Source organism: Enhydra lutris, unplaced genomic scaffold (assembly GCF_002288905.1).
Source record: "Enhydra lutris kenyoni isolate GAN:26980312 unplaced genomic scaffold, ASM228890v2 scaffoldscaffold41, whole genome shotgun sequence".
Lineage (NCBI taxonomy): Eukaryota > Metazoa > Chordata > Mammalia > Carnivora > Mustelidae > Enhydra > Enhydra lutris.
Window position 1 is genome coordinate 1189917 of NW_019154125.1, and position 72089 is coordinate 1262005.

Here is a 72089-nt window from a genome sequence, read left to right on the forward strand (position 1 = left end):
TTTTTAAAAGAGGCATTGATAAGATAAAGTAAACGTTAAACTGGGAAAGAGGAAAAGTTAAAAAATAGAATAAGAAAAAAATAAAATTAAAAAAATTTAACTTTGAAAGACTAACGGATCATGGGGAAAAAAGTCATGAATTCTATGTGTTATTTTCCCCTAGCTCTGGAGTTCCACAGTTCTCATTGAAATTTGTCTATTCTAACAGCTCAAATTTCCTGGCATAAAATTTTTATAATAGTCTCTTTAAAAAATTCTCCTCTTTATCTAGGGTTATATCCATCATATAACTCTTAATATTATTTTGTCTATTCTCATTTTTTCTTGATCAGTCTTACTAGAGATTTTCTATTTTACAAAGATCCATTTTTCAGTTTAATTGATACTCTCCATTATATCTTTAACATGTTAATTTTGGCTTTTATTAATCTTCAACTTAGATTTTATTTTGTTATTCTTTTTTTAAACTTCTACAGTTTGACTTAAGTTCGTTAGTTTTCACACTTTATTTCTTAAGATGTAAGTATTTAAAGCTATATCTTTCCCTCCAAGTAATGCTTTTACTGCTTCCTACAACATTTTGATTTATGATACTTTGAATTTCACTTAGTTCTCTGTATTTTTCCAGAATATATTTTTTCTTCCTTTTATATTCACCTTTTCTACATCTTTTTGATTTAGGTATGTTTCTGGTGAGTAGCATATAGCTAGAATTTTAAAATCCACCTGACAGTCTCCATCTTTTAACTGGAAAGTTAAATCCATTAACTTTCAGTGGAATTTAGGATATATATTTGGGTTTGTTTTAACCTGTCTTTAAAAAATTTGTCCTATTTTCCTTTTTTATCCCTCTCCATTTTGAACAATACCATATTTGTTTTTAATCTTCCATTTTTTCTCTAATTATTTGGAAGTTAGGCACTGCTTTTCTTTTCAAGGAAAAGGATTTTTTCCATACATATACTTTTGGGTTGGATTTTTTCCATATATATACTCTTTTTTTTTTAAACTTCTTTGAAAAAGTAGAGCAGATTAGACATAGTTTGTTCACTTTGAGGATGACATTGGTCCTTTGGAATTCAGAATCAAAATATATTAAAGCAAACCATGTATATAAAAATAGGAGAGTGAAATAGATTTAAAAAATGGGGTTCTATTTGGACACCTAGCACATGACAGCTTTTGATGGACATGGATTTCTTCTCTTAATAATTATTTGTATTTAACTTAATGAGTTGTGAAGTTAATCAATGTCTTAACACTCCTGACTAAATAGTAGAAGGTACTGAACTTTGGTCATCCTCTATCAGATTATTTACTATTGCTGGCCAATATTAGTTTTTTTTTAATATGTATTTTTTATTTTTTAATAACATATAATGTATTATTAGCCCCAAGGGTACAGGTTAGTTTTATTTTTTTAAACTCTTAAATTAGACATCATTATAGTTATAGGCGATATGTTTAAATTTATCGATTTGTATATTTATCAATATCTTTGCTCATTTTTTCTTTTTATCTCTTAAAACTTTGAGTTCATTTTCTTTCTTCCTGAAGTACATTCTTATAAAATTCTTTCGTTAAGTTTCCTTATGGCAAACTCTTGGATTTTTTAATCGGAAAATGTCTTTACCCCAGTTAATAAAAGATAGTTTATTTGAGGATGCAGGTCTCAATAGAGAGTTACTTTCTCTCAGCACTTCAAAGATATTATTCACTTCATCTTTTGGTTTCCATTCCTGCTCTCGAGAAGTGTGCTGTTTTTCTTATATAAACATAATACCACCATGTATTTTGACATAATTATATACTTTGCTAGATTCATGGATCACAGTTGTTTCTTATACTCTAGACCCCTACAATGAATTTATTATTTAGTTTTAATTTTCTTTCAATTGAGGTATTCTCTCTTGATTTCCTCAAAAAATTTATATGTGGTATAAATTCTGAGTTCTTTTATGTTTGAAAATGCCCTTCTTCTACCTCTTATGATTTAGCCCTGTGTATTGCAGGGCTCTCTCTTCCCTCCTTTAAAGGTATTCATGTTAAGACATAACACACCAGAGACATGACCCCAAGTAATTCAAAGGTTTATTACTCAGTCAGGCATAGGCAAGTTGAAGGAGGCCCCAGATGAAGGGGTCCCACCAATGAGAAGGTTCTCCAACTTCCATATAAATGATATTCTGGCCAGGAGTAGAATTCTTGGATTATATTCACTTCTTTCAAATGTCTTTAAACAGTATTCCTTTTCGTTTTTTTTCTCCTGGACTCTAGTACTATCAGGGAGGAATGTGATAGTTATTCTGACTCTCTTTTCTTTTTAAGTAATGTGATCTCTCTTTGGAAGTGTATGTTAATTTTTCTTAATCTTTGGAGGTCAGAAGTGACACGAGAATATGCCTAAATGTATATATTTTTCTGTTAATCCTGCGTGGCACTTGGTTGCCCCTGCTGTTTGAAATGTCAGGTTTTTTTTTCAGCTCAGGAAAACTTTTTTCATTTTTCCTTTTATTTGATTGTGGCTTGTCTTCTATTTCTTTTCTTCCTTCTGGAATGCCTTTATTTTCATTTGCATATCTGACTTCTTGAAACTGTCTTCCATGTTTCTTTTCACGAATGATTTCCATTTATTTGTATTTTTCTCTCTGTCATATTTTTTTGTCATGCCTCAAACTACTTTTTTTTTTGCAACTACATGATTTCATGCAATTCTTCTAAACAATGACATAAAATAGATTTCCTGTGTATAAATAACTTACATACTCTCCATAAAGTAAATGCTCAAAGGTGCTAGAACAGATCGTCTGCTGCTACAGTATTCTCGTATCCAACAGAGTTCATGTATAATATGTAAATATTCAAGTCCAATATTAAAATGGAATAGAAGGAGGATAGTGATTCTGATGACCATTCCCTTGGTACATTCCTGGCTTTTTTCTGGGCAAAGGGTGCCACATTGGAAGAGGTGGGAACATCAATTCTGAAATCTGGTACACAGGGCTTGGGGTCGCAGTCACAGAAGTGGGTTTCACTTCTACTTCCTTGTTTCTTCATCTGAAGAAGAGGATCCTGAATGATAGTCAGAAGTAACCTTATCAAGGGCCCTGGTAACTTTCCTGGAGATTTCATGCTTGTTCTCATCCTCATTTTCAAAGCTGGCAACAATGAATGCATTGTTTTTCTCTCCATACCAACAGCACACCTCACATGGATCCACCCAAAGAGTGAGTTCCATCGGTAAGCCTAGCCTAGGTCACTGTACAAGATGCAGCTCTTCTCACAGGCTTTCAGGACATCAGGATCAACTCTCTGAAACTTATTGACACAAATACATCTGTAAGGCTGTCCTTTTGATGTTTTTTCTGGATACCAGTGATTTTTATATTTTTCTTGATGTATAAGTGTCAATTTCTCAGCAAACCTCTCAACTGCCTTTTTTTTCCAACTTGCCTTGTTTTCGAACTAGCAGCAATTTCTTTCTTCATCTTTCCTGCAACCGCTGCTCTGGGGCCAAAGATTTGGCATCCCAACCCTTTCCAGGCCTTGAACCGACCTCGCCGCCACAGCGGGCCGCGCTATGCAGCAGCAAGCCTCTGTCATATTTTTAATCTTATAGAGCTTCTAGCTTACTAATCCTGATGACTGCTTTGTATTTCAGCAGTAGTATTTTTTGGATTCTTTTTGTAGGTTTTAAATTCTGAAGTAATGTTTATTTTTTAAGTTGCCAGATATATTTCTTTCCTTCAAATAGATCTATCCATAAAACCAGTCTTTAAAAAAGTGAATAAAGAAATGTAATCTGAAAAAAGAAAATCTACCCAAGAGTTGTCTTCATCAAAATAAAAACCTTCTCCACAGTGAAGGAAACAATCACCAAAACTAAAATGCAACCTATGGAATGGGAGAAGATATTTGTAAATGACATATCTGATAAAGGATTAGTATCCAAAATATATAAAGAACTTATAAAACTCCATACCAAAACCAAATAATCCTGTTTAAAAATGGGCAGATGTTTTACCAAAGAATACATCCAGATGGCCAACAGACACATGAAAAGATGCTCCATATCACTTATCATCAGGGAAATAAAGATCAAAACTACAGTGAGATACTGCCTCCAACCAGTTAGAAGGGCTAAATTAACAACACAAGAAACAACAAATGATGGCAGGGATGAGGAGAAAGGGGAACCCTCCTTACATCATTGGTGGGAATGCAAACTGGTACAGACACTCTGGAAAAACAGTATGGAAGAGTTATCATTATGTTTTAATTAAAGTTCTCCTTAGGTTTCTTCTGCCATTAAATCTGCCTTAGTAGGAGCCACCTATTCAGGTATGGTCCACAAACTTTTTACTGCTCTTATCAGCTATAGGGGGATGGGGTTGAATCCCATATGGAGCAGAATTTGGGGTCTCTTTAAGCAGTGTGGTTCTCAATACTGGGGAGGGTCAGTGGTCTCCAGCTCTGGTTCTCCCTTAGGCAATCTTAGCATTGTCCCATGGTTGTTCAGAGAAGCCAGTTTCCTTGCAGTAGCTTGGTCCTCCTGGAGTTACAAACGAAATGTGTCCTCCACTGGCTGCCCTGCTGAATTTCCTTGGGAACTAAATGTCAAATGAGGGTGGGATTGCCTCTGTCTTTAACAGTGAGCCACCCAAAACACACACACACACACACACACACACACATACCCCTTTTCCCCCATTAGCTATTTATTTTACTTGTTAAATGATATTCAATGAATATATTCAAATCCACCCCAAACCTACTTTTCTGATCTCTTTTTCTGCTCCCCCTCCATACACCAAGTGTTTCATAAGTGCTTATTTATCCTTCTGTTTCCTGAGCACACGGTAAAATATTTTATTTCCAGATCTTTTATCAAAAAGTGGGAGAGGGATGCCTGGGTGGCTGAGTGGGTTGAGCCTCTGCCTTCGGCTCAGGTCATGATCTCAGGGTCCTGGGATCGAGCCCTACGTTGGGCTCTCTGCTTGGCGAGGAGCCTGCTTCCCCCACTCTCTTTCTGCTTGTCTCTCTGCCTACTTGTGGTCTCTCTCTCTCTCTGTCAAATAAATAAATAAAATCTTTAAAAAAAAAAAGTGGGAGAAATAAGAATGAGAGTAGAAACAAAGACCCAGGCTGACATCATCCCAGAATGTTTCCCAACCACATTTTTAAAAACAAATTAGGAAACTGAGTCTTGTTCAGGCTCACATAGCTAGTTTTAGTTAATATTATTAAGTGGTAGAATATGAATCCGGACAGAAAGGAGATTGGAGAAGCAGTGCTGACAGAGTAGTCTTGCCAGTGAGATGTAGGAATAGAGGCAAGGGTATTCCGTGAGTTGTTGGCTCATTCATTCATTTAATGTGTGTCAGTCAGAACTTCACCACATGAATTAGGAGGTAAAAATTGAAATGGGCAAGAAATCTTTTAAACAGAGTTGCTCCATTAGAGATCAGAAATTTGAAAATGCATTGTGTGTTTGGGAAAATAGAGCAATTCTGAACTGCTGAAACATTTGAAGGGATAGCGGAAAGTGAGGCTATGAAGGTCAGATGGGGCCAGATTATAAAGGGGTTTGCATGTCACACTTCATTCTATATTTATTCAACCAACATTTACTGAAAACTTACTGTGTGCCAGGAGCCATGCTAGCACTGGGGATATGAGAGTGAGAAAGACAGTGTTTCTGTTCTCCAGGAGATATAGGCCTTAGGAAGTTGATGGAATGAAGTGATTTAAACCTGTCCGTTGATGGAAATTTCGCTCAAGTGGCAGTCAAGGGGAAAGAGTCTGGAAACAGAGTCCAGGTAGGTAGGCGACCACTGTCTTAGTTCAAGAGAGAAATCATACATGCAAGGACTATGGAGGGTGATGGCAGTTGTCAGAGCAGATGTAATAGGGGGATATGCATGGGTAGGGAGAAGGTCACAGGGGCAGGACCCAGAGAAGGAGGCATGCCAGTAGTCTCTAGCCACATCCTCCTTGCCTTGTCTGAAGATACTGGTGATGTTGCTGTACCTCAGCTCTTGTTTCTGCTTCTTATAGACTCTCTTTGCCCCCCACCCCCCCGCCCAATTGCTTGAAGCATTGCATCAATAAACACAGGATGTTGTTAGCTAGGTTAGAGTTTACAGTCAACTAGTTCGTCATAATTGACTTACTGAAAATGGTCCTGCAGAGAAACTAAATTATTTCCTAAGTTTTTACTAGAGCAGCTAGAGATCCCTTTGAGGTAATTCTGTGAATTATCTTATGTGGTTGTTGTAAAAAAGAATTGCTAAGTAAGGCAATATTGTATAATTGAATGTATAAATGTATATAGTTGGAAATTTTTTTTTTAATTCTTTTTTTTTTAAGATTTTATTTATTTATTTGACAGACAGAGATCACAAGTAGGCAGAGAGGCAGGCAGAGAGAGAGAGAGGAGGAGGCAGGCTCCCCGCTAAGCAGAGAGCCCGATGTGGGGCTTGATCCCAGGACCCTGGGATCATGACCTGAGCCGAAGGCAGAGGCTTTAACCCACTGAGCCACCCAGGTGCCCCTATAGTTGGAAATTTTTGATGACTACTAGTTTTTGTTGTCTCTGTTGTCATTTAACAGCTATAAAAATAAAGGGGAAATGGCGACTGCTATTTTAACAAAGGATATTTTACAACATATCCTTTCCCCTCTCTTTCCTTCCTTTGACATCTTGTATAAATCTGTTTTCTTATAATATGCAACAAAAGGATTTATTCCCTTGATAATATATTTAATAACAGATGATTTAGCAGACACTATTGATAACTTCCAAATTGTAATTTCTCAATTTCTTGTAAGCAGGCAAGTGTTGAGAACATTCTGTTACATTATATTTTTCTCTCAGTTTATAGCTCCCAGATTAGCTGTATATGTAACCTGCACACTGCAGCTTTTCTATTAAACATTCATGACAACATTTTATGTTATTTGCAACCTTGAAAATGACACATCGTAGGTAGGATAGCTTTATTTTTTACATATTCTAGTTTACATCACTTGTGAATCAACAAATTCTTAGTGAATGTCCATTGCAACAGATTACCAAATGCCACAGAAAGATAAGATGCCTGTATTGCAGGGATTGTTAATCCAACTGGGAAAGACAAAATGCCATTATGGAAGGCATATACAAAGGGGCAGTACTTCCCAGATATTGTAATGTACATGTATTTGCTCCTTGCCTTTCACACCCCCTTACTGGTCCCAGTGCTCTTCATAGCCAGGTACTTCCTACTTACCATGTGTGGAAAGAAGGGAAGTCATGTACCTCAATAGTTTGGGAATAAGATCCAGTGCCTTCCAGGAAGAAACAAGATCTGAATGAAGTACCATCTAAAAAAAAGTGGACGATAAAAGTTTGAAAGGTTATCTTAATATTTACGAAGCCCTTTCAGATCTGTTTAGTAGTAACCAGGAGGAAGTAAAAAAATGATATAATTTAGAAACTTACTGTCTGCCAAGAGTCATAAGCTCATAAGTTTAATTAGGAAAAGTCAATATTTTCTTATTTGATGCTGCTGCCCCTTCTGGTTTATGTTCAGAGAAGAGGAGTGACTTCCCCAGGGAACTCTGTCTTCTACTACTCTCTTCTACTGCCTCCAGTGTGCTCTCCTCTCACCAGCACCAGATCCCAGGTAGGATCAGGTGCTTAAGATGGTGCCAGGGAGTCATCAGAGATAGCACTTTCTGACTCTGTAACATTAGCTCTCTCCCCTCCTGGGTCCTGTTCACTTTGGGTACAGAGGTGAGGTCAGAGCCTATTTGAGAGATGCTATGGGCCTGCAGCCTGGGACTCTTGTACCACATGATCATGGATCCTTAGGATCTCTAATTTCTGTTCTGGACTTTTAGTCCTTCTATACTCTTGCTGAACTTATATGCAAACTATCAAACTTATTAATGTTTTATACAATAAAATTATAAAATTTAAGATGATTTTACTTTAGAATTGAGACAAATGAAAGTGACAGCTGTAATTTAACATGTAAACTATTTGTCCAGCAGAATTGAAGTCAGAGATACACAGAATTTTGGAAAATAAAACCTAGAGATATCACAAATTTGGGTTTTATAATTTAAAAATGGCTTAAGTAAAAAAAAAAAAATGGCTTAAGTACTTTCTAAAGTTTCTCTAATACCAGATTCTCAATAACATACTGAGCCAAGTGTTGTTGTTGTTTTTTTTCTTTTTGATATAGGGGATTGAAAATATAGCTCCAGGTTCTTGAACCCATGAGAACAATTGATGTAGGTTAGGAATGATAACTCTAGTACCCAAAAGGGCCAGGCAGGAAATGTACCTGAGTGCAACCTATAGCTGCCATACATTCTGACAAACTATTTGAAGAGATCTTTGGTTTGTGGCTTTCCTGCTCCAGAAAATTTGAAAATATTACTTAGCTACTATAGGTTAATCTGGGCCTGAAAATGATTACCCAAGAAACCTGTTAAATTTGTTTGCACAGTCTCTTGGAACTAGCATTTCCCCTAAAGGATAGGCCTTCCAAGTGTCTTCTGTGCTTGTTTCTTTGAGTAACCAATCAATTTGAAAGGACTTTACAATTTATGAGACTATAATATAGTCTCATGTGCTCTTAAGCTTTATCAGCAAGCAAAAAACTAGTAAAAGAAAAAAAAATAAAGATGACAAGGATTGAAAAACTCATGAGAATATAAATTTCTAAATGTTGACACCAGAAAATCAGATATGGCTGAGAAACAGCAGCATCTTTCTTAAAACATGCTCAAAGTTATTATAACTCAGAGCAAGAGAAATCTGTCTTAAAGGCAAGTGGTCAAGGTTGCTATGGAGATGATGCAGGAAATGATTCAGAGTGTTACCCAGAAATATATTTCCTTGAATATTGATAGATCCCATGCAACATGTGTCAGTCTATGGCTATTATAAAATGAATTGGTTATCAGGGATTCCTAGTGACTCTGTCTTTAGGTTCTGTCCATCACGTGTAACCCACACTTAGTTGCTGTTATGGATATGAAAGTGGAAACTTCCAGATGACGCTCTCTTCCGCAGAGTTATACACACAGAGCGGGTGGTTTTTGGATTTGAGTATGTGTGAGAATCACTAAGAATGTTTGTTACAAACGGTTTTATTCTGATTTGGGATCCGCAGACCATGTTTTGAGACACGTTGCCTTAAACTGAAAGAATGGGAAGCATCATAGAGGTTTTGATTTGTTTCCTTGGTTAACGGTCTTGTTCACACTCTTTGGAAGTCATTCTTTTAGCTGCAAAACGTTAAGATTCCTTCAAGAAAGGAAAATAGGTTTTATCATTGTTCAGAGCCCATTTTTCGTATATTCATGATGACCTCAAAGTTTATACTCCTAACCCAGAACTTTTCTTTGAACTCTAGGTGTGTATATCCAGCTATCTGGTGGAACACCTCTACTGGAATGTCTAATAGACTTCTCCCACTTCACAGAGCCACACTAAAATCCTTCCTCCAAACCTGGTCTGCTTATAGTTTTCCCAGTTGTGGTTAATGGCAACACTATTATTCCAGCTGTCCAAGTTGAAAGACTTGGAATCATTCAAGGGAGTATTTTCTTTTTTTAATACTCCACTCACAATTGACTGACAAATCCCTTTGTCTCTACCTTCAGAATATATCTTGAATCTGATCATTTCCCCCTTACTTCTTTCTACATCTTGGCCCAAGATTTTAACTGTCATCTGAATATTGTAGGTCTCCTTACTGGTCTTCTTACTTCCATTCTTATTCCTTTATTGTCTGTTCTCAACACAGCAGCCAGAGTGTTCTAAAATTAAAATTACATCGTGTCTCTCTTCTGCTGCAAGCCCTGCAGTGGTTCCCTGTGTCACCCAGAGCAACAGCCAAAAAACCGAGATTGACCTATAAAATTTGAGATCGCTTTGATCTCTTCTTAAATCTCTCCCTCCTGCTCACTTTCTTCTAGGCTCAGTGTCCTCAACACTATTTCTTGAAGCCACAGGGCCTTTGTACTAGCTATTTCTTCATTGTACTAGTTGCCTGGAATGCTCTTCCCTGGAATATTTGAACGGCTCACTTCCTCACCTCCTTCAAGTCTTTGCTCAAATGTTGCCTTCTCTAAGGGCCAATTTAGTCCTTTCTTTATTGGAAACTGTGATCTCCTTTCCCTCCTGCCTTTTCTACCATGAGTTCTCCAATCCCCTTTGCTTGCTCTGGTCTTCCATAGCACTTTTTCCCTGGTAAAATACTAGGTTAGCTTTTCATTTGTTTTTTCATTGATTGATTGATTGAATGTTTATTTTTCTTTCTCCCATACTAGAACGTAGTGAAGAAATTTGCTTAGAAAGGTGCTCAATAAATATTTGCTAAATAAACACAAAGAAATATTTATGGAGTGGTTACTAAAAGTCAAGTGCTGCTCTAAGTTCAAGGAGTATAGCTGGAAGTAGACAGGACAGCTCTGCCTTCTTGGAGCTGATATTCCTAGTGGGAACCAACTGTAAAATAGCAGAACTGCAGAATGTGCAGCATTTTGTGTAGAGGCCAGAATGATGGGCCTCAGTAGTCATAGGTGGAGAATGATGGGCCACAGCAGTCATAGGTGGAGGAGAATACCTAGTAGCAGCCCTATGCAAAAGGCAGAGTGGATTGCAAACGCTGTGGAAGCAGGAAAGTGAAAACTTCCAGAAAAGAGAGTGAGTTACAAAATATGGAAGTATAGGAATTACAAACAAATAGACAAAAAAATGAGCCCAAAGAAGAAAGAATATGTGGGGGGAAAAGAAAGAAAGCTTATGTAAACAGCATATAATAGATAGTCCTAATAACTGTGTCTTAACCACACAGTGGTTTATTTTGTCACATAAAAGAAATCCACAGGAGGGAACCACGTATCGGATGGAAGCTTCAGGATCCCACCAGCAACCAAGTGTCCAGTCTCTTCCATCATCCTCAGCATATGCCTTCTATCCTCAAAATCACTTCCTGGAAGGAAGCAGAGTGAAGGAAAAAGGAATCTTCTAGAAAGTAACATAATACTTCTCATGGGCTAGAATTTAATCACTTAGCCATACCTACTGTAAAGGAGTCTAAGGAAGCTTGTCTTTTAATCCAGGGCATTGCCACCACAAATATCTCTATGAATAAATTGCAATTTATTAGAAGAGGATCCAAGATTAAAACCCAGAGCATAGGAGCGCCTGGCTGGCTCAGTCATTTGAGTGGCCAACTTTTGGTTTTGGCTCAGGTCATAATCTCAGGGTTCTGGGATTGAGCCCTGCATCAGGCTTCATGCTAGCCATGGAGTCTGCTTGAGATTCTTTCTCTCCTTCTCTTTCTCCCTCCCTTTTCCCCTCCCCTCCAAAAATTTTTAAAAAGGAACAAATGTATAGTGAAAAGGAAATAATTTCGCCCAGGCCATTATATCCTTAACTCTCCAGACTTCCAGTGTCTCTGCTGAGAAGCAACCACTCTGACCAGTTTCTTGTATAGGAAGGAGTCCTATAAAACTCATGAACCTTGTGAAAACGAATGCTTGGTTCTTTTTTTTTTTTTTTTTAATAGTCAGTGGTGTTTTAATAGCATTGTATAGTGACAGATGGTTACTACATTTGTGGTAAGCATAGCATAACATATAGAGAAGTTGAATCACTATGTAGTGTACCTGAAACTAATGGAACATAGTATGTCAACTATACTCAAATAAAAAATTTTAAAAAAATAATTCTGGGAAATGTAATGTTTTTGTTGTTATTGTTGTTTTAAAATTAAATTAAATTTTATTTTATTTTTTTAATTTTTCAAATGCTTGGTTCTTACCAGTAAGTGATGACTCTGATCTGTAGGCATTAAGTGGAGAGCAGGCTGAAATGATACCACCTCTAAGAAACCCATCCTTGGTTAGGCTGGGCAGATGTCACTGCCTCCGAAACTCCTTCATGTCTTTTTAGAATTACATTGTATTTTGTTGTAGGAAAACATATATAACACAGAATTTGCCATCTTAGCTGTTTTTAAGAGTATAGGTCAGTGGTATTGAGTAAATTCACATTGTTGTTCAACCATCACCACTATCCATTACCAGAATTTATCCTCATCCCAAACAGAAACTCTGTCCATTAAACACTAACTCCTCATTCCCTCTCCCCCCAGCCCCTGGTAACCACCAATCTATTTTCTGTCACTATGAATTTGGCTATTCTCTAAGTTATCTCATGTCATTGTGATTGTACATTATTTGTCCTTTCGTGTCTTATTTGGTCTCATGATTCAAGGCTCATCTGTGTTGTAACATGTGTCAGAATTATCTTCCTTGGGGCACCTGGGTGGCTCAGTGGGTTGGGCCGCTGCCTTCGGCTCAGGTCATGATCTCGGAGTCCTGGGATCGAGCCCCACATCGGGCTCTCTGCTCTCTAGGGGAGCCTGCTTCCTCCTCTCTCTCTGCCTGCCTCTCTGCCTGCTTGTGATCTCTCTGTCAAATAAATAAATAAAAAAAAAATCTAAAAAAAAAAAAAAAGAATTATCTTCCTTTTAGGGGCGCCTGGGTGGCTCAGTTGTTAGGTGTCTGCTTTTGGCTCAGGCGGGATTGAGCCCCTCATCAAGGCCAGTATCAGCTTTTCTGCTCAGCGGGAGGCCTGCTTCTCTTTCCCCCACTCCCCCTGCTTGTATTACCTCTCTTGCTGTCTCTCTTTGTCAAATAAATAAAATCTTGGGAAAAAAAAGAATTACCTTCCCTTTAAAGGCTGAATAATATTCCGTTGTATGGATATTCCATATTTTGTTTCTCTTTTCATCTGTTAATGAACATTTGGGTTGTTTCACCTTTATGCTATTGTGAATATGTTGCTATGAACATTGATAGGCTAGATCTGTTTGGAGTTCCTGCTTTTAATACTTTCGTGTCCTTCATGTCTTTTTATAACATACCATGATTTATTGTAGTTGATACACATATGCTTTAAATTCCTTATTACATACTAATCCCTTGAGAGCAGGGCCCACAATTTTTTTTCCTACTCACAAATTTACTCATTTGGTCATTCTAGCAGTTATATGTCAGGTACTTTCTGAGTACCAGGTACCAGGCTAGTGGGGATACAGAGTGCAATGACAAATATGACCTCTATTTTCTTGCAGCGTAAGTCTAGTGGGGGACATATTTTTTTTCTCATTGCATGTAGAATATGCCTTGTACATTATAAGTATTCAACAAATATTTGTTGACTTTAACCAAGTCAGTTAGTAAATAAGTAAATAAATAACTTATTGGCTTCACATGTCCTCAGTAATTCGTGAAGGTATCATATCAGTGATTGGATAGCAGTGAACATATTTGGAACAAATGTAAACTCTGTGAGATTAGAATCATGCCTTTCTTGTTCACTATTGTATTTCTAGCAAATAGGATGGTCTTGCACATGGTATGGGCTGAATAATTTTTAAACAAATGCTGATGACATAATCTGTCCTAAGGAGATGTAACAAGTTCTAGTGAACTCTGACCATATATTATGGTTGGAAAAACTGAGACGTTTAAGAAAAGCGAGAGAAGTAGTGATGAAGTCAGAAATTGAACCTGGGTCTCCTGACCTTCAATCTGATGCTTTATGCTCTTTATCACACTAGTATATAAAATTAGAACTGATGTTTCACCTTTCTGCGAAAGATGTGAACTTTAATTAGCTATAATCACACACAGTATGGAAAAGGTTTAAGGCCTTTACATTTCCTAAAAATGATAATGAATCAGATTCCAAAATAAGCTTGTTAAATGCTATTCTTAAATAAAAAAGATAGTAGCATATGATGGTGAATTGCTATTTCTCTGGTGAAGGATGAGGTGTTACCACTGTGCTGTCTGCTTAGGAAGGCCTCACCAAGACATGTCTGACTTGATAAGTCTTTTCTTTGCTCATTCAGCTCAGCCCCATTTTGGGGGTTTGGAAATGATACCCAGTTCCTGGCTGTCAATTAATTATTTAGGCATGTTGGGTCTTTTTGAGCAACCTGGTTTGGAAACATTTAATTCTATTTTATATGAGTTAAAGTTTATTTCATTAGGAATTCTAGCTAAAATTTTCATGAGTAAGAAGGTTGATTTTAATTATTTAAAAGTTTTTGCATTATTTGTGGATCTTAAAGCCATGTTATTTTTATTATTATTTTGAAATTATTTTTAAAATTTATTTTTCCTTATATTATTATTATTTTTTAGAGATGATGTGCATGTGCACATGGCAGTGGGGTGGATAGGGTCAGGTGGGGGAGGGATGGAGAGAGAGGGAGAGAGAGAACCTTAAGCAGGCTCCACACTCAGCATGAGCAGAGGCAGAACTTGATCTCACAACCCTGAGATCATGACCTGAGCCAAAATCAAGAGTCAGATGCTTAACTGACTGAGCCACCCAGGCACCCTAAACCAAGCTATTTTTAAAATTTCAGACATTTTAGCTTCAGAGAAGCCTCCAGTATTTGAAATGTACAGATTCATCTTATAATAAAATCCAAGAAGAGCATAGACTAGATTCATACCCAAGTTTAGCTGATCAAGTTCTGAGATATCATTGGTCTGCTAATGGCACAGGAAATAGAGGACCTTAGTTCATAAGGTAAACAATTTGGGGTAAATATGTAAAGAGTTTGACATTTTAAGAAGAGCAGATTGAGCAGAAATTCTCTAGAAGAACTTGAAGGGAATAGAGTGCTACTGGTACTGGCCCCAAAGTTAAAAAGAACTTGCATACCGTTGGAAAGAGAATAAGCCTAAATGTCAGACTTGTTGCCCTTGGTTTTAGTGTGTGGTTTTTAATTTTTTTTTAATTGAGATATAGTTGACATATATTGTTGTATAAATTTAAAGTTACAAAATGTTGATTTATTTCTGTATATATTGCAATATGATTACCAGTGTAGCATTAATGAACACCTTCATCATGTCACATAATTATCATTTCCTTTTTGTGGTGAGAACAATTAAGACCTAGTCTTTTAGCAACTTTAAAGTTTATAATACAGTATCATTGACTATAATCACTCTGCTATGCATTAGATCTCCAGAACTTATTTATTAGTTGCAAGTTCATATCCTTAAACAAGGTCTCCCAATTCCACCACTCCCCCATCCCACCTGCCAAGCTTCTGATAATCACCCCTCTGGTTCTTGTTTTTATGAGTTCAGCTTTTTAAGATTACAGATTTAAGTGATATCATAGAGAATTTGTCTTTCTCCGTTTGACTTATCTCACTGGCGTAATGCCCTAAAGGTCCAACCATGTTGATGCAAATGGTAGGACTTCTTCCTCATGATTGAATAATATTCCATTTTCTACACATACCACATCTTCTTTATCTGTTAATCTGTTGATGGACACTTAAGTTGTTTCCATATCTTGGCTGTTGTGAATAATGCTGTAATAAACATCTTCTCAATATCCTGTTTTCATAACTCCTAGAAGTAAACATGGTGAAGAAACTCAATGACATTGGTCTTGGCAATTATTTTTGACACTGACACCAAAAGCACAAGTAACAAAAGAAAAAATAAATAGCACTACATCAAACAAAAAAGCTTCTGCACAGCAAAGGAAACCATCAACAAAATGAAAAGTCAACCTACAAAATGGAACAAAATATTTGCAACTATATATTGGATAAGGGGTTGTTGTCCTTGTTGATGCTCAGACTTTTCAGATAATGAAATTTGTTTTTACCTTTATGACAAGAGGAAATTATCAAAACCTTCTGACTTACTATCATTTTCATAAGAATTCAGGTATTCTATCAGTTTTGTTGTTGCTGTTATTGTTGTTATTTGGGAATTTCCCATCATACACTTTTCTAGATTCAGGAGTAGGAAGATAAAATGGCTAAATGGTGGTTTATGATGTTTGGTGTTTTAATAGTCACCTTGTGTGATTTAGATGAAATATATATATAAGTACGTATTGTGATAGGGAGAGCCAGAGCAATAACTAGAGGTCATATAATAAAATCAAAGAACTGAAAATGGATTTTAATAAAAAGTTGTCTTGGTAACTTACTCAATTTTGGTGTATTGGTTTCCTTGGTACTGTCCCTGTTTGTGTCCCAGAGAAGGGTGGAATCTTCCTCCAGCAGGCCACCTTTCTCCTTGCCCATCTACTAGTAATGAAAGAATCGGAATTTCAGAGGAGAGCCTTCTTGCCAATGAGCTCTTTTCTTGATCCTGTCAGACAACTGTCAGAGCCCTTGAGAAGGAGATACCAATATTTCCCATCTTTATCCCATCTTTTTTTTTTTTCTTTTTTTTTTTTAGTAGTTTCCATTATTTTGGTCACTTACATGTATCTTTCAAAAGAGGGTTTGACATTTTTCAATACAGGTGGAGAGAGGCAGTCAAGATAGGGAGAATTGAGGCTGGAGGTGGGAGGAAAATATGGGAGGACAGATCTAGGGTGCAGTATTTTCACTAATATATAGTACAGTGAACAGAGACTGGACTAGTGGACAGAAAACTAATGCTTTGGTTGTCCTTGTCTCTACTAACATGAACAACTTGTTGAGGGCTCGTATACGAAGCTAAATGCTTTGCTGCTAGTACCTCATCAAATTCTTACAGCACCCCAGGCATTGTCCCATATCTTCACTTTATAGGTAAGGAAATTCAGATCCACAGAGTAACTCCACTAAGATCATACAGCAAGAAAGAGCAGAAACCGGAATTCATACTCTGTTGTATGCTCATACTCTGCTATTTTGTATCTTCCAGAATATAATTTGTGCTTTCCTCAACCCTATACAGCTTCACAAAGCAATCCACATGTCTGAAAACCGCCTCCCTAAGTCAACTGGCCAGTTGGAGCCCAGGAGTCTTGTGCCTCAAAGAAGTCAGCAGGTATGGATGACTATGCTTGGATTCTGAATATCTGAATTTTCTTCACATTGCGGGAGTTGCTCTAGAGGATACTTCGGCTCCTATTGTCCAGCAGAGATTGTACTACTGTTAGAAGAGAGAAGCTTGCCAGACCTCTATTTTTACAGCTCCACATATTCGTATGCAGTTGTCATCAAGTTGTTACTTTCATACCACAGTCAATCATATGTAACGTTACAGCAAAACACACCTGACATGCTCATTAAAACAAATATCACATTTGCATAATCACTGTTGATGGAAAGATACACACACAGAGGCAGCTGGAAAACTAATGAGGTTTGTTTAAGCAGCAGCCATCCTCCTCATGCACACATGTTCTAGGAACTTTTGTGGAACTTCCTAGCCTCTCCTACCTTCCTACCCTCAATTCTCTTAGAATAGTCTGAACTGGTATCATTAACAGGAAAATTGTAGCAGAGAATGGAGGGGAGTGATCTAAGAGAAACAGAAGCTAGTAGTGAGAGAAAGTGAGATTATTGGAAAAAAGGGGTATTTCAGAGTGGGTATTACTAAATAAGAGTGAGGCCAAAGCAGGGCCTTCAGATAGGGCAGTCATCTGTTATGATGATATGATGGTTTTGTGTATTTGAAGAAGGGGATGGTTTATTTAGTGCAGCTCCCAAGGGCAGAAAGGAGCCTGCCACACCAGGCCCACCCACGGTGGAACCGGCTGGAAGGTCCAGGGTCTGCTCTCTGATTACCAGGAATGGGAAGCACAAGATGTGCAGAATGATTTCTGAAATGCTTTCAATAAGTCATCTCATTTGATCATCCTGACCACACTGTGAGATAGTTATTACCCCACTTTTTGCAGGTGAGGATCCCAAGGCTGCAAATAGTAAGCAACCTGCCCAAGTTCACATAGCCAGGAAGTCTCAACATGGAGACTGGAACTTCTGACTTTTTTTTTTTTTTTTTTTTTTAAAGATTTTATTTATTTATTTGACAGACGGAGATCACAAGTAGGCAGAAAGGCAGGCAGAGAGAGAGAGAGGAGGAAGCAGGCTCGCCGCCAAGCAGAGAGCCCGACGCGGGGCTCGATCCCAGGACCCTGAGACCATGACCTGAGCCGAAGGCAGAGGCTTTAACCCACTGAGCCACCCAGGCGCCCCTGGAACTTCTGACTTTAAGGGCCCCAGGTAGCAAGTAAGTATCCCAAGATCCCATAACCAAAAGATCCTGGGACCAAGGTGGGGAGAATGGAGAATAGGACTGCTATTAGTTTGACAAAGCACTGTGCTGGGCTTTTTAACAATCTTGTGAAAGCAGAATTATGATCTACCTTTAAAAAAGTAGTTCAGCTTTGGGGCAGGGCTGGATCTACTTGGGTGGTAGTGAAGTGGCCTCTGCCTCAGGGGCAGAGACATAATAAGCAGGTCATCCCAAGTCTACCGAAGTAGTTTATTAACTGGGTTCCATGTCTTTGCTTTGATCTAGAATCCAAACTCCATAGTGAACTTTCCAGAATAAATCTCTGATCACATCACCTCCTTGCTTATATCTTCAGTAGGTTATATTCTCCTGCTCTCCGTAAATAATCAGAATCTTTGAGGAGGCCCACAAGGCAAGGTATGGCCCCTCCCTACATGGCCAAACCTCATTTTGCCTTGTATTTTACTTCTTCCTCTGTGTTCTAGCTATACTGATAGGAGCCACATGCTCTCTTACTCTGTTCAGTCCTCAGATATTACAGATGAGGCAACAGATTAAAGGATGTTAAATGGTTTGCTTAAGGTCAAAGCAGACTCTTGTTTTCCAGGTCAGTGCTCCTTCTACCACACAGCCTACACTGCTTTAGTTCATGAGTGTTATCCTATTCTAATGTGACCAAGAGAGCCCCACAGAAAAGAATAAAACAAATAGTGTGTGACTGCTTATTCAACTTTATGAAACCATTAATTTTAGTTAATTAAGTTCTTTTTAAAAATTCAGGATAGAGTCAGAGTCTGATAAAGCTAATAATAGTGTCTTAGGATGAAAAATCTTTAGAACACCTTCAGTCCATCAAATCATATTTGAAAAATGCTCGTGTATTATCCTTGGCTAATGATAGGATGATAATGTGAAGTAAAGATTAAAGGTCAGTTGTCAAATGTAGCTATTAGGCAGAAAAAAGTCTTCTAGACAGTGTTTCCTGAAACCTTTTGAGCCCTGACATGGTTGATGAACAGAGTGGGTTAGAGCTATGAATCATCAGAGCCTCATGTCCGACAATGTTTCCTTGGGTAGCAGCCTGGATCTGTTCAAGTCCCAAGTTATCTGATGTTCCTTTGTTAAACTGCTTCAGAGTATAATTTGTCACCCTATTATTGATGGAAGGCCAAAAATGACACTGCTCAATTGTGAAAAGCTTTGGGGACTATTATGGGAAAGTGCTTATTTCATGAATTAATTCCCTTTGCTGCCAGGGAGAACCAAGTTAATGCTTTCACTCAGTTGGGAAGATATGGGCAGTCTGTAAGAATGATCTTGAGGTGGGAAATGATGAAATGATCATTGTCAGAGGTATAATGCATGTCACATTGTGAATAGCTGTGCTCCATTCGATGAATCCTTGGTGAGGCATTGAAGAGATAAGCGTTTTCAGCCTCTTTATCCTTTAGGACTTTTAAAAGTTTTAGAATTTTAAAAACAAGCATTGGAAATGACCCCTTCAAAGTACTTTTCAAGTTTACCAAAGATTACCATGGCAACTAAATTACCAAGTGACTAAAGGGAGTGTGTTTAATGACATTTTTTGGCCCATGTACAAATTCCCTATTTATTAAAGAGGAAATATCAGGGGTTGAGACTATCATGCTTTTTGTAGAGGCAGAGAATGAACATTCTCTGGGGGAGTTATATTCCTTAGCAATATGAAGGAAGTGTGTCAAAAGCATCCATATTCATTTTTACAAAACTGCCTCATGACATTAAAAGTATGAAATTGTTCAGTGGGACATTATTGCTTCTTGCATGAAAGTCATAAAGGCAGATTTTTAACCATAGGAATAGCTTTGAGATGATCTGGTGATAGTTTCTTTCTTATATGCATTTTTGTGTTCATCTATATTCAATGCATTGAATTTCATACCCTTCTGGGTGATTTTTTTCATGATCTGAAAGTGGAAGGAGGAACCAAAATCAAGCCCTTTTTCCTCTAAATTTTAAATTCCAGTATAGTTAACATCCAGGATTATATTAGTTTCATGTATATAATGTAGTGATTCCACATAAAGTCAAGTCTTGTTACACATTTTCAGAGGATATTACACAATTGCTGCTCTGGGATTTCACTTAAACTTTTATACACCCAGTTTTTTGTTTGTTATTACATATATATTCTTAGAGATCTTGTTTCTTTGTAATGTACTGCAAGCATTTATCATTAAAATACACTAGCCTATTACTTTAAAAAAAAATCTGTAAAAGGGGCACCTGAACTTGTAATGAGCACTGGGTGTTATATGCAACTGATGAATCACTAAATTCTACCCCTGAAACTAAGAACAGAGTGTATGTTAACTAAATTGAATTAAAAGGTGGGAGGCACCTGACTGGCTCAGTCAGTAGAGCATACAACTCTTGATTATGGGACCCTGAGTTTGAGCCCCACTTTGGGTGTAGAGTAGTACTTAAAAAAAAATAAAATCTTTAAAATGCACTAATCTTTCATGAGGAAAATAGCAGTAAAACTATTTGAAATGCAAGTTTTAATTTTATTTTCTAAATTAAAGTGTTTATAACAAGTGCAGATGTGTCTCAGTAAGTGAACCTTGGTTCATTTATTTATACACTCAGGTGATTTTTCTTTCTAGACTCCATTTGAAATCACCACATCATTATATAGATAGAAGTATAGATTCTTATGGTTGGAAGGGACTTAAAAAGTAATCTAGTTTGAGCCCCATACCCACCTAGTTTCAGTTCTAATACTTCTACTGACAGGGCCATTGCTATCCCCAGAGACAGGCCACCCCATTACTAGACAGCAATAATGGTTAAAAAATTCTTTCTTTTATTAAACTAAAAATGGATACCAGAAAACTTGCATCTGCTGAACCTTGCTTCATTTTCTGGATAAATGAAAACATAGTATGTCCAAAATAACAAAAATGATGGACTTCCAATGGATTATTTAAATACCACTGGGCCAGAAGTTAAAGGCTTAACATTGTGTTCAGCATTTTACCTTTAGATTACAGTACATACTACTATGTATTTTCTGATTTAATTCTCACAACAGTCTCATGAGATACATATTATTAGTATCAGGACTTGGCTGATAAGGAAACTAAAGCCCAGAGTGGTGAACAAACATGTCTGAGATGCTGGGGCTGATATTCCAATTCCCATCCAATTCCCTGAACTCTAGATTCCATGTTATTAATCACCACAGTAGACTGGTTCTGATTTACTAATAAACCTATTAAAGGGCTACATATGGTACCAAATGCATGATTTTAGGTATGATCTCACTTGCATGGAGCAGGGTAGAACTCACTTTATTTTGGAGACTTTGCTTCCGATAATGTAACCAAGATCTTACTATTTGGCAGGCACATCATCCTATTGACAATCAAACAATTTCTTGGTTCTTAAAATTTGTGCTCTTATCAGGATATATCTTCCCAGTTATACTTGTGTGGTTTGTCTTTTGGACAGGAGTGTAGGAATTTGCATTTATGTTAACTTTCATTTTCTTATACTTGGGTTATCATTTAAGATCTAAATTCTGGCATCCAGCACCATTAGCTTTTTTCTTGGCTTCCTGGGGTTCCTCATAAGGAACCAGGCAGGGTTCCTCATAAGATTTGCTGGGATGTTCTTTTTTTTTAAAGATTTTATTTATTTATTTGACAGAGAGAGACACAATGAGAGAGGGAACACAGGCGAGGTAGTGGGAGAGGGAGAAGCAGGCTTCCTGCCGAGCAGGGAGCCCAGTGTGGGGCTTGATCCCAGGATGCAGGGATCATGACCTGAGCCAAAGGCAGACACTTAACAACTGAGCCACCTAGGCGCCCCTGTGGAATGTTCTTTATTGTGTTTTCATTTTGATGACAGTTTAGGAAATAGGAGTAAACATTTTCTGGCTAATCCTAATGGCCATCTTATTACCAAATACAGATATATAATCTGTATCACATAATAGCACAAAGCCTGCCTTTGTGCTAATACTGTGTTATAACTCATGGGTAACTTCCTCTGTACTAGAGGAAGACAATGGACAAGTAATGCATTTCACTCCAGGAAAAGGTCATAGCCATCATGGTGTACTGGACAAATGCAGTTTTCCCAGAAGTCAGTATATGATGGGTAAACTGAGTCATCATGCAGCTAGTAGTATAGATATGTGGGACTCAACCTGTCATAGCTCAGTACCATATTCATGTTGGCTCTTTGGTTTCAGGAAAATATCATGTATCACATTATATTGTTGTGTATCACATTATATTAATTCAATTTGTATTTTATATGATTTTATAAGTTATTGATTTTGTAATAATATTAAATAATCATTCATTAATACTTTACGTGGATTATTTAATTTAATCCTGAAGCAATGTATATAATAGGAATTATTATCATTCCTATTTTACAGGTAAGGAGACCAAAGCCTGAAGAGTTTAAGTAACACTCAAAAAGACACAATTTGTAAGAGGAATAATTAGTTTTAACTGAGACATTCTGATTTTAAGCATTCAATCTCTTAGTTGTTAGGTTTTATTTCATACATTTATGTTGTTTTTATAGTTGTACAAAAGCTAGAGTATAATTTGCATATGGCTAATTTTGTGTTTGTATATATTTAAGTAGTCATTGTATATGTTTGATAAACTCCATCAAGGGCCTATTTAATCAAAATTCTCTCTATGACAAGCAGTACTCAGTGTGTGAGACTTGGATGGCAATTGGAAGTCAGGGCCATGTACAAGGGAGACAAGGGATTGGTAATAGCCACAGACTGTGCTGTCCAGGGAGATGGTTTATTAGGCCATAGCAGGCCATACTAGCTCCTGAGTCTCCTGAGGTCAGGACCATGATGACAACAAAGTGCTGGAATGAAGGTGGGAATTCTTTGCTGATTGAAATCAGAGTCAACACAGAGAGGTTTACTCCATATAATTTATGAATACATAAAATATACTTTAGAAAGATTTAATAGAGACTAAGAAATTAATAAAAAATTAAATTTGCATATGTAAAACAACTTAGTCTATTAAAGTCTGTGCCCTGCTTTATAGCATTCTTTCTTTGGAAGGAATCTTGGAGCTGTTCTAGTGGTGTGATTCTCAGATGCATAGTTTTAGATTGGTTTCAGGTTGCCTGCAAGGGGGTTATGTATTTCCAGCCTCCATTCTGGACATTTGTATTTTGTAGATATGGGCTGGAATCTGGAAATTTTTACTAAAAACCAAAACTCCCCAAATGATTAAGATGCATATAGCCAAGTTTGGGAACCCCTGACCTTGACTATCTCTGTCACTAGATGTGACTGTGATTAGTACAATTCATCAAGTATTTTCAGTTCTTCTCCTTCCTGATCACGTGGTGGGATTGCCATTTCTCATCTTTTTGTGATTCTGGCCAGTAAGCTTTATGTAGAAATGATATGTGTCATTTTAAACCAGGAACATTTAATTAATAATACTAGACTCTCAGGGGTCTCTCTTTGCCTCTGGATTGAAAATCAGAAGCATTCAGGATGATGAGTATTTCATCAGTCTAGGTCCCTGAGTGACCAGAGTGAACAGAGCCACCCTGACACCTACAGAAGACATGTAGCATGGGCAAGAAATACATCTTTATAGTGTTTAGCCACAAAGCCTTCCTTGAAGTGGGAGTCTGAGAGGCATAGCTCCATGTTTCTACATGTGGTTCCCTTTTTAAGAGGTATACAATCTTGGTTGGACATGTTACTTAAAATCTCAGTGGGGATTTGGTTTCCTTACCTGTTTGTGAGGATTTTGTGAATTATTGGAAAACCCTTCAAACTGTGCCTGGCACATATTAAATGTTAGCTATTATTCTATTTAGGTAATCTTTCCCTCCCCTGATGGTACCTCATTTAATGGAGAAAGGTTGTAGCATTTTCAGAGTTTGCAGGATATAGTTTGCACTCTGGGGAGAAGGTTATGGCAGCCCTTTTTAAAAGAAATCATAATTGGAATATTTCATGTTCTCCCCTTGTCACTTGATATTATTTGATCTATACTGCCAGCAGAATGTGCTAATGACCTCTGAGTAATAGAATATTAACAACTCCTAATAAGCTGAACATCATAGTCAGAGAGCTATTTAGAAATGATTTGTAAATTACATGATTCGTTCTTAATACGTGTGCATTCCCTTATAAAATAATATTTTAGGATTGATAATTAAGGGACTTGGTCTTTAACCCTCTAATGATTCATAAATGCTCATTTTCACTGATTTGTAAAAGTCTCAATGGAAATTTAAGGCCTATTGGAGTTTTTTAGGTTCTATAGCTTTGAATTTTTCAAGGTTTCTTTGAAAAGCACTGAATATATCAAATAAAGCCCTTTAAACCTCATTCATGATTGAATTTGAAAGGATTATGCTCTCATCTGAGAAGTGGCAAATTACCAATGATGATGATGCTATTGAATTACCAACTATGGAGAATTATTGAAGAAAATAGATGGGGGATAAGGAAGTGGGAAAAGGAGAATCTACTAGAAAGAAAGACCAATTACTTCTTTCCATCTCTTTGTTCACTGAAAAAAATATTAAACTAGCACCCACTGTACCCTAGGCGGGATGCTGGGTGCTGAGATGAATAGAAAATGAACCTTCTTTTGAGGAGTTTATAGTCTGTTAGGAATTGCAGTTGGTGGGGGTGCAGCGGGGAGATGTCCACAGTGTACTAGATACTATAACAAAGATACAAGGGGACATTGAGGTGGGATATCTGTCTTTAGGGGCTGGCCTGGGGAATGGCAAAGAAGGGAGTGATGTCAGGGATACTGTGGATCAAAAACAAAAAGTACTTGACTGGGGTAAGACTGAGGCCTGACTACTCAATAAGAGTGAGACTTTTTTTTTTTTTTTAAAGATTTTATTTATTTATTTGACAGACAGAGACCACAAGTAGGCAGAGAGGCAGGCAGAGAGAGTGGAGGGTGGGAGCAGGCTCCCCCCTGAGCAGAGTCTGGCATGGGGCCCAATCCCAGGACCCCAGGATCATGCCCTGAGCCGAAGGCAGAGGCCTTAACCCACTGAGCCACCCAGGTACCCCAAGAGTGAGACTTTCAAGGCCAGGTGGCAGGGAGAGTGGGACTATCCTTGGAAAAATAGGATATTTTGGGAAGATGATAGATTTGGTTTTAGACACGTTAGTTTCAAGCACATTGGAATATCTAGGAGGAGATACCTATCAGGAAGGTATATAGGCTTGTGAGGGAATTCATGGATCAGAAATAAAAAGAAAACAAAGGTTGCATTGACGAGTTGAAAACAAAGTGTATATTCAATTAAACAATTTGAGAACAAATGTGTATTAAGGTATCCCAAAGTAAAATTTTCATAATTCTGTTATTTATTACATTGGATTTACCCAGTTGAAATGGCTGAAATGAACCACATGGTTATATGCTTAAAGCCTCAGTTGCTAGTTATGTCCGTATCTGATTTGCTTAATTTTTCTATGACTGGCTAAACTCAAAAGTATGAGGCTTGCTAATCTTTTAAAAAATGTAAAATATCACTTGCTTGTCAAAATTTAACTAATGGAGAACTGTATAAAGAGTGAAAGTCTGCTTTCTCCAAGCACCAGCCCATCCTACTCCCCAGAGCTAATGACTGCCAGCATTTGGTTTCTATCATTCTGGTCTTTTAAGTACAAATATAAATATGTATTTATATATTTTGTACAAGTGAGTTCATATAGTAGATGCTACCTTGAATCCTTTTTTTTTTTTTCACAGAATGGTATATTAAGGATTTGTTACCTTGTTGAAACACATATATCTTATTCTTCTTACCACAAAATATCTATCTTTGTAAAAATGAATTCTAATTCATTTAACCATTCCTCTATAGATGCATGTTTACTTTGATGCTTTTTTCAGTTACATAGTGTATCTGCCAACATCTTTACATATACATCTGTTTAATTCTAATAAGTGTCATAGAAGTGGAATCTCTAGTTCCAAGGGAATTCACATTTTTTAAAGTAAGCTCTATTCCCAAGGTGGGGCTCAAACTCACGACTCCAAGTTCAAGAGTTGCATGCTCCACTGATTGAATCAGCCAGGCACCCCAGGAATTCACATTTTAAATTTTGATGCATTCAGCAAATTGCATCAAACGAAGTTATATCAATTTATAGTCCCCTAAGAGTTTCTTTTTTTTAAATAATTACAGCTGATTTTAATTGTGTACAATGAAATTTGTGTCCATAGTTTCATTTAATCTGTAAAAGGGTCCTTTGAGGAAAGTGCTATTATAATCTTTATTTTGAGGTAAAGGGAACTGAGGCTCAGAGAAATTAAATATGGCCAGAGTCACGTGGCTTGTAAGCAGTAGAGCCAGTATTTGAAACCAGTTTGATATGGGAACTCATGCCCTTAACCACTTCCTGTTCTGCCTCTCCGAAGGAAAAAAGGACCACAAATTTGCAGACTACAGGGGCCTCTAGATTATTGTTTGAGCCGCAAATTTAAACAGTTACATAGAACCAAGGTGCAAGGCTTCTTTTGAATCAGATTGTCATTTTCCTGTGCTATACCTCTCCAGTCATCTTATCTTGCATCTTGCTCTAAAAAAGCTCAAAGACTCTTTATTGAACCTCATCCCCAAAGATCTAAGTTCCTGAGGGGCAAGAGAGTTCAGGCCAATGTTGGCTGTACTCACTGCAACTGTCTTCAGCATCTGCTGACAGTGGCATAGTTTGTGTTCATTATTCTGATGCAATGGGATATCTGGGCAAGGGGCACAGAGGAGAGGAACATGGCCAAGACCCAATGGCTCTCCTTGTGAATATTTAAAAGCCATTTAAATAGATTTCTTTTTATCTCCTAATTTCCTATTGATGACAGCACTGAAACTACTTGTCTCATTTTTCAAATCAAAGCTTCCTAGAGCGGAATGGCCTGGAGACTGAACAGCTCTTGAGGCTCTATTAATCACAAGGGTAAGGGCAGGGCAGGGAGCCCAGTAAGTTGTTCAGGGAGTGGAAAAGTACTTAAGACCACCTCTCCCTTCAGCTAGCCTCTTCGCATTGCTTCTTTGAGGCTGGTTTCTTGTGAAGGATCTTTTTAGGTTTTGTTTTTGTTTTTGTTTTTCCTCAGAAATGATTTGATAAATACTTTTTTTCAACAAATACCTATTGATTTCTCTCAAAGACCTTTGTTGGAATTAGGCAGGTGTGCTCTAGGCCCATCTGATGTGTCTGCCCTCAAAAGATAGGACTCTGAGAAGACATGAGGTCCTGAGCTAGAGTTCGCACTGGGCCCTTGTCTCTCTTAGGTTTAGGAAAGAGTGATATGAGTTGGAATCCTGCCTCAGCTACTGTTGCTTGGACAAGCAACTTAACTTATATTTGTTCATCGGTAAAGACTTGGTGTGTCCCTATTGGGATAATAGTATCTGTCTCCCAGGGTTATCTTTAGGATGAGTGATAATCATCTCTTTTCTCTTTGTCACTGTCAAATCATGTACCAGCTCTGTCCTTCGTCTATTGTGTAGCTATAGAATTTCCAGAGCAGTTGTGCTAGTTTGGTAGATGTTGGGGCTTCAAGGCTATTCTCCAGAGCTCTATACATATAATCCTGAGAAACAGCATTTATTCATTTCAAAGCTTGTGTTGGGGTGCTGGTAGAGATTACATGGCGTGGGGCCTCTAAGGCCTCTAGACCCTCTTGGTTATTTACTATTTATCAACTTTAGTTCCATAAAATTTTTGCAAGTTACTTAACCCCCCTCTCAATTTTTTCCTTTGTATTTAAATCTTTAGTAATATACCACATAATAAAAAACAAATGAAAGAGACTGATTTTTATGACTAGTTGTTACTCACTGTGTCATCCTAGAACAGGGGGCTGGAGGAAGAGGCTGTTCTCCAAGGAGAACTGAGGTGGTTAGTGCTGGGCTTTTTCTCCCCCTGCCCCACCCTCCACAGTGTGCTGGGAAGGGGTCAATGATTTCTTAAACTGATGACTGTTTCCTAGATCAGAGGGCTCTAGCTCTATCCATATTGTTCCAAATGGCAAGAGTTCATTCTTTTTGATGACTGAGTAATATTCCTCTGTGTGTGTGTGCCACATCTTCTTTATCCATTCATCAGTTGATGGACATTTGGGCTCTCTCCATAATTTGGCTATTGTTGATAATGCTGCTATAAACATTAGGGTGCATGTGCTTCTTAGAACCAGTATTTTTGTATCCTTGGGGATATATCTGGTAGTGCAATTGCTAGATCATTGGGAAGTTATATTTTTAACTTTTTGAGGAATCTCCAAACAAAAACAGACATATGGATCAATGGAACACAACAGATAACCCAGAAATGGACCTACAACTATGTGGTCAGCTAATCTTCGACAAATCAGGAAGGAATATCCAGTGGAAAAAAGACCATCTCTTCAACAAATGGGGTTGGGAAAATTGGACAGCCACATGCAGAAAAATGAAACTAGACCACTTTTTTGCACCATACAGATAAATAAGAAGTAAGATAAATTCAAAATGGGTGAAAGACCTCAGTGTGAGACAGGAAACCATCAAAATCCTAGAGGAGAACATAGGCAGAAACCTCTTTGTCCTTGGCCATGGCAACTTCTTATTGGACACATCTCTGGAGGCTAGGGCAACAGAAGGAAAAATGAACTATTGGGATTTCATCAAGATGAAAAGCTTCCACATAGTGAGGGAAACAATAAAAAAAAACTAAAAGGCAGCCTATGGAATGGGAGAAGATATTTACAAATGACATTTCTGATAGAATCTATGAAGAATTAAAATAATCCAGTTAAGGAATGGGCAGAAAACATGAATAGACACATTTCCAAAGAAGATGGCTAACGGATACATGAAAAGATCTCAACATCGCTCATTATCAAAGAACTACAAATCACAGCCACAATGGGACACCACCTCACACCTGTCAGAATGGCTAAAATTAACAACATAAGAAACAACAGGTCTTGGTGAGGATGTGAAGAAAGGGGCACCCTCTTACACTGTTGGTAGGGATGTAAATTGGTTCAGCCACTCTGAAAAACATTTTTGAGATTCCTCAAAAAATTAAAAACAGAACTCCCTATGATCCAGCAATTGTGCTACTAGTTATTTTACCCAAAGGATATAAAAATACAGATTTGAAGGGGTATATGCATCCCAATGTTTATAGAAGCATCATCGATAATAGTCAACCTATGAAAAGAGCTCGAATGTCCGTTGACTGATGAATAGATAGAGAAGATGTGGTGTGTTCGTGTGTGTGTGCGCGCGCTCACGTGTGCATGTGCATGCATGCCCAGTGGAATATTACTCAGCCATTAAAAAGTCTTACCATTTGCAACGATATGGATGGAGCTAGAATGCATTATAGTAAGTGAAATAAGTTAGAGAAAGACAAATACCATATGATCTCACTTATATTTGGAATTTAAGAAAGAAAACAGATGAACATATGGGAAGGGGGAAAAGAGAGAAAGGAGAGAGGGAAACAAGCCATAAAGTGACTCTTAATGATAGAGAACAAACTGAGGGTTGGTGGTGGGAGGTAGGTGGGAGATGGGCAGGTTGGGTGATGAGTATTAAAGACGGCACTTGTTGTGATGGGCACTGTGTTTTATACATAAGTGATGAATCACTGAATTTTACTTTGAAACCAATATTGCACTGTATGTTAACTAACAGAATTTAAATTAAAAAAATTATTACTCCATCTATAATTTATCTCTAGGTGGTTACACAGGAAATTGGTAACATTTGTTTCCCCAAAGGAAAGGGGCTAGGTGGAGGGAACAGAGATTTGAGGAGGTGTTTTCATGATATACTATCTGTACTTTTGAATTTTAAAATATATGAATGCAATATTTATTGAAAAAATCATAAAATTAAAAAAAAAACTATAGATGGTGACATGAGAAATGGTGGTGGACCCCTTGTCTGGACTTTCTATATGGAAAAAGGAACTCTCTTGGGCAAGTGGCAGCTAGCATAGGAGGGAATGGTGGTTGGGACCACAGCACCTGGCTTGGGGAGGATATACATACTTCTTGTGGCAGGAGAGACCAGGCAAACAGACAGACCAAATGCCTTGAATAAAGCTATGCTGCTGACTCTGCTAGTCTCTTCCTTCCTTCCTAGAACTTGGGTGTGTCTGAGAGCCCAAGGTATTTATCTAACAAATTTATTAGTTTTTTTCATAATACAAAAATAGTACATGTTCATTGTAGTAATTTGTCAAATATAGATGATGAAAAAAATAATTGTAATCCAATTATAAAGATACTATTACATTTTAATGCATCCTCTATTATTTATCATATGTATAGAATATGTATATGTGCACACATTACATGTAGGAGATTATGCAATGAATACTGCTTTGTAACCTGCCTTTTTCCAGTGAAGATTTCTTTCTTGAGGGGCTGGATAGGGAACAATGACAAAAAATGTTCTAAGATTTCTTCTTTTAATGTTGCTTCTGAAAGTTATAAGTAATAGGATAGAGAATTTTAGTCATTGAATAAATTCATTCATTCATTCATGCATGTATAACCAAGTAGTCTTCCATCCTGATTAGCCGGTGACTGTGGTCTCAGGTCTCATTTCCTTTTTTTTTTTTTTTTTAGGTCATTAAATTTATTTGACAGAGAGAGACACAGCGAGAGAGGGAATATAAGCAGGGGAAGTGGGAGAGGGAGAAGCAGGCCTCCCACGGAGCAGGAAGCCTGATGTGGGGCTCTATCCCAGGACCCTGGGATCACAACCTGAGCTGAAAGCAGATGCCTAACTGACTGAGCCACCCAGGCGCCCCAGGTCTCATTTACTTTAATAGAACTGAGCCCTCCAACACCTAGATTGGCAGGTAGCCCAGAATTTGTGACCCTGGGGCCCCCGAGGATTGGTTTCTTCTTTTCCTGTATCTTCTATCATTTCCTCTCCACTGGATAATTTCCATCAACATTCAGATATGTCGAAGCCTCTCTCATCTACCAATCATTCCCCCAAACCTGCTCTGTCCCCAACATTTTCCATATAAATCAGTGCTGTACTTACAGTTGCTCATGTCAGAAAGCTAGGAGTCAACCTTAATGCCTCTCTTTCTTTCTCCTTATATTTAATCCATTAACAAGTCATGTGGACTTTATCTCTATTTCCAGAATGTACTCGATTCATCTACTTTTCTCTATCTTCACTCTCATTATTTGCCTAGATATGGGAACAGCCTCCTTAACTGGTTTTCCTGTAATGCATTTTCTACACAGTAGCCAGTAAAACCTTTGGAGACAAATCTAAATCCAATTATCTCTTTCCACTGCGTAAAGCTGTTGATGACTTCTTCACATTTAAAAGAATATTCCCTTTCTTAAGACGGCCTATGAGGCCTCTGGCCCTGTCTGCATCCCTGACCTTGCCTCATCTACTTTCCCCCGTTAGCCGCTCTGGCTTTTTCCTGTTCCTTGAACACTCTTCTATCTCTTGGGGCAGAGGAAACTTCACAAGGGCAGAGACCATGACTATCTTGTTTATTGCTGACTTTTCAGTGTTTATCTAGGTTCCATGAGCGTAGCAGTAAGTACTCCATACTTATTTTTGAGTAAGTAGGTAAATTTATGAGCCAGTGAGGATAATAAAGACAAATGCTTGAACTTTAAAAATGCAAAGCCAAATGTGGTAAGAGAGGCTTGAACTTAGTGGTCTGGGAGTTCATAGAGGGGATACTTATTGTGGCCAAGGAGGTCACCAAGGAGTTATAGATGAGGAAATGTTCAAACTGGACATCAAGGCTGGACTTAAAGATTCTCTAGGCTTAAGAAAAGGAATAAAGTCTGACCTGTGAAAATGGCTAAAATTAGCAATACAGGAAGCAACAGATGTTGGAGAGGATGCAGAGAAAGGTGAACCCTTTCACACTGTTGGTGGGAATGCAAATTGGTATAGCCATTCTGGAAAACAGGATAGAGATTCCTCAAAAAGTTAAAAATAGAACTACCCTACAACCCAGCAATTGCACTACTAGATATTTAACCGAAGGCTACAAAAATACTGATTTGAAGAGGCACATGTGCCCTGATGTTCATAGCAGCATTACAATAATAGTGAAGTTATAGAAAGAGCCGAATGTCCAATTGATGAATGGATAAAGAAGACGTGTGTGTGTGGGGGGGTGCGCACGATGGAATATTACTCAGCCATCACAAAGAGTGGTATCTTGTCATTTGCAATGATATGGATAAGGCGAGAATGTATTATGCTAGGCAAAATAAGTCAGAGAAAGACAAATATCATCTGATTTTACTCATGTGTGGAATTTATGGGAAAAAAAGCACAGATTAACATAAGGGAAGAGAGAAAAAAAAAAAGGAGGCAAACCACAAGAGACTTTTAACTGTAGAGAACAAACTGGGGGTTGCTGGAGGGGAGTTGGGTGGGGGATGGGCTAAATGGGTGATAGGTATTAAGGGGGGCACTTGCGATGAGCACTGGATATTATATATAAGTGATGAATCACTAAATTCTACTCCTGAAACAAGTGTTGTTAACATTAGGTTTATTCCAAGGTATCTTAAGGTTTTTGGTGTTATTATAAGTGGAATAGATTCCATAATTTCTCTTTTTACAGTTACATTGTTAGTGTATAGGAAAGCAACTGATTTCTGTGCATTGATTTTGTATCCTGCCACATTACTGAATTGCCGTATGAGTTCTAGTAATTTGGGAGTGGAGTCTTTTGGGTTTTCTACATAAAGTATCATGTCATCTGTGAAGAGAGAGAGTTTGACTTGTTAACTAACTAGAATTTAAATAAAAACTTGAAACAAAAAAAGGAGTAATGTCTGAACAAATGATGAGTTGTAATCCTGTCAAATTGGGACATAAGGTGTATGTAATGGACCCATATAAGTTAGGGCTGGAAAGGTAATTCTGGATCTGATCATGGGGGATCTTGAATGCCAGGTTAGTGTTTGGCACCTTGAAAAAGGAGGCATACCCCTACCTTCTAGGGAGCAAAGTGATTAGAGTCCTAGGAAGATAAATTGGTCCATGGTCTTAGGTGGTCAACAGTAGAGATAAATGAAAAAAGAAGAAACAATGTGAGAAACATCCTAAAGAAACTGTTTTCAGGAATTGATAACTGATAATTGATAACTGAATATGAGATGAGGAACCAATGCAGATTTGAACTTGGGTGATTCAGAGAATGATGGTACTAATAATAGAAATAGAAAAATCATAAAAAGAGGATTTTTTTGAGGGGAGAGATAACAAGTTTGGTTTATAACTTATTGAATTTAAGGTACTAATGGAACTTACAGTTTGTGATGGAATTTGGGACTGAAGGTAGGATGAGAGATGTAATTTTTACTCATTCATTCATTTGTCCCGTGAATATTTATTGAGCACCTAGCACATGCTGGACACTGTATCAGTAATTTGAAATACAAAGATGAAAATTATAAACCCTGACTCTGCGATTTCTTTTTTGCCATACCCAACTTTTTTTTTTTTTTAAGATTTTATTTATTTATTTGACAGACAGAGATCACAAGTAGGCAGAGAGGCAGGCGGCAGGGTGGTGGGGGGAAGCAGGCTCCCTGCTGAGCAGAGAGGCCCATGCGGGGCTTGATCCCAGGACCCTGAGATCATGACCTGAGCTGAATGCAGAGGCTTAACCCACTGAGCCACCCAGGTGCCCCCATACCCAACTTTTTAACTCAAGTTCAAGAGGAAGACACTTCTCTATTGATAATTCTAAATTATCAAGATCAACAGTGTAACTATTGTAATATGCATGAGTATTTATATGTTTCATTTCTTTTATGATTATAGGCTTATATTAGAAGGGGTTTAATCATGCAAACATAATTGCTTATAATTTATAACCTAAGGTTCAAGGAAATCCTGATGTGATTATCTTAAGGAACATTTTGAGGATGTATATGTGTCTTTGACTTTGACCAATGATTAGGTCATTTCTTCTGCATATCTAACAGTGAATTAGCACAGGAAAAAAAGCCCAAAATACCAATATGCTGGAATTTGGAAGATGTTTGTTTCTCAGAGGGGTAAATTCTGTGGATAGTTTTAGTAAGGGTGTCATTTTGAAGCCAAATTCAAAGGGAAACCCATAGTGCCTATATTCACTCTTGCAAGAAGCAGTTATCACTATTTAATGAGATTTAATTATTTTTCTGATGGGAGATGATGGGGTATTGAAAGCAAGGTGAGGGAAATTGTGGGGAGTAATCAGGAGGCAGAAATTCAGGGCAATTAGGGAGAAATGTCTTGAGAAAAGGGGATACAAGTTATTTATAAACATGCACTTTAACTTTTTATCCTATTTTATTTGTACAACAGCGTGCAAGTTTGAAAAAGAATTATCCACTTTACAGAAGGAAACGAAGCTCAGAAAAGTTAAGTGACTAAGGTTACAGGACTAAAAGCAAAGCTGGGGCTTGACCCAGTGGCTTCGATTCTAAGTCTACAGTTCTCTGCACTGTACTGGTCTGTTGGGAGATGCTGTATGCTCTGGTGCTCTGTTCTACTGCCTTATTTGCTCAAGATTGTGGTTGGGCTTAAATGTCCTTCCCTCCCTCTCTGAGATTCAAACCTACCTTATCATCACATGCTACCTTCTTTATGAAGCTTTCTCAGATCCTGTCAGCTTCAACAGCTCTTTCTCTTTTCCTCTCCTATAGAGTCTCTTTTTCTCCATGGATTACCTCACATTCTTTCCTGCCATTATAATGTTTATTTGTATGCATGTTTTTACTAGACACTAAACCCCTTCAGGATAGGCCCTGGATCTGAATCATCTGTATTTCCTCACAGTACTTAGCACAATGCCTCAGAGGCATTTAATAAATATATATCGAATGAGCGGGTGAGTGAGCGTATGAGTCTTCAGCTCTCCTGAAGCAGGCGAATTAGGTGGATAACTGCCAGGAGTTCCTTTGAGTCTTCAGTTGGGAGTGGCACTGATGTCTCCTGGGTGTTATGGAGGGGGATAGCCAGGTGGAAAAAAGAAGACAAGGTTTGTTTTACTTTATGCAGGTAAAAATTGGAAGATGTAGAAGTAGTGAAAGGATAAGCTTAGAACTGAAATGCAATCTGTATGATCGTCTGAAGACTTTAGGAAGAAACTTCCAATCCCTTAGCTCATGGAAAATGGAATAATTGGCATTCTGGGCTGTGTAGTTGTGTTACTTGGCACAAAGAACAAAAACATATTAAGTGTGTCATAGGGAGTTCAAAAAAGATGAAGAATAAATCAAGATTATAGCCTTTTCCAGTCATTTTCACTTTGGGCTGATGTCTGAATTATCCCTTTTGGAGTCACATGATCTGTTTGCTGCTGGACTTCCTGGTATGGCAGGAGCAAAGGCAATTAATTCAGCAGCTCCATAGCTCACTTCTAACAGACTGTCCTGAAGAAGTTCAGCGTATCAGTGAGAGAGAACCGAAGATTAAGGATGAGGAAGCAAATGGAACTACTGCCACATTGACAGATGAAATTATCCCTGAGCCAAAAAGGTGTCAGTTACTCTCTCAGCCATTAAAGGGAGAAGCCCAGAAGAGCAACTCAACTTTAGCCTTTGTTGTAACTGCTTTGAAGAAGAATTAAAGACTACTCAACTTTAAAAGCATGGGAACAAGAAATGTAGGTTTAGAGTATGAGACCATGGTAACCATGCTTTTACAGAATCTCTAAATGTGTTGTGAGATACTTGTTCTGGTATTCTCTTTCACTGACAGTTTCCTGAAGAACTAGTAATTCGTTTTAATGCAAAAAGTAGAAATCAGGAAACTCACATTAATGTGCATTCATTCTACTTTGACCAGGTAAATTAAGATCAATAGGATTTAAGAATTTAAAAAGCTAACCATATAAAGGCAGTTATTATTTTCTACAGTAAAGCATTCTTGAAAATGGCATTGTAGACAGATTGTTGTAATTCAGATAATGTTTCCTGACAGGAACAATATTTTACCTGGAGGTTTTAAAATGATATCATAAAAGTGATGGTAACACTAAATTTGTATCCTCTGTAATAATTGAATATAGAAAAACTGTGGTCCAGATTAGAGCATGCAGAATGATCAAATGGGGTTCTACATTTTAAAATACTTCATAAAATTTAAAATATTATATAAATTCTATTAAACATGGTAATAAGCATATTTTAATTCAAGAGAATTGTTCTATAAAGCATACACAAAATAGAGGTTTATTATGTCAAACATTTGAGCTGCAGTTAATATGCTACTTAGAATAAACAATATTAAATATCTAATTTGTGAGTACCTCAGTGGCTCAGTCATTACGTGTCTACCTTTGGCTCAGGTCATGATCTCAGAGTCCTTGGATAGAGGAGGTCCTCATCATCGGGCTTCCTGCTCAGTGAGGAGTCTCCTTCTCCCTCTGCCCCTACCCCTGCTTATGCTCACTCACTCTCTAAAAAATGAATAAAAAAATCTTAAAAAAATTTTATTCATGACAGTTTTTCTTTGTTTTCTTGAAATTCGAAGCTTGCTTTGCTATTTTCTCTTTTTTTTTCTTTTTTTTTCCTTTTTTTTTTTTAGAAAGGAAGGTAATTTGAATGATTTAGGTCATTTCCAAGAATTAGAATTTTTTCCTTTTTTCCTTAATTTCTGATGGTAAAGTTAATAAAATAATTTGGCTAGGGGTGTAGTTCAAGTAGCATATGATCAGTTTGTATGGCTACTTCTAGTAACACTTCTCCCCTCCATTTTCTGAAGCAAAAGACCTTTCACTTCTAACTACATCAGTCTTTTTCAGATGTACAGGTGTTATCCAGGCTGGTATATTGGGAGGACATTCATTCATTGATTCAGCAAGTATTTTATTGAACATCTGCTATATGCCAGGCTCTGTAGGTAATGGGATGTAAGAGAGAACAAGGTGGACAAAGTGCCAGCCTTAATAGAGCTTATGTGTCAAAAAGGAAAAAATAAGGTGATGAGATAAAGAGTGACTGGGTTAGGGAGAGATGTGTGTGTTGGGAGCCATGTAGATTGGATGACCAGAGATTGATTTTCTGAGGAGGTGATATTTGCTCTGTGATTTGAATGACAAAGGAAGGTCAGTGATATGACAGTGAACTGGGGGCAAGGGACTCCAGAAAAGGGAACAACAACAAGTGCAAAGGCACTAAGACAAGGATGAGCTTTGCCAGATAAAATATAGGATGCCTAGTTAAATTTGAATTTCAGATAAACAATGAAAGTGTACTGTTTTAGTATAAGTGTGTCCCAAATATTGTATGGGTCATACTTATACAAAAAAATAATTCACTTTTATCTGAAATTCAAGTTTTACCAGGCACCCTGTATTTTTATTTGCTAACTCTGACAACTGTAGCCTGGCGTATTCAAGCAAGAGAAAGAAGTCCAGTTTTGCTGGAAAATATTAAGTGGCAGGCGTGTAATAAATTTGGAGATATTGGTAGGCGCTGGATTGTTGAGCTTCATCAGCTAAAGTAAAGAGTTTGGATTTACTTTTGAGTAGAATGAGAAGCCACTGGAGTATTTTAAGCAGGGGAGTAACAAAGTCTGTTAAATACATGGATAGATAAGGATGGTCCCATATTAATTACATCATGTGTTCTCTTCTTGGAATGGGTTGGGGGCCATACATTTACAAATGGAAATTATTTTTATGGAAGGGAAATATTTGCCCTGCTGTTAGTCAGATAGGAGGGTGGAGAGTTCCTGTTTCTACTGCTTCACAGTTATCTTATGCCAGTGTGGCATATTATAAGTTGGCATATTCTGATCCCCTTCAATACATTTTATAATCAATAAATCCCTGTGCATCTTATAGATGTTCTCTTGGCAAGAGCTCTTTGAGGTTTCAGATCCTGGCCTTTTTTAAGTTCAAGGCAGTCTGCTGCTTGAGGATGTCTAATCCCTTTCTACCCTCCCCATCCATACCAGTTCTCCTAGAGTCATTATTAAAAGCAAAAGAATAAAGTTATCATAAAGGAATTTCAGTAGTCTGGGGAAACTAATTATATAAATTTGGTCTGTCTTTTTGGAAAGTTACTGCGTTATTTCAGATGATATAAAGTCACTTTCTAAATCAAAGTCACATTCACTGCCCATTATCACTCTATCCCCTCTCCAACGCTTCCTTGTTTGATTAGATTTCATCATCTGCACTGAGTTGGGACACTGTCCCTGTAATCTTAGCTCCTATGGAACACTTGCAGTTGAGTCACAGCACAGAAAAAGCCATGGTTCTCTTCGACACTCTTGAATCAACTAATTATCAGCAAAGGACCTGAGAAAGGAAACACAGTTCATTGGTTCATTAACTTGCACCCTATAGACCTATAGGGCAGATAGGGAAAGCTCCAACTATAGCCTGGGGATTTAGGTATGCTTCCCTGTCAGTCACGAGCTAGAGCAGAATTGTGATGGGGAGAGATTGCCCACTGTGCCTGGGCTGAGGCTTTCTCCTTAAGGAGGGAGAATCTTCCTGGTCTCCCATGGTTCAGGAAGTAGGCCGAGCCCAGCAGCACTACATTCCCATTTCCTTTCTGTCCTTAAAACTTGGTTCAGTGTTTCTTTGTGATATCCATCACTTCCCCTACCAGCTGTGAGGGCAGGAGGAGAAGCAATTAAGGGCTTTATTAATCACCAGGTTCCCACAGAGAAGGGTCAGACTGCAGTAGGATTTGACAAAGCAACAACAATTCTATCACCAACAGAGTTATAAAAGTGGATAGCTCAACATTTTAGAGCTCTATTTGGGCTTATCCTTTCTTAGCCCTAAAAAATGTTATTGAAGATGAACATTCCAGAGGTGATTAAAAACTTGCCTTCCTTTGAATTGTGGAATTGTTTGAGGTTTGTTTTTTGTTCTTTTACTTTATTTGTTTATTTCATGGGGGTGGGGGCACAAGCAAGGGGAGCAGCAGAGGGAGAGGAAGAAGCAAGCTTTCCGCTGAGCAGGGAGCCTGACACATGGCTCCATCCTGGAACCCCAGGACCCAGAATTGTTTGAGTTCTAACAATATTTTAATTTGGCAAGCTTTGAGTTTCCTTTGGGAAGTTGTGGCAAAAGTAAATTGGAAAACATACCTGTGCTTTTACAGACAAGAAAGGGTTTCTGCCTTTTTTTTTTTTAAGATTTTATTTATTTATTTGATAGAGAGAGACACACAGTGAGAGAGGGAACACAAGTGGGAGAGGGAGAGGGAGAAGCAGGCTTCCCGCTGAGCAGGGAACCAGATATGGGGCTCAGATCCCAGGACCCCAAGCCAAGGGCAGACGCTTAAGGACTGAGCCACCCAGGTGCCCCAGGTTTCTGCCTTTTATTGTAACATATATACTGGAATTTCTTCTTCACTGAAATCCATGAAAAATAAGAAGAACATTTTGGGAAATGAGAGAAATAAAATAAAATGCATTTAAAGTGTCTGTTGAAATTCTATTCATTTTATAGGATTAGTACTATTCAAAATTTTTGAAGCTGGGAGTGTTTGTTTTGGTGACAACCCTTCATCCAAAAGCAGCATTCACAGAGGGGCCCGCTGGTTACTGTCTCTGAAGATCATACTGCTCTTCATGCTGCACTTTGTTTGATACTTTCATATTAATTTTCTCAGTCAAGAAATATTTGTTGAGCATCTATTGTGGGTCAGGGATACAGGAGAGAATAAAGCATACACATTCTCCTTCCTTGTAAAGTATATCATCCAACAAAGAAGACAAATGCTAAATAATTAGACTTACTTAAACAAATTAGAGACACCACATTATTTAATCTTTAAAATCATAACTATGTGTATCTGAAAAATAATCTCACATTTTCTTAACCTGTGCCAATTATATGATTCATTATGCAGGCAGGTGGTTGGCGCAGATGTGAAAAGCCAATCACTTTCCAGTTATACTACTGACTTTGAGATGCTTGCCTCAACTGGGGTAGAAGCCTTAGTAAGTTTTGCTATGTGAGAACACTTTGGTTAAGGTTTTTAAAGTCTTTTGGGGAATTGTTTTTTTTTTTAAAGGACACTATGGATTTTGATTTTTTTTTTAAGATTTTATTTATTTATTTGACAGACAGAGATCACAAGTAGGCAGAGGCAGGCAGAGAGAGAGGAGGAAGCAGGTTCCCTGCTGAGCAGAAAACCTGATGCAGGGCTCGATCCCAGGAGTCGGATCATGACCTGAGCGGAAGGCAGAGGCTTAACCCACTGAGCCACCCAGACGCCCCTGGGGAATTGTTTCAGTTGAGATGGTGAAATGGGGAGTGGGGAAGAAGGAAGAAAACTAAGTATAAAGAACCTTTAATTTTACAGCCTCAGCCCTAATTCCCTGAAAGCAGATGGGCTCAAGAAAACACAGGAAGGTAAGAAGGGAAATCCCAGGCAGAGCCAAACAAAATGTTCATTGGACCAGCAACTACAGCCCCAGATTGGGAGGAGGAGGCTCAAATTTCCTTATTCCCAGGACTTTTTCTTTCATTTATACCCTCAATGACTCTGGTCTCAGAGGGGATTCTACAGGGGACTATGAGAAGTAATTAGTTTTTAGAGAGCTCCTTGAGATCTACCTAGGACAAGTATAAGGGAGAATATGATGGTTTAGGGTTGAGATCAACCAACAGCTTAGCTGAGGTCACTGGGGCAGCCATTGAAAAGCAAAATAATCAGTTACCCAGCAAGAATAAAGTGTTAGCAGAATGCCTAGGGAGAAACTGAAAAAACAAAGGGATAAATGGATATTGTCAAGTCCTAGGTCTGGTCTGGTTTAATACTTTCTTTCCATAGTGTCCCAAACCAACTCCTTTGTACAATGCCCTTGCTAAATGGGTGTTAAAAAGAAAACCACAGGCTCAAAATGGAGTCACCAAACTGGGGCTCAATACCTAACCTAATTGCAGTTTCAGTCTCCCCCAGAAATAAATTCTTAACCAATTGCTCAGGAATTTTCTAGTCAGCTGTAATGAGGTAATCTGTCACAGGGACTCTCTTCATCCCCCAAAGGAAGACGAGGTCAGCTACCTAATAGGACTACCTGTGGTTCCCCCTAAGGGAAAGTGACCTTGTTTGAAACAATCTTTCTTTTCTTTTACTAATAACTTCCTTGCACCAACCTCCTTCCCATAAAAACTTTCCATTTTTATATAACTCCTCAGAGCATCTCTCCATTTGCTAAATAGGATGTTGTTGGGTTCATGAATCACTGAATAAAGCCAATTAGATCTTCAGATTTACTCAGCTGAATATTTGTTCTTTAACAAGGGCCAAGGGGAACAACTCATCCAAAAAGTACTTCTCATGTTTCTCCTAAAATAATACTAATTTTGCTCAAAAATTTAAATGCTGTGTAACACCCAACAGAAGTAGTTACGTAAGATCAGTTAAGCCTATCCTAAACTCCAGTTTTAAAAAGTCACCAAGAATTTAAATTAAAAAAATATATATATTATATATTATATATATATATGTATATGGTAACTTTATATATATATAAAGTTACCAAGGAACCCTTGACTCTTTGAGAAAATTGGCTCCTTTAAATCATTAATAACCAATCAGTACTTGCCTATTTCTTGATGAAGGGGAGGGTCAGTACTTTTGGATTTATTGGTTTATATTTCATACATGACTTGATTCAAAGACATATTATGATTTCACTACATCATGAGGGTATGGATTTCAGAGCAGACTGACTGGTCTCACTATTTCTCAGCTGTGTAATCTTGGGAACATTATTTAACCTCTCTGTTCCTCAATTCCCTTATCTGTAAGACGGGGATAGTTATAGCGCTATGGTATAGTTTTAGCACTATGGTATAGGTTTATTTTGAAGACTGAATGTATGTATGTGGTTTAGACTAGCACTTGGCACATGGCCAATCCCCAAAAGGGTTAAATGTTATTATTGAATTGTTTAGGGTAACTTCCGTGTTCTTGAGAACAGACGTGATCCCACTTTAATTTGGCTGGTAGCTGTGACTTATGTCAGTTGCACTGATGGGAGAGGCATGCACACATTGATGAATCTCTCTTTAAGGACCATTTGTCTGTTTTGTAATAAAGTAAATATAACCCTTGGGTCCCTCAAAGGACCCACGAAGGCTACATCATAGTAAAAACACTATGTGTCATGTACTTTATATGCATCATTTCATTAAATCTTCATAGAGAACTCCAAGAGGAAGTACTATAATTATTCCCCACTTTGCAGCTGAGAGAACTGAGGCATAGGGAGGTGAATGAAGAAATTGTACAAGGCCAAACAGCTGGTAAGTGGTAGAAAGTGAGTTTTCAAGCCTACTTGTCTGACTCCAAAAACTGGTCTTAACAATGATACTGTGCTGCCTTGACCTCTTCTAAGCAAGCCCTTGCCAGAGAAATATGAGAGAAAACCTTATCTGGGCCTTCCAGGAAGCCAATAGCAAGGCTTCCACTTACAAACAAAATGCAAACAATATTCCCAAAAGAACTTGTGCCATTTGATGGAGAAGAATTATGCATGAGAAGATGCAGGGACTAGAGATGATTCCATAAGTAACTTTTAAAATTAAGTCCTGATATGGTAATCAAGAGATTTCAATAATATAATCATTAAGATCCTGGGCCTGGGGGTGACCTACCAAAGGACTCCCAGGTCTCCTGCTGCTTGGAATCCCCTATTTGAGCTTCTCCAGAGGTGTTTATTCTCACTCTGTGCTCAGCCAGTCCCTTCTAGCTATTGCCATATAATCCTCAAGCTAATGTTTTATGAGAGAGTTTAGGAATTCTCTTTGGGCAGGGCCCTGTTTAGTAATTGTTTTTGGTACTACTGTGATACATTTTCACAAACTCAATAGCTTAAACATTAATTTATTATCTGTAGTTTTGGAGGTTAGAAGTTCCAACATGGGCCTCCCTTGGGCTAAAATCAGGGTAGAACTAGGTTCAGTTCTGAAGGCCCTAGGGGCAAATCTGTCTCCTTACCTTTCTCAGTGGCCTTGACCTGTGGCCCCTTCCTCTGTCTTCAAAGCAGCAATGGCTGGTGGAGCCTTCCTCATATAACCTCTCTCTGCACCTGTTGTCCCATCTGTCTCTGACCATAGCAGGAAAGAGTCTCTGCTTTGAGGATTCATGTGATTAGATTGGAACTGCCTGGATAATCCAGGACAATTTCCCAAGCTTAAGGTCCTTAATTTTAATCACATCTGAAAAGTCTCTTTGCCCTGTAAGGTACCATATTCACAGCTTCTAGGGATTAGGACATGGACATCTTTGGATATCTCCACATCTTTGGGAGGTCATTATTCTGCCTACCACAGGAATGACACTGAAACTGAGGTGTTTAGTATCATCAGTTTAGAGTGCAAAAAACGTCACCTCCTAGTGGTTTCCCAGTTGCTACCCCTGACCCCCCACTTGCCATTTTAGCCAGAGGTCCTGGGTGAAGTGAGGCTGGGAGGGGGCGCCCCAGTGGTAAGTCCATGAACACTAGGAGTTTAATCCAGGACGTCAGCCTCAGTTAATATTTTCTTGCAGGGAGGAAAGTGGTCGTTACTATAAAGGCACTTGTTCTAGTCTGCTGCTGCTGTTCCCACTCACTGGTGTCACTGCTCCAACCTGGGCATACAGTCCACTTATTCAGGGTCTGTGTCATAGAAGGTGTGGTGATATTGAAGGTGCCAAATACAAAGCTTGTTGTCATTGCTATTGCTGCGCTGACCAGAACTGACTAGGGCAGGAATGGGGAAGGACTTCCTCCCTCCCCCATGGGTACCCCATGCTCAAGCAGCCCTAGGTCCTCAATAACTTCCTTTCATGAAATGGTCTTTTCCATCTGTACATGGATCAGTAGCCACTTGTGTGGGTTAGCTGTCTCCAAGTCCTGGTAAGATCCCTTTGCCTGACCCCTAACTTTAGGGTGTCCCTGAGGAATATTGTTGGGAATCTCTTCCTCCCAACACAGTCAAGTGACAATTATAGTAATTGAAGCAGGAAGCAAAGGAGGTGGGGTTCTCATTTCCTTCCTGTTGGCCCCTACCTGCAGCCTCTGGGCTTCTTCCGCAAATTCACTCACTCCATCTTGGACAGTCTTTAAGCTTAGTCTCTTAGTGATTGTGGGTTTGAGGGAGTTGAAACTTGATGCCAGCACAATGTCTGTTAGTAATTGAAGGGCATTTTGGTGACTTGTCCAGGAACAGTGAAGGCTTCAAGGCAACTCCATGTGGCTATCATCAGAACCCAAAGAACAGTTAGTAATTTCCAAATGGCGATTTTTTTTTAATAAAAAATATTTAAAATTCCTAAGGTGGGCACACATTGTGATGATCACTGAATCTTATACACAACTAATGAGTCGTTGAACACTGCATCAGAAACTAATGATGTTGGCTAATTGAACATGATAAAGACAATTAGCTAATTAAAAAATATTTAAAATTTCATTTCACTGGGCATCACACCAACACAGTAGTCTTCAGACATTTTTTTTTGTTTTAGGACGCCATTACTTTTTTTTTTTTTTTTTAGGACCCCATTACATTCTTAAAAATCATTGCGTCTCCCAGTTTTGGTTGATGTGTTGGATCTATTGATAGTTTCCACATTAGAAATTAAAACAATTATACATTAATTCATTAAAAAGCCATTAGATATTAATATAATTAACACATTTTTATTAAAATTAACTATATTTTCTATGACAAAAATTGAGAGAAGAGCCACCTTGTTTTACGTTTTTGCTAATTTCTTATGTTTGGCTTGATAGAAAACAGTTTTTCATAACAAGAAGAGTTTTTCATATCTGCTTCTGCCTTCAGTCTGTTGTGAGATCACAGTTTGGGCCAGCTATCCTGGGGTAGTTTTAAATCAAATGTGCAAGAGTGCTTTGGAGATGGTAAAGCACCATAAAATTCTAGTTTGCTATTTCTATATAAGGCTGCTAAAACCTCATCACACCTCTCTTTGTTTAAACACAGGAGAATTCAGCCCAGCCAGAAGTGAGGTGTTTGTTTCTTCTTACAGAGTTTCAGAAATAATGTTCTCATAGAAACTTACATGAAAAAAAGTCCATTGATTTACCAGATACCAAAGCAAATCTGACTCCATGCTAGACAAACTGTAGTTCCAAGAATCCAAGAGATCCAGTGGGAAGACTGAATGACTCTATACTACATTACAAGAGAGTTTTGACACACTTCCTTCCCACTCCTCCCAATCTAGGTACCTTTGAGAGGTAGGTATTCTGAGGCTCAGAGAGATTAATGGAAAAATGACCTACCGAAATGTCACATCATTCTGATAAATGGTAAAACTGGGAATCTAGCCCAGGTTTTCTGGTTGCAGATTCAGTAGCTTTTTTCCATTGCATTGCAGTACCCTCAAGTGGTTTATCTCCTGCTCATGGGACTCTAAAAAAGGGGAAAGTAGGAAAGACCTGTCTGATTTGGAGGGATGAATATAGGGAAAAATTTTAACTGTGGCTGCAGCACACACACGGGTGCGAACTATTGCCTTCAGGGATTATAGTATCTTGGGAGATGGAATGGGAAAATGTAGGATACTAGATCATTGGCAACAGGTAGGATAAGGATCCTTGAGTCAGGTTTTCTCCTTCACAATTATATCCAACTCTTTGATTATAACTGTTGCCAAAGAATGAACCCAAAGATAGAAAATTAGCTCAGCATTAAGTTCTATTATGTGAATGCCCCCCAAACAGAGTTGAAGATGCTGTTCTTCTGCTGCAAGTGGCACCCAAAGATCTTGAGTGATTTATCTTCCAGCTACCAGCTAGGCCAACAACAGTGAAGGACAAGAGATGATTGCTTGTTAAGTTCCTTTCTTTTCAGAGGGCCCACGATTGTCTTCCTAAACAACCCTCAGAAACAAACATTTTGCTTTTCCAATATGGCATAATCAGATGGATACTTCCCATTTATTGCTTAATTGACTTGTCTACAGCACAAAAATCATTTGAAAAGACTTCCTTTAGCTTCTCTTGGGTTCTCTGATACCCATGTGCCTCAGCTCCTTATTACTTCTGAATGAGCCATCTCAGTCTGTTCTGTAGGCTTCTCTTGTTGGCTAGCACTTAGAAGATGATGTCACCTGAAACCCTGTTCTCTTTCCCTGTTGCACTTTTCCTAGTCTATGCATTTAGTCTTTTGAGTTCTATATGCACTTATTTAGTGATAATTTTTTTTAAGTTCATTCTTTTCCCTTCTGGGTTTTTTTTTTTTTTTAAAGATTTTCTTTATTTATTTGAGAGAGAGAGAGTGAGAGAGAGCATGAGAGGGAAGGTCAGAGGGAGAAGCAGACTCCCCATGGAGCTAGGAGCCCGGAGTGGGATTTGATCCTAGGACTCTGGGATCATTACCTGAGCCAAAGGCAGTCACTTAACCAACAAAGCCACTCAGGCACCTATTTACTGATAATTTAAAAAGATTTATCTCATGTCCAGATTTCTTTTTAGCTTCAGATCCATCTATCCACTTGCCTTTTGGATGTCCTACATTCTCTTGAAACCAAACATGTCCAAAATGGAACTCATTTTTACTGCTGTCTCTCAACTTACTTCTCCTTTGGTGCCCTCCACCCAGCAAATGGCACCACCGTTTATCTAACTGTATAAATCAGTGGCTTAGGAGTGACACAGGACACCTCTCTCTTTGACCCTGTAAGGGAAAACTCTCTTTTTCTCCTCTGTTCTCAATACTTCTGACACTACATGTGTGAAAGTTTTGTTTTTATTTTTTCACACCACATAGTTCTCCAACTCTCAGTGATACTGAGAGGGTATCCTACAAATTTAACTCAGTTCTGACACATTCTATCTGAAGATAGATTAAGGACTCAGTTTCACGAAACTTTCTGTATTTCAGATGCCAGTCTCAAATCTAGGTTGTTACCTGTACTTCTGACTGACTGGCTGTAAATCACGGTTCCTCTGGATACCACTTTCCCAGCACCTCTATATGTCCATTAACCAACTCATCAAATCTTGTTGTTTAAGAATTTTCATAGAGCTTAATTTACAGTTCCTCCTTCCCCCTTTCCAGACATTAGTGGGTGCCGCTGAAAGTTTCAACCCTCTAATCACTTGGTCTTTCTGGTGACCAGTCCTATCCTGAAACTGTCTAAAGGCCCCAGCCAATATCATTCCTAGGCATAAATCACATGTGCTCAAAAGAGGCTCCTTTTGAATAACAAAAGACACTCTTATTGCTAAGGAAATTCCAAGGGTTCTAAGAGTTCTGCCAGAAACTGGGCGTAAATATATTTTTTTATTATACCACACACCCCGTGGAGACAGTTGATCACTAAGCTTAATTCTGGCACAATATTAAGTTGGGTTTATTTCAGTGACTCCCAGAATGGAGAGAAAGAACTCTCTGACTTTGGTTTTCCTTCCACCAATCCATGCTTTACAGCCTTATCTTTCTGAAGGTAGACCTGATGATGCTATTCTAACCTCCTAAAACTCAGTGAGTCCTCATTGTTCTTAGGGCATAATGTTATTTTCCCACTTCATTTCTTGCCATTCCATTTCCTTGCATTTTACACATCAAATCCTACTAAATTTCTTTTAACTCCTAGAATGAACTGTGCCCTTTGTCTTGCTTTCTGATTTTACAAATGCAGTTTACTCTCTTGGAAGTTTCCCCCTTTTCACGATCTCTGTGCCTTTCTAACTTAATCTTCAGGTTTAAGTCAAAATATCAGTCCTCAGGAAGTCTTTTCAGTGTCCCGAGGGAAGGCTGACTACTACCTCTGTGTGCTGGCACAGTGCACAGAACTTTTTTTTTTTTAACCATTTTTTAAAAATTTATTTTCAGCATAACAGTATTCATTGTTTTTGTACCACACCCAGTGCTCCATGCAATCCGTGCCCTCTCTAATACCCACCACCTGGCTCCCCCAACCTCCTACCCCCCACCTCTTCAAACCCTTCAGATAGTTTTTCAGAACTTTTACTGCAGAGCTTTTACTGCAGTGTGTTACAGTTGCCTGTTTACTTGGCTATGTCCTTATCTGTGGCTTCAGTTCAGTGAGGCAGGAACCGTGGTTTCTTTGTTCAAGGTTGTATCTCCAGCATCTAGCATTATTTTTGAGATACACTGTAAGTGACCTTGGACAAATTACTTAACCTCCTTTTATCTTTCAATTTACCAGACTGTAAGGTGGGAATAGAAAGAGTACCTATTTTGCAGGGTTGCTCTGAGCAATGTCCATATATTTAGAACTGAGTGGAATACTCAGAATTTGTCTGTGTTTAGGTTTGAACAATTTCTGTCACATAACATTGGCTTACAAAGCCAACGTAGAGACAGCAGAGCCCAATGAATACAACATGGATCCTGAAACCAGGTTGCCTACTTCAAATGTGAGTTCTTATACTTACTAGCTATGTGACCTCGGGTAAGTTATGCCTTCAGTGCTTTCTGATTTACCCATCTATAAAATGGGAAGAGCAGTTGTACCTATCTCATAGGGTTGTTGTGTCCCTGGCACATAGTAAGGACATTATAAATATTTTTAAATGAAATAAAAAATACAGAGAGAAGTAAGAATATGCAGACATTTGGCACCATGTCATTATCAGTGACAGTTGATGTGGAATGACTTCCCCTGGATTATGGCTCCTGCTCAAACACCAAAGCAGGCCATCAGTGGGTCATTTATTGGCTATCTACACCTGCCACTGAATAGTTTCCAAGACTCAAACTTCATAATGGAATGCAGCCAGTTCTCTAGGGGAGTACAATGTCTGTGAAGCGGGTGCATAAGCACTGATGACTTTCAGGTCAGGATCCACATAATTGCTACAATTTACAGTGCCATTTAACGTAAATAAATGGCAGCAGGTGTAGGGGATAGGATAGATTTGAAGGGGCCACCACAGGTGGGCTCTCCACAGATGTGAACTTTGTGTCTGAGGTTTGACAGACTTCGGGATTATTTTTGACAGTGGGAAGAACAACTGCCCTTTGCCTAAACTCTTGTCACACTTTGTCTGAAGGTAAATGCTGACATCTTTGTGATAGCTCAGTTCATTTATCTTGGAAAGCACAAATGTCCATAATGAGCCCCCAATTATTCAACATGTGGCCTCTCTTCTGTTCGCCCTCCTACTGTCTAGCTTTTGACAGTTTCTGTATGAAGTAGCTCATGCACAAGAAGGCATTAAATTAAATATGTCCCTCTTACTGTTCGCTAATAGCTTTGGTGAAAGGATTTCAGGCCAGAAAACTAGAACCATTGGCCAGAACAAAGAGTTTGAACTAGCCTTGTGTTAGGGGTGAAATTGTGTCCTCCCAAAAAAGATACATTGGAGTCCTAACCCCCATTACTTTATAATGTGATCTTTGGGGATAGGATCTTTATAGAGGTAGTAAAACTAAAATGAAGTTATTAGAGTGGGCCTTCATCCAATGACTGACATCCTTTAGAAAAAAAGGGGAAATTTGGACATAGAGATAGATACACATCAAGGGAATACTCCCTGTATCTTCTGTATGGAGATACAGGGAGAAAACAGCTATATATAAGTTGAGTAGAGAAGCCCAGATGAGATCCTTCACTCATAGTCCTTAACAAGAACCAGTCTTTTCAAAACCTGACCTTAAACCTGTAGCTTCCCAAACTGTGAGACAGTACATTTCTGTTTCATAAGCCACCCAGGTTTTGGTACTTTGTAATGGTAGCCCTAGGAAACTAATAGTAGGTTTAAATTCTCACTTAGGTATTTACAGTTCCTGGTACCACTGTTACTTGTGTCTCCATCACTTTCCCCACCTAGGTGCCTAGGTGAAGGTAATCAGTGGGTGTGAGTAACAGCAGTGATATTTGGTTCCAGCCTCTATCAGTGGAATTTCTAGACTGTAGTCTCCCTATCTTCCTATTTGCCTCTTTGGTAGTCATTAAAGAGCTCTTGCTATAGTTCTTGGTGCTCATTTCTACTCTGATCTGTGGCCTTAGCCATTTCTATTGACCTAGCTTAGCCAGTTTTGAAGAATAAGAGGAACTATATATCTCTGTTTGACCAGACATTTATGAAACTTGTTTCACCATAGAACAATTTTGTCATATAACACATGGAGCATCTTTTGGGAATTACTGCCCATAGTGTTTTTGATGTTCTGGGAAAAAGATCAAGGTGACTTTTCAAGCAGAAATCAGGATTAGACACTGGGGTGGGAGACAGAGTTCTTGGAATTCCCTTAGGATGGACATTTATAGTCATTAATCTAAGGCAGGTGACATCAGACTAGATGATCCTCTGTTGTGGGGGCTGTCCTGTCCATTATAGGATATTTAGCAGCATTATCCTCTCCCTGTTAAATGCTGGTAGCAGCTACTTCCCACTCATAACAGTCTTAATGTGTCCAGGCATTGCCAAATGTCCCATTGGGGAGCAAAATTGCTCCTGCTTGAGAGCCAGTAATATCAGGTTACTGAAAAAGTTCACAGATTGACACTTGTTTTCTATATTAAAAGTACCAAGATAGGGGCCCCTGGGTGGCTCAGTTGGTTAAATGTCTGCCTTCAGCTCAAGTCATGACGTCAGGGTCCTGGGATTGAGCCCCAAGTTGGGCTCCCTGCTCAGCAGGGAGTCTGCTTCTCCCTCTCCCTCTGTCCCTCTTCCATGCTTGTGCTCTCTCTCTCTCTCTCTTTCTTTCAAATAAATAAATAAAATCTTTTTTAAAAAGTACCAAGATAAGTGATTGAAAAGTGTGTGTCTGTCTCTCTCTCAGGGAGAGATAAGGTAGAAAGGTAGGAACCTCCATGGAGTCATTTTTGAAGTGATGGAGAAAAGGGACACAAGACAAATCCAGACCCCATTTACTCTGAGAGATTACTAGTATCCTACTAACTTTCCCATTTTTGCTGCTTTTGTTACTGATTGGTATTTTTCCTTATGGCAGGTGTTAGTAAAAATCTTATGGCAAAAAGAATCCGTGTGTTTTAGGGGAAAAAACAATTAGAGAAGGTACACAAATAATTAATCTAGTTGATAGAAGACTCTTGGATGAAACCAAGCTGTGTTCTGCCTTAGGATGTTTGCATAGGTTACTTATCTACCTGGAATGCATTTATCTTAGGATCTTCTCAAACACTGGTTTCAAGGAAAGAGTTTTCCTGACTCGTCTCCTTAAACTAATGTTCTCTGAGGCATGAATTTATTTTTTTTAACCTCAGTGGTTAAGTTTATTCCTATCAAAGAATAAAGAGTTTTTTGAATTTTATTTTATGTGTACTTTCTTGAAAATATTTTCTTTTCTATTGTGTGTATGGTAATTTCACCCACATTAATAAAAAAGTATCATGAAGTCATTCATGTATAAGATAAAGAAAATCCTTTTAAACACATCTCAGGGGAAAAATATCAAGTGGGCCATTTAGTAATTTATATATTGTTAACAGACTATAATGCAATTTCTGGTTTGAGTCAAACATATAAACATTTTGCCATTAGTATATTTTTCATAAATCGACAGTCAGGTATTAGATAAAAACATTGTGTTTCTTAGAACCAGGCTCAGTGGATTGTCAAAACTATTAACTTGTCAATTTAGTGTTTGCGTGTGTATCATTTTGTATCATTTTCATAGTAGTTGCACTGAGTGTTCAGTATACAAATGTGACTTAGCACAGGTGAATGGTATCAGCATTTACCACTTTTAGTGAAGTGTCAAAATCTTACTTTCATTCAGCTCCCTTTACCTTTTCCACTTTTAAATATCATTGTGTTCAGTATCATTATTACCATTTTTATTTTAATTACCAAGTATAATTTAGAAAACTCGTTAGAAGGGTAATCTATTCTGTTTGCCCACATTTTTGCCCTTTCTGTTGTTTCTTCTTCCTTCCTGATGCCACAAGTCTCCTTCTTTTATCATTTCCTTTCTATTGAAGAACCTGTTTTAGCCATTCCTTACCTTCCAGCAACATTTTTTTTTTAAGTTTTCTTTCATCTGAGAATGTTTTTATTTCCCTTTTATTCCTGAAGGATAGTTTTGTGAGATATAAAATTCATTGTGGACAGTTTTTTTCTTTTCCAGCACTTCAAAAATGTTCTACTTCCTTCTTGCATCCATGGTTTTAGATGAGAAATTGGAGAGACCTGGTGTCGTTTAAATTGATGTCCTCCATGGGTAATATCATTTGCTTCTGGCTGCTTTTGATTTTCTTTGTCTTCAGTTTTCAAAAGTTTAATTATGGTGTGTCTTAGTATAGATTTCTTTGCATTTATCTTATTTAGGATTCACTCAGCTTTTTGAATCTGTCGCTTTATTTATTTATTTTTTTATTACCAAAATTGGGAAATATTAAGCCATTATTTCTTGGAATACTTTTTTTTTTTTTTTAAAGATTTTTATTTATTTGACAGACAGATCACAAGTAGGCAGAGAAGCAGGCAGAGAGAAAGAGGAGGAGGAGGCAGGCTCCCTGCTGAGCAGAGAGCCCGATGTGAGGCTCGATCCCAGGACCCTGGGATCATGACCTGAGCCTAAGGCAGAGGCTTTAACCACTGAGCCACCCAGGCACCCCCTTGGAATATTCTTTTAACCACTCTCTTTTTCATCTCCAGTGATGCCAGTATTAGATCTTTTATTGTTGTCCCAAAAGTTCCTGAGACTGCTTTTGTTTTGTTTTGTTTTGCTTTTTGGTTTCTTTTCTCCTTGTTGTTCATATTGGGTAATTTGTATTGAGGTATTTTCAAGTTCACCGATTCTGTCCTGTTATCTCCACTTTGCTACTGAATTCATCCAGTCAGATTTTAAAATTTTGATTATTATATTTATTAGTTCTATAATTGCCATTTGGTTCTTTCCTATAACTTATAGTTCTTTGCTGAGATTTTATATTTTTATATGAATTTTATATATTTATACATAATTTATATAATAAAAAGTTATATAAATATATTTTATATATTTTTATATTTTATATTTTTTCATTGTTTAAAGAGCATTTTCAATTGCTTGCTGAAGCACATTTACAATGGCTGCTCTAAAATTCTTGTCAGATAATTCCAACATCTGATTGGTGTTGGTGTTGGTGTCAGTTGATTATCTTTTCTCATTCAAGTTGTGATTTTCTTGTTTCTTGGTATGATGGGCTGTATCCTGGATATCTTGTTTATTGCATGAGACTCTGGATCTTATTTATTATTTTTTTTTTTTGGCAGGCAGTCACCCTTTTTAGGTTTAGCATTCAAGTCCTGGGCTCCTTTGGTAGGCTGTGGTTTCACTGACAATTTCATTTTCAGAGCCTTTGTTGTACTGTTTTGGTCTGCTTGGTGCCCTTTTAGTTTTAACAGGTCCCTGCTGGTGCTGCCTTAGTGGGTAGAAGGAGCTTCCCTAGCCTGCATGGATTTCTGGTAAAGATGAAGAGCCCTTCCTGGGTTGAGCACTTGTGTCAGAATCCTGCCTCCTAATGACCTAACAGCCCAGTATCCTTCAGAGAGGGCTGTCTTAGGCCCAGGGAGGAAGAGAAGTCCTGGCCACTTAATGTCAGCATAGTTCCAGATAGATGCTTCTTGCTGGTTCTATAAGCTTGCTCAACCCAGAAATTTTATATTGTAATATCCTGATTATTTCCTTCATAGCACTTGTTATCTGAAATTATATTTATTTATTATTTTGCTTTTTTCAGTGTCTGTTTCCCATACTAGAAATCGCTCTGTGAAGGCAGAGTTTTTTATCTTTATTTTAAAAAAATTTTTACTGTTTCCCAGCACCTAATCAAAATAGGTCCTCAATAGTCTTACTGAAGGAAAGAAGTCCCAAGAGGTAGAGAAGATGATAACAGCTATAAGGAGGAGGGAGAGCATACTGAATTCTTTTTTTTTTTTTTAAGATTTTATTTATTTATATGACAGAGAGAGATCACAAGTAGGCAGAGAGACAAGCAGAGAGAGAAGGGGAAGCAGGCTCCCTGCTGAGCAGAGAGTCCGGTGCAGAGCGGGGCTCAATCTCAGAACACTGAGATCTTGACCTGAGCCAGAGGCAGAGGCTTAACCCACTGAGCCACCCAGGCGCCTGAGCGTACTAAATTCTTAAAATATATTGTCTATTTGGACAACAGGGCTGAGATTTTTTAAAAATTTATTTTGTTTTTTGAGCAGGGAGTTGAATTTTTATTTTATTCATTTGTTGGTTAGTTCAACAAATATTTATTGAGTACCAAGGTACCAAGCACTGTGCTGGGAATTTAAAGGTAAGAAAAGAGGTCTGTGCCCTCCTGGGCACCATAGTCTATGTAGGAAGACAGAAACTGAAAAAGAAATGCCAATGCAATGTAGGTTATGAAGGAGAAATGCAAGTTGTGGGGCAGCAGGTCTCATCAGGCTTCTGGGTGGTAGGGAGGGGTCTCCAGCCTTTCATATCTGCATAGTTCTGTCTAAATGTTTGCCAAGAGAGTCAGCATCTGGGCTCCGGAGCTTCCTAAACTGGAACACTAGAATCCTCACCATCACTAATGCTGTTTGAACACTTTTTAGGTGCCATTGTTTTCCAAACCTTGGCTTCTTTAATCCCCACAGCAACCCTTCATCAAGGGTTGTCTTATTGTCACTCCCTTATTTTACAAACAAGGAAACTGGGGCTCAGACTGAAGGTCCTCTAACTGGTAAGAAGTGGAGCCAGGTGACTGCCTCCAGGGCCCATGTTCTCAAACCCTACTGCCTCCCCAGGGAGGAGAGGCCATCTCTACCTCTCCTCAGCCTTGTGCACTTAGCTCAGCTAAACCCCTGCCTCCCTGGTGCACTGGTTGCCTGAGTTGCCTTTCTGTAGCTTCATTGGTACAGAGACAGTGATATGAACAGGTTCTCCTGACCCAGGATGGTTTTGGTGGACAACGAAATGCTGTTCATAGTCAATGCTAGGATCAAGGAGGATCCTCTTCTTTGGGAACTGAGCCCTGACTAATGGTCCATATGGACTGGATGATGTTCTTTATCCCACCAGTGTCCATAGGCATAAAGTTAGTACTGGATATTCCCAACCTAATGGGCTGCTCATTTCACTGATGGCTGCTCTCTTCCTTCCTCAGGTTCTCAGGTTCATCAATGAGACAAAAGTTCCGAAAGAGGGATTTCTTGGTATAGAGATTAAGGGGGCAAACTCAGGAGCCAGATAGCTTGGGCTCTAATCCTTTCTCTGCCACTTACTGGTGGTATGACCTTCTTTGGCCACGTGACTACATAGTTCATCTGTAGGTGAGTCTGTGTGGTTCTGTGGCATAGGTGGAAAGTGAAAGGGCCATTTTAACACTAATTTAAAAAAATACCTTTGGCAAAAAAAAACCAAAAAAACCCAAAACCTCTGGCTGTTGTTTATTGAGCACTTACCATATGCCATTTACAGGCTAAGTACTTCATATCACTGCCTCATTGATCTATGACTTATATATCATTGATATATAAGTCATATACGATATATGATTGATGTATGATATAGGACTCTGCATAGTCATCCTAGGCAGGTGTGGCACATTGCATTTTTCAAAGATAACTACCCAATATTTTCTATCCCACATGCTGTTCTTGAAATGTGGTATTAATGCTCTTCCCATAGAATGATGAGGTTTCTATTTCTTCTCCTTAAAATCGGGATCTTTGTGACTGCCTTGTGACTGCCTTGACCAGTAGAGTACAGCAGAAGTGATAGAGGGTGACATCCAAAACTAGGTCAAAAAATGCCATGTACTTTAAAAAAAAAAAAAAAAGCCATGAATTTACTTTGCTCTCTTGGGCCACTCATTCTTGAAAGCTGGCCACTGCATTGTGAGGAAGCCCAAGTCACATGCCAAGGCAATGTGCAGGGTATTCCAGCTGACAGCCCAGATTACATCCCATGAAAATGCAAGCATTAATTGCCAGATCTGTGAGTGACGATGCATTCAAGGTGATTCTAGCCAAGCCACTATCTGACTGCAATTGCATAAACTCTGAATGAAAACTCTCTAGCTGAGGAAACTGAGGCTCTGAGAAAGGAAGAAGATGTGGGCATGTGGCCAGTAGGTGACAGAGCTGGAATAAGAATCCAGGATCCTTAAAGTCTTGACTGGAGAAATGAAATGAGGGGATGATTTCTGCATAGACACAGACTTCATTTATTGGCCCAGAGGGATCCAGCTGGGACCCCAACCTATTGACTATTTTATTTCTGTACATTTATTGAGTTCCTCTTCTAAGGTAGATACCACGTTATGACTTGTGAATTCAAAGTGAATGAACTGTTGCTTTTGTCCCCAAGGGACCTATGATCTAGGTGAGGAGATAGACTGTTGATCTCTGTACTCCTGTATATTCTTCAACACTGGCAAAGACGGAGAAGTTGCTATATAAGACACTGAAAAGATTTCCTGGCCTAAGGCAGTCTGTTCTACCTCCTCAACTTTGAATACATCCAAAGATATCAAAGTGAAATAGGAGTAACTGATTATTTCTGTAGTTAAGCAAGGGTTCCTCTTGCATGAGTACTCTGAAAAGGAGTTCTAAAGACTTTAAGGCTTTCTACTTGAGTGGAAGAAATAGTGGCTAGTATAATCAGTATCCATCAGAAGAAGAAGGTGGGTGGATTCCTTCCTCTCTGCTGTATTTTCACAAATATTTGTTGGGTAGCAATATGTTCCAGGCTAGAGATACAGAAATAAGACAAGATCCTTGCTCAGAGTCTAGCGTGGAGAGAGAGGTGAAAAGTGTTATAAGGTACTAAGATGGTCACTCCAGTGGAGTTAGGGATAGGTGCTGGGGGAGAACAGAGAGAAGCTCCTCCATCTGTAGTGGAGTCAGGAAAGGCTTTCCAGGGAAGCTAGACTTTGAGCTGGCCATGAAGAAGGAGAACTTTCCAGATGCCCAGCAAGGAAGAGGGTAGCCTCCTAGAGTCCGGAGGAGGAAGGAGCCTGTGTAAATAGTTGAGGAGGCATGGTATGTTTGAAGACCTATAAGAAATTTAGTACTGTTGGTTTAAAAAAGGGGGGGGGCAGGGAGGGCCAACAGGTGGAAAAGTAAGTGGGAAGTGAAGTCTGGTACCAGAATGTGAAGGGTTTGCTGTGCTGGTACAGGTGTTTGCCTTTAATGGTTTGGTGTGCAGTTTCTAGCTGCAGTTAGAATTATCTGGGAGCCTTTTAAAAAAGACCAATGCCTGGTCTTATTCAGTAGGTATGGGGTGAGGCTTAAATATCAATATTATTTTCAAACTTTTTATTGGAATAAATTATACATGTGTGTCTCCACTGTGCTGTTCTTCTTCCCTCCACTGATACATATCTCTTTTCTTTTGTGCATTATGCTCCTAAATGTCTTTATTTTTGACCCTGTTTCCCTAACTCTTGATCGGCTATCATGACTCATATTTAGTATCACTTACTTCAGGAAGCCTTACCTGATCTTTCCTGGCTGAGTTATGAATCCTTTTCTGTAGTTCCGTAGAAACTTGTGTATAACTTTCAGTGAGATTGATTTCCAGTTGACTTGGTTTGGTCTTGGACATCATACCATGACTGAGTTAATATATCCAGACTGAATCCAATGGGGTAGGCAAAATCAAGTGCTAATATCAGAAGGGTAGTGGGTACTGGGCATCAAAAAAAATTTTTTTTCAATACTATATAAACCTGTGTTGTTCCTGAAAATATTTAAAGTGGTTGTCTCTCTACTGGACTAGGAGTTCTCTAAGGGCAAGTACTATTCTGGTATTGATCTTTGAATGCTTAGCTCTGAGTCAGGTTCCTGGCTCAATAAATGTTGAATGAATGGTTCCTGCTTTCAGATTTAAAAATATAGTTTATTCTGAAGTCTGCTCTGAATACCAATTATCCTTTCTAAAGTGTTTCCACTTTATTCTGTCAAGCCCCCAGGACTTGAAGGTTGGGGGCAAAATCTGCACAATGGCTTTTGAATTTATCATCAACCGGAAAACATATTTGAGAATTTTATTACCTCCTTTCCATTTGGCCTCCTGAGAAACGTGAGAGTCGATGATAGGAGAGAGGCAGGCAGACCGAGCAGCTGGCATCCCAACCCACTAATTCCATGGACAAGTGCCCTCTGTCTCTGCTAGAATTCAGTTTGATGATAAGGAGGAAAGTAGAGGTTCCTGGACTCAGGTTGAGGGGTGCCCAACCCACATTAAATTGATTGGGTCGACAAGCACTGTAGAGGTAGAAAATGTTGCTTTACTTCTGCCTTTTTCTGCTGAACATTCTCTAAGGATCTCTTTTAATTTACATTTAAAAATTGGAGGGAGAAAGAAGCTGATAGGCAGGGATGTTTACATTTAATTGCTAATTTGTAAGTAATTTTCCCAAGTGCTACTTCATTTCAAAGTTGTCATTTAATGGTTATCACAGCGTTTCTCTGGAAAAAGGAATGTGTTTTGTTGAACTCACTACTCCTTCAGGGGCAGTCTTGGATTTAGTTTTATGAACGGTTATGATTTTTTCATAAGTGAACTTCGCTTCCACACAGGGTAGTATGATTCATAAAATCAGGTTCTCAATGCTTTCATTATCCTTCCCAGGAATAAACCCTATTTCCTACAGCTATAATTCCCATTGTAAACCAGCTAGGTCCTTGTGCATAATACTGTGCATTGATTGTTATCTTGAATAACAAGATAATAGACAAGTTCTCTGGTGGTTGCTGTGGTTCCACGCATTGAATGACAGCCGCATTGAATGTCACAACATGTTTTAGACTGAGAGATGAAAGAGAAAAAGGAAGAGGAGGAGGAGGAGAGAATAGATGGCAGAGTAGCACCTGAGTCTCCCTCTGCTGAAGCTCCCTCTGCTTGGAAAAGAGAATGTTTCCAACACCCCAGGTATGGCGAAGAAGATGGAACAGATGGTTGAACTTGTTTTTACTGAACTCACCATTTCCATAGACATTTGCTCTGAGTGATCAAAGCAGTCTTTCCAGTGCTGAAGAATGAAGGGTGGACCTCAGACCTGCTCAGATTGGATTGCTGGACTACTTATTTAACCCAATAGAAATTATGAGTGCTGTATTCGGTACTTTGTGTACTTCAATACATGAAGAATGTATTCATTCTTCATGCACTCTCTTGCCCCCATGGACACCTTTATTTTCCCTGGGGTAGGGGGCAGGTGACCAAGAATCCTGCTTACCTACATTTCTCCCATCTGAGACCTCACAGCTGGCTTACAGGAAAGAGTCCAAATTCTTTGGCGTGGGATACAAATAGGCAGCATAATAAAAGGATATTTTGGGAATAATAATTTGGCAGCAGAAACCAAAGACAGGGAGTAAATTAGCAGTTAATTAGAACAGTTTGGCAGGATTTGGGCCTCAACCAGGAAGACATTGTGCCAGAACTATTATTTATTATTTAGAGAGAATTTGGCCAAAGAATTACATACACTGAGAGCCTATTAGGAACCAGGCCCTGTGCTAAGTGCTTTACATAAATTATCTCATTTATGATAAAAGTAATTCCCTCTCTAATAGCACCCATACTTTTTGCTGTGGCAATTTTTACAACTGAAAACTATGTATTTATTTGTGTGGTTAGTTGTTTTAATGTCAGGCTCCACCCACTAAGTTTCCATCTACGTGCCTGTCACATAGCAGATGCTTGAAAAGTTTACTGAATGAATAAATGACTGTGTCTTGGTTACCACTCTTATGTAACCTAGATTCATGAAAAGAAACTTCATGGAATTCTAGGGAAACTGGATAAGCAGTAGGCAGAAAGGGGCTAAGCCAGGCAGCTCTGGGAACCGCAGCAACCACCAGAGAACTTGTCTATTACGATGACAGCTCCTAATGCTTCCACACTAGAGCTTTCCGTTGAACTTCTTAAGATTCTGACTTGCCTGACTTAGCTCAGTTGTCCACTCATGATCCAGTCAGCTATGACCAAGGTGAAATAACATAGTAGGTACATGTTTGCAGGCTTCTTCTGGTGTGTGTGTGTGTGTGTGTGTGTGTGTGTGTGTGTGTGTGTGTAGGCAGTTCTCAGAGGAAGACGTTATTGGGTAACTTAAATGATGTTTACTATAACGTAGGACTGGAAGGACAACTATGACAACAATCTATAGAGGAAAAGATATGCATTATAGCACTGTGTCTGGATTCCACGGTTCCAGTCCTAGACTCAGTATTTCCTGTGTGGTCCTGGGCAAATTACTTAATCTGTCAGTCCTTCTTTGTCCTTACCTGCAAAGTGAGAATCATGATAGTTTTAGCCACTTAGACTTATGGTTTTAGAAGAGATGATGCACGTAAAACATTTAACAGTGCCTGGCATTGTTGGCAGTTGGTAGATGTTAGCTAGCATCATTCTTCCAATGGAAGATGGAAGTTCCATCTAGAATATCTTTTTTCTTCTTGGTGAAATCAAGACTCTTCTAGATGAGTTAATTCCTGGGAGAGAGTAGGGCTTAAAGTGATGAAGACTTTCAAATTTGGAGAAAGATGATTTTAACAAACCCAAATGTTCATAAGATTATCTGATCTTTAATTTTAACAGTTTATTAAAACACCAAAGTAGAATTTAACACCAGTCTCCTCCACACAGGCCCTTAAAAAAATCAGTTTTTCCTTACTTGCTAGTTGTACTGGCAGTGGAGGACAAAGATTGCATTTCAGAAACATTAGCTCTTCACCCAGACCCAGTATTGAAGGCCAGGACCCATAGGGCTGTGCTAATAAGGAAGTGATGAGTTACCCATTTGGCTGTAGAAGGCTCCTGACCTAATTGCCTTCTAATGCTTTAAGTAAAAGGTGAAAATCATATCATCTGTAGCTGTTGTGGCAAACAAACAGGTAATTGAATATGTTTATGGCTCTATTTGAATTAAAGATTACTGATTTTATTTCTTCACATTTAGCAACATATTATAACCTGAAACACATATTACAAATGGTAAGCGGCACTTCTCAAAGCCTAATGAGTTCTTTTGTGAAACTTCATGAGGGCCAGTGAGGAACAGTTTGGAGGAAGGCCATTTGGAAACTATGAGATGACTGTACTCTCAAATGTGTGATTTTCTTCCAGTTTAATCATGTCCCCCTTTTGGTTCCCTAAGGTCTGTGTTCTTGGTTTACATGTTGAGGGATTTATTGGTAACAACCTTCATTTTAGGTCAATTTAAGTAAGGGAGATTATAATTATAATAATTCCCTTGAGATTCTTATTGCCTTTTGATTTTATTATTTTCTTTGGTTGTCAGGTCATTTATCACTTAAATGCAGATGAATTGTAGGTTGAGCAAGAATTAAGGTGAAGGGTTCTCCTTTAAAAACATTTCCCTCTATGGGGAATGGGCTAGGTGGGTGTTGGGGATTAAAGAGGGCACTTGTGATGAACACTGGGTATTGTATGTAAGTGACAAATCACTGAATTCTACTCCAGAAACCAGTATTGCACTGTATGTTCACTAACTAAATTTAAGTTAAAAAAAAATTCACTCTTGATTTCAGAGAACCTTAGCACTGGAAAGCAATTTAGAGATGGCTGGCCCACACGTATGTATTACAGAGAGAAAACCAGAGGCCTGAGAAGTTACATGATTAATCAAGGTCACTCATCTGTATAGGACAAGTAATGGACTCTGGATTAACAGATGAAAAGTTCTCTCCACTGAATATCATGATCAAAAGAGAAGTTATACATCCTATAGAAAAATTGGTTATTGTGAGGATTATTTTGTTTCACATTTTGTGGGCTTTGATGTTGTTGTTCAGACAGTTTGACTTTTTGTTGTTTGTTTTCCAAGGTGCTTAGAGCTCTTACTAGTACACTTCTATGTAGAAGGTTCTAGGTACTTCTGTCAGATGCAATTTCACGCACTAACTTTTGTGGCTCAGATATGGCTTTGGCTAACTTAATGGTTCTCATATGCTAGTTTAAACCAAAAGACTCAGGATTAGTTTTTGGTTGGTTACTTTCATTTAATGGAAGCGTATAAATACACTATATATTCATTGCATGTTTTGCTTATTTAATTACAAGATAAGGCCCTCCAACTCATATGTAATATTAAGAAAAGGCAAGTTGATGTATGCTCTTATTAAGGTGATAATCTTTTAAACATTGGAAAAAGCTAAAAAGCCTCTTTGTAAGTAGGTCTTCCTTGCCTTCCTTTCCCATTTCATATAACAATTTTACTCGCGGAGCATCCTGACCCTTTAAAAAAAAATTTTAATTTTTCTACATAGCAAAGTATACTATATACACAGAAAAGTGTATGCAGAATGATGTAGGAAATGTTGGGGTTCAGAGCTGACAGCCAATAAAGAATTCTTCAGACATCTTCAGTGCAAAAAAAGTGGTTTTATTAAAGCTGAGACCAGAACCCATGGGCAGAAAGAGCTGCACTGAGATTATGAGGAGTGGCCAGTCACATACTTTCAAGTTGGGAAGGGGTTAGGGATAGTGTAAGCTTCTAAGGAATTTTGGAAGCAAGGTTTATAGGACCTTGAGGGGGCTAGTTATTGTTAGGGAAAAGGTCATTTATTACTGTCTGATAAAACCCTAGTCATGAGACCCTTCGGATGTATATCAGTGTTCCCTGTGCTTGGAGGATGATTGCCAACATATATCTTGGGGGGGGGGGTAGAGATAAAGTTTTTAAAGGAATTTTTATTTAAAGTATAAATAAATATATATTTTATATTTATATTATATTAATTCTATATATCATATATTAGATATATCATATAATATATATTAATAATATATATTATATTTATATTTTATACATAATTATATTTTATGTAATTATATATTATATTTATATTTTATAATTGTACATTATTTATATACATCTAAATAAATTTTAAAGTAGACTTGCAGGATCCTGGGGGGGGTTCGGGCTAAGATTGCCTTTTGCCCTTAACAAAGTATTAACATTGAGGCAGCCAAGTTCCTAGAGGAATGCCACTCTGCCTGTTTCAAGGACTTGTCATTGGGCTGTAAGCAGTAAAGAAACTTAATTTTTTCTTTTGTCTTTGTTTTCCACATCACAAACCTATGTACATATTTTAACCATCTGTTATAATAATTTTTTGCTTTTCCTTGTAATACCACTACCTGTTTATATTCTTCAACAAAAAATGGGGTGTCAAAAACTTTGTTTTATGGAATGGGATCATACAGTGAGTATTCTTTCATTCAAAACTACATTATGGGTGTCATCTTTCCTTCTATACTTAGTGAAATTCATTCACATTGTTGCATGTAATTGTAGTTTAAAAGTGGTTGTTGCTCTATATGTGGCTAATTGAATTTAAATAAAAAATTTTAAAAATGCTTGTTGCTATATAGTATTGCAATTATGTAACTCTTCTACTATAATATATTTACCCATTCTACTGAGGACAGGTATTTAGGTTGCTTCCAATTTGGGGCTATTATGAGTGATGTATTACAAATGAACCTGTATATACCTTCTGCTGAACATGTGCAAGACTTTCTATAGGGTTTATACTTAGGAGGGAATTGCTGGATTACAGTGCATGCTCGTCATTGAATTGATTTATAATAATGACCACAAATGCTCTCTTCCAATGTACAGTCTATCCTCATTATTTGCAGGTTCTGTACTTATGATTTCTCCTACTTGATAGAACTTATTTGTAACTCCAAAATCAGTCCTTATGCTGCTTTCATGGTCAAATACAGACAGGTGCAGAGTGGCAAAATATTTGACTTGCCAATGTGCACATTCCCAGCTGAGGTTGAATTAGGTGGCACTCTGACTTCTTTTTTCAGCTCATTGTAGACAAGTGTCCTTTCCATGTCTGTTGCTGCCAAGTTTTTAATGTTCTTGTGTTTTTTTGTTGATGTCACTGTTTAAAATGGGTCCTAAGTGTAGTGCTGAAGTGCTGTCTAGTGTTCCTAAGCACAAGAAAGCTATGATATGCCCTACGGAGAATATATGTATTTTAGGTGTTTCCTTTAGACTTAAGTTATAGTGCTATTAGCCATGAATTCAATGTTGATGAATCAATAACACATATTAAATAAGGTGTCTTTGAACAGAAACACACATAAAACAAGTTTATGTACTGAATGGTTGACAAAAATATTGTGATTAGAGACTTGCAGGAAACTAACCCTTTTTCTCCCAGGGGCAGAAAATATTTGCTAATTCAGTGTTTGTGGCAACTTTATGGAACATAACTACTCCCGATAATGAGAATCAACTATAGGTACCTGGATGTATTTATACTTCTACCAGCAATGCATGAGAGTTCCCAGTGAGCCACATTCTTGAAAACATTGATTAATGTCAGATTTTAAAAAATGTTGCCCATCTGGTATATGTGCAATAATATTCCATATATATGTTTTGAGATAATTTTTCCCAATCTGTGACTTGCCTATTCATTCTTATTATGTGTGTGATACTCTTCCTTTTCCTTCTCCTTCTTCAGAAAATAGAGAGTATAGAAATCAGAGACTATGATACACTTCCTGTAGGTTTCTGTACTCCTTCAAAATAAGGTTTCTTTCTCACAAGTCACAAATTCATGTTATAGACAGTAAATTCAGATTATAAGAGTGATACTCATCTGTAGCCTCAGAGGGTTTTTTGTTTGTTTGTTTGTTTTTTTAAAGATTTTATTTATTTATTTGACAGACAGAGATCACAAGTAGGCAGAGAGGCAGGCAGAGAGAGAGGAGGAAGCAGGCTCCCCGCTGAGCAGAAAGCCCGATGATGCGGGGCTCAATCCCAAGACCCTGAGATCATGACCTGAGCCGAAGGCAGAGGCTTATTAACCCTCTGAGCCACCCAGGCGCCCTTTTTTTTTTTTTTTAAAGATTTTATTTGTTTGTTTTTAATATGAGCTAGTCAGGGGCCATTTTTAGTCCCTTCTCCCTCCATGGGTTTGATCTCTTTATTAATAGATGATGTTTCAAACCTGTCAGTAGCACCTGTGCCTTCAGTTATTTCTGTGACCAGTCAACCGGGTAGTAATTGAAATCCTGCTGTATACCATGTGCTCTTAGATGGCATGGGAACAGGCAGAGATGTACAGGATATGGATTCTGCCCACTGTAATCTTACAGCATACTTTGGGCAGACAGGACCTAGATGCCTGCAACATACCATAGAATATCAAAGTGCATAGTACAGACACTTAGAGGAGAATTTAGATTAAAAATTTGTCAACATTAGACACAATGAGTGCACAATAAGTTAAAAAGGAAGATTCTCATTCGTTGTTTGGAGATTGCATTATCCTTCCCCCCAACCCCCAGCTTTTATTTGGAAGTATGTATTTATGTATTTATTTCCTCTCTTGCTTACCTTTTTGTCTGTCTGCCTATATATGTTTTCTGAGCTGGTCAGGTTTACTATGAGGAGAATACATTTTAAACAAACAGTTACACATTATAGGGTAAATGGTACATGAAAAGGGTGCTCTGGGGCACCTGGGTGGCTCAGTGGGTTAAAGCCTCTGCCTTCAGCTCAGGTCATGATCCCGGGTCCTGGGATTGAGCCCCACATCGAGCTCTTTGCTGCAGGGAGCCTGCTTCCTTCTTTCTTCCTGCCTCTCTGCCTACTTGTGATCTCTGTCTGTCAAATAAATAAATAAATCTTAAAAAAAAAAAAAAAAAAAGAAAAAGAAAGAAAGTGGTGCTCTGTGTGCTGTTGGAACACAGGAGAGCCTGTGGCCTGGCCTCAGAGTTAAGAAAGAACTTCCTAGAAGAGCTAACATTTGCCTTGTGTGAGGAAACCCCAAGGATACATTTATAGCAGTGGGTAGATGGATTAAAAGGAGTGCTATTTAACATTTTGTTATATATTGCTAAATTGCTACATTGTGTTTTGAAGAATGAGTGGGAGTTTATCTGGCAGAGAAAGGTACAAGAAGGATGCTATTTTAGGCACAGGAATAGCAGGAACAAAGACATGGCATGTACAAATGATTGTGTAGTTTGGTGGGATGCATGGTGGGGAATGGCCAGGCACAGGACTGTAAGAGAATTTAGGGCCAAGTTAAGAATTAGTTGGGCTAAAAGGAGCAGGGGTAGCTCTCTCAGTGGAAGGAATCCACATCAAACTTTAAAATGTAAATAGGATGTAAGGTAAAGATGAGTAGGGACATGAATTCATTTCTGTGGATTGTACCTTTCCTTCCTATTTCCCTCCCCGCCCTCCTTATTTCCTGCATGCCTGCCTTGCTTCCTACCATTTATTCAGTACCTGTTCCATACTAGTCACTGTTCTAGGCATTGAAGAGAACAAGGCAAAGTTCTGCTCTCATGGAGCTTACATTTTAGTGGAAGAATACACAATGAACAAGTGAAAGAAGGAGAGGAAGGAAGGAAATCTAGATGATGCAAGGAGGGAAATGGTTAAGCAAAAGGAGAGTGACTGGTGCGAGGGACATGGTCCAGACAGCATGGTGGGCAGATAGATGCCTCACTCACCTCCTGCCACAACCCTGCTCTGCCCCAATTGGTTGCAGTCTCACAGATCGCCTAGCATGTGATTTCTGTCCTCTCTGGACTCACCTTCTGGTTTTTTGATATCCATCTCTTGCTGCCTTCTACTCTCATTTGTCATCTTTCCTGTTCCTTGTAAACTCCTTGAGGACAGGCTGAGCTTTTCCATGTTCAGATGCTACACCAGAGCACAATACCCTGAAGCACAGAACCCTTATTTTAAAAAGAAATGGCCATTGTTGAAAAACTTAGCATATTACATTTTTAGTTTTTTCTCTTCTCTTGATTTTCAGGTCATTTGCCTGAAATATGATCACTGCTCCCGAGGCATCCTTTTGCTCCTGCTGTGTAGTGCCTGCCCTCATCCTCAATCTTTGTGTTGACAGCCACATTGTTCCACTCTCCGTAAGATGAAGGACCTCTTGGATTGTGCTCCTCACCTCATAATGAGATTTACCAGCAGGCCTGAATGGATTCCTAGGCAATGTGAGCCTGCTCTCCTGCAAATGTCTTTAATAATAAATGATGAGAAAGGCAGAAGGTGCAATATATTCATTTCTTTATTATGGAATGTCCCTGTAGGTTTTTAGTGCCTAAATTTAAACTAAAAAAGAAAGCTATAATTTTGGGGCCTTTGTTTGCATATCATGAAACAATTTCAGTTTGGAGTGCAGTGCTGACTCTTTGGGTATTAGAGGGATTTCCAGAGTTTATGAAGGCACCTTGTTTTTTTTTTTTTTTTTGTTTGTTTGTTTAATTGGAGACATTTTAATAAGGATGGTGTTAGATTATTTGTGATAAGTTCGTTTAAGCAGAAAGTGGATTATGATTAGAAATATGGGTTAGGGGTGCTTGGGTGGCTCAGTTGTTAGATGTCTGCCTTCAGCTCAGGTCATGATCCTGGGGTCCTGGGATTGAGCCCTGCATCAGGCTCCCTACTTCTCCCTCTCCCACTCCCCCTGCTTGTGTTCCCTCTCTGGCTGTGTCTCTTTGTCCAATCAGTCAATCCATCACTCAATCTTTAAAAAAAAAGAAAAGAAAAGAAATATGGGTCAGATCTACCCTGAAAACCTTCAGAAAATTACAACTTCAGGCCTTTGAAGGAGAAGTTATTTTTTTCCAGCGTGGCAGTAAAGACTCAGTAGTAGCAGCTTTTAAGAATGTGGGGTGTTAGAATTGGAAAAACCCTTCGTGGTCCAGCCTCTTCATCCTGTAGATGTGAAACTGAGATCCTGAGCCATAAAAGGGCCTACCGAAGATCACTCACCCCAGGAAGCAATTGAGGGAGCTCACAACTTCAGTCTTTTGACTTGTTCATGTTTCCTTCCATTATTGATATGTGGTAAGTGAGAGAGCTTGGTGGTCTGTAAGATGTTTGACATATGTGAACTGCTATCATCCCATCATTTCAGTGTGCTGCCTCTTACCCTGATTTGACCTCCATGGGCCAGAGTTTACTTGTGTATAAAATAGGTGGTTGATATCCAAATTCTCTTCTACTCCTAAAATTTCATTTTTTCATGGCTCTTTTTTAAGAAAATAGAGACAGTGGTTGGAAGAACCTTGGAATTCACTGAGAACCCTTAGACTTTTTCCTCCTTTGACTCTCCTTCAGTCTCATCTCTTGCTACTTCACACCTTTCTTGTTCCCTGACCTACCAGCTGAACTACAAGTACAGGACCTCAAAGATCCCAGCTTCTCCCATTGTCTTAGACCATATGCACCTGATGTGCCATCAGCCATCTCTGTGCTGACAAATCCTGTTTGTTCTTTAAGGCTTGGTTTGAGCATCATCTTCTCAGGAAGTCTTTCCCGATATCTCTTAGAAGCTTCCCTAGCACACAGTACTTGCTGCTATCACATTGTTTCTCATACCGTATAATAACTGTCTACTTAGATCTCTCACTCTTTCCAGCCTGTGAACTCCTTAGCTCTGAATACCAGTGCCTGCACTGTGCCTGGAACATAGGAGGCGCTTAATACTTGTTTGTTTTTAATGATATGTAGATAGATTGCTGATTGGTTTTCTCTAGGAGTTGACCAGCAGTTCCACACTGATGACCATGTCTTGTTTTTCAGCAGACTTCGACTTCTGGCCATTGGATGGTGGGCACTGCCGATTTGTGTCTTGAATGGAATAATGAGGGTATTAAGATGCATTTTCTATGAGCCACCTCTGAACATCACCCCTGTGATATCCTTTGGTGCCACTTTGCTGATGGAAGAAGCTCGAGGTGAATGACTTTTGAACCTTCATCACTGAGGATAACGTGAAGCTAGTCACTTGCCATCTGGCTACACCTGAGCATGCCAAACCGCGTTTCATGGAAGGAGTTCCAGGAAGATATGTTGCAGACCCCAAGAAGGAATGGCTCCTTGTGAGTTTACAAGATCTAGTGTACATTAGTAGCCTTTTTAGAGTTCTGGGGAGATAGGTGTAAGGCTTCCTCTGCAGCTGGAGGATGAGAAGAGGTTAGTCATTGTCCAAATTCTCAGAGGTTTCTCCCTTGGAGTTTGCTGAGTTACTTCTAATGTGTGTTAACTCAGGCAGCTGCTGCTAATTGCTGCTGATTACTGGTAAGTTGTTGTCAATAGCAAGTGGCTGTCCTAGCATCAGTAAAGACATATCTTAAGATAGCAGGACTAGGGAATAGAGTAGTATAAATAGCATTGAGGTGCCAGAAGGCCAGGGAGCTAGCAGCCCAACAGGCCAGAAGGAAAAGCCCAAGGCCACTAAGGTTATGGAAATGGCTCCATTCTGGCAGGAACTGGGATTCTGTTGTGTTAATTTTCATGCTACACAATGAATGGAAGTTGGCCACTAAGCTTGAGGAAAGTTGCTTCTCAACACCTCAGTGTGTCCAAATTCTGGAGGAATCTAGAGTAAAAAAGAGAAATAATACCAGGTGGAAATAAGGAAATTTAGGATTTTGATAACCTGATCAAAATTAATGGAGGGTAAGTATATAACATGAAACATATAAATAATCCCAGACTGATTGAGATTACTGAGTAATTGTTGGCCTTCTCCTCCTCTTTCCTAGTTGTGAGGGAAGCTTTCCCCCTTCATCTCTGCTTTTCCTTCTTTCCTGGGCTGGACTGGGAATGTGGACATGGGCAGTCCTTTTTATTATTCATTCACTGCCTGCACTATGGTAAGCTTTAGGGATATAACATGAAATTAGATGGAGTTTAAAGTATTTTAGTCCTTTCTGCTTTCTCTTTATTCTTCTGAAAGTTTAATCCAGCTATTGACCCCGCTTGGATGTTATTTCCTTTTCTTTGGTTGGGTTGGGATTGTGTGTGTGTGTGTGTGTGTGTGTGTGTGTTCCTGAGATAGGTAGGAGACCAGAGTTCTCTCTTGGTAACTTGGGAGAGAATAACAGACATTAAGGGGGGGAGGAAGGCTTGGCTCAGGAGTCTTTGGGTTGAAGGGCACCTCTGAGGCCTGGTTGGACTGGTTACTCTCGGTCTGAGTGAAGTCACCTCAGATACACATATTTCATCAGCGGTTGCATCAGTTGGGGCTCTAGCAGAAAGTTCATGGCACCCTGAAATGGTCCATTTGAGAGAGTTTAATAAAGACTTTTTTCAGAGACATGGGCAGAGCAAGGAATGTGGTTGCACCCGGAGAGTGGCAAGTGCCTTCTGATTAAAATCTGGCAATTCTGTGAAGCTACCAGTTGGAGAGAACAAAACAGCTGAGGATTCAAGCATCTGACCATTCTGGTGCATCATTCTCTTCTCATTGGAACATCTACAGGTATTATTAAACCCATTTACAGTTGAAGCATGTTAAAGTGTTTGCCCAATATTGCACCTCCAGTATGTGGGAAAACAGATTTGAATCCAGATATATTAGAGTCTAAATGCCATGTCCTTTCTGATTGTAGCTGTTACATTTTTCATTCAAGGTAGGAGGACATAGGGGGAGGAGTGTCCCTTTTGTTATGAAAGCAAAACCTCTTGTAGACATCCCCAGCAGACTTCCAGTTATTTCTCACTTGTCAGAATTGTGTAATATGACCCCATTGCATGGTCTCCTTATGTGCCTGTCTCCCATCCCTCCAGCTGCAAAGAAGGCTGGAAAAGGAAGTGCTTGGCTTTTTTATACTCTATGGTGGAAAGTGACAAGAGAGTAGTAGAATGATTCTTCAATCAACCAGTTAGTGGCTGACTTCTTTTTTCCTACAGTTTTTATGGCACATTCTTTCTTTAGATAACTTTATACATTCTATCTGGTTTTAAGGAATAAAAAGATCAAAATATCTCTAATATTCACAAGGTCCTGGGTACTAAATATTCATTATACACTAAATATATATAGGATCTATGAAATGCTAAGTATAAAAAAGGCATGAAGTATTCAGGTTACTAAATGAACACATGATATTCATAAGGCCCTAATTCATAACAGCCATTCTGGCCCTGTGTGTCCTCTGCCCAAGAAATACAAATAAACCCCGGGCTCTTAATCAGCTAACTGGTGAGTTATAGCTATGGGCAGAGATAACTTGTCCCTACATCTCTCCAACAAAGCTAATGTGTGGGCCCATCCATGGGCCCCCTTGCTCAAATCTCAATTCACTTTGCTATATATATCACTGGAATAACTCAAGAGTAAAGATTTTATGTAGCAATTTTTTGGTCTTGTACACATATAGTTGGGACTGTCCTCAGTCCCATGGGTAACAGTATATATAACCTTGTCTTATCCTGACAAGTATTTCCTAAGCAACATTTTGACTAATGTAAAACCTGGTGTCACAGAAGAGCTGTCTGTTATGTTGTCTCCAATGACATATGTCAATCTTTCTCCTTAATTAGGAACAGGATGTATGTATGATTTATATCCTCAAGCTATGCCTCTCTAACAGGTGAAGTCTCAGTTGTTAGTATTTGACATATCCTTTATAAAGCCTAAAGTACAACAGAATGTGAATGGCAATATGGCAGACACACCAGGTTCTGGTAAAATTCCTTATTATCCTATAGCTTCTTTATTTATGAAACAAATGTGCCAATACATGGCATATGGAAAGATCTAGGATAGTAGAATTTTTAAAATTACTATGTTCAGTTAGCCAACATATAGTACATCATTAGTTTTTTTGATGTAGTGGTCAACGATTCATTAGTTGCATATAACACCCAGTGCTCATCACAACACATGTCCTCCTTAATACCCATCACTCTCTTACCCATTCCCCCGACCCTCCTCCCTTCTGTAACCCTTAGTTTGTTTCCCAGGGTCTATAGTCTCTCCTGGATCATCTCTCTCTCTGATTTCCCTCCCTTCCCCTATGGTCCTCTGCTCTATTCCTTATGTTCTACATATGAGTGAAACCAATGATAATTGTCTTTCTCTGCTTGACTTACTTCACTTGGCATAATCCCTTCCAGTTCCATCCATGTTGATGCAAATGATAGGTATTCATCCTTTCTGATGACTGAGCAATATTCCATTGTATATATGAACCACTTCTTCTTTATAGGATAGTAGAATTTTAAAGCTTCAGTGATTTGTGTTCATATTTGGGGTCAATGTCTTTGTGCTTGAAGGAT

General features: G+C 38.6%; 1 pseudogene; it reads right to left on the reverse strand.

Moving 5' to 3' along the window:
* Window positions 1-2873: 2873 nt before the first annotated feature.
* Window positions 2874-57592, reverse strand: LOC111155384 (annotated as a pseudogene).
* Window positions 57593-72089: the final 14497 nt, after the last annotated feature.